Source organism: Heteronotia binoei, chromosome 6 (genome assembly GCF_032191835.1).
Source record: "Heteronotia binoei isolate CCM8104 ecotype False Entrance Well chromosome 6, APGP_CSIRO_Hbin_v1, whole genome shotgun sequence".
Classification (NCBI taxonomy): domain Eukaryota; kingdom Metazoa; phylum Chordata; class Lepidosauria; order Squamata; family Gekkonidae; genus Heteronotia; species Heteronotia binoei.
In genome coordinates this window covers 95,030,706-95,102,794 of record NC_083228.1, presented here as the reverse complement: position 1 = coordinate 95,102,794, position 72,089 = coordinate 95,030,706, and the positions used below count along the sequence as shown (strand labels likewise).

Genomic DNA, 72,089 nt, shown 5'->3' with positions numbered 1-72,089 from the left:
TTAAATTAGAATGGTGTCTCCCAGTATAGGACATTTCAATTACCGTATATACCAAAGGGTAGTGTTAGCAGAGACATGATCATGGAAGATTAATATTTTATAAACAGGACACACATCCGCCATAAGAAAAACGAACCATAATTAGATCTTATTTACAGCTTATTAAGGACTTGCATAACACAACTGCAGTAATTACCTCCCCATGCTCTACATGAGTTTCTGGTTTTCAGTTATCATAGTTATCTTTTTAAGAAATTGGAAAAGATCAACAGGTCACATGTGAGGCAAATGCTCTCAGCAGGGTTTCAAGGTGCCTTTTTCCTAAAGCACAAGTTCCTTAGTTAAGAACTTCACAAACTTTGAGAACATAATTGAGGGCTCTGATGGTGTTTGGAACAGAATTCCACCAGGCTGAGGCCAGGACTGAAAAAGTCCTGATCCTGGTCAAGGACAGCCAGATGTATTTGTGGCCAGGGATCACTAGTAGGTTGTTATCCTGGGAGCATAACACTTTCCTGAGAACATACCAGAGGAGATGGCCCTGCAGATACATTGGTCCCTGGCCACTCAGGCCTTGAAGGTTAACACTAGAACTTGAGTCAGTAGTCCACTGGAAGCCAGTGCAGCTGGCATGGCACAGGTTGTATATATGCTGTCCGTAAGTAACGTTCCCATCAGGACTCATGTCACTGCCTTCTGGACCAGTTGGAGCTTTGGGGTCAGCCTCAAGGGCAGGCCAGTGTAGAGAGAGTTACAGCAGTCTAGCCTGGAGGTGACTGTTACATGTATTACCGTGACTTGGTTGGGATGCAACAGGGTAAGGGCCAGTTGCTCAGTTTGGCGTAGATGGAAAAAACACCAGCATGGCAATATGTGTGACCTGGACCTCCATACTCAAGGAGGCATCCAAGATCATTGCCAAACTCATACATTTGCCTTTGAATCAGCTGAAGAAAACTCAACACTTTAGGACAAATCTCAAATAAGTCTGGAGCCTTCTTTTTAATTTTTAATAGCACAACTAATTTCCTGTATTGTTATTACTTGATTTAATATTTTTCTGGGTTCTGGTGTAAAATTTTTAAATGATGACTCTTGTAAATGTTTCCTTTTCATCCTCATTTGCGAGTTTTTTTTTATAGAAGGCTGTAAAAAGATTTTTATTTGATCCATCATTCCTTGTTCTGAATAAAGTACTTGACTTTATTTTCTGATTCCTGGTATCCTCCTCTTTTCCCTTTCTTTTTTTTAGATTATGAGCTAAGTATCTTCCTGGTTTGTTTGTAAATCCAAAGTACCTTTCTCTTAAATATTTTAACTTTTTCTGCATTTTTTCAACTTCTAGCACAGCCAGTTTTTTTTTAAAAAAAGTTTGATCTCTTTCAACTTGTTCTTAGTGACAGTCTTAATATTTAAATACATGCATTTTGTATAATTTATGTTACCGAAAAATATTAATAAAGAACAGGATTTGTTCTCAATTAATGGGACTAATTTTGCATCTCATCTGGATATAGTAAAACGTGCTAGTTTTGTCTCTTAACAATGCAGTCCTATGCAGAGTTATTGCAGTCTCAGCCCACTGAAATCACTGGGCTTCCAGTGGAATAACACTGCATGGCACTTTGTGCACACTAAAGAGAAAAATGCTAATGAATTATTACAGCATGTCTTAATAGCAAGCCCTGTAAAATAATAATATCTAAAAATATGACTATATTAAAAAGCTCTTGCTGTTCTCTATACATAAACTTGAGCAATTCCTCTGTTCACTTGCTTGTCTTCTTTTCGGTGGGGAGGGAGTTAATGGGTTGCCAATTTTACATTCACATATTTGGCATGTGAGTGAGAAAGATGGAGGAAAGGAGGAAATAAGAAATGAATGAAGAATTCAGAAGTTAAATGTCTGGTTAACTTCTGCCTAACTCCAGTTCCTCTTTGTGCCACTTCCTCCTCCAGCAGAATGCCACTGAAGTCAATGGAATAACACCAGCATAAAGAGGAATAACACCACCATGAAGAGGAATGACAAAACCATTAAGTGTATCTTGAAAGGCTTTTTTAAAAAAGTGGATTCCTCGGATCTCAAAAGGTTGATGGAATTTCACCAGCTGAGGAAGGCTGACAAAAACCAGTCCACATGTGTACCTGCAAACCACATGCCACACATGAACATAGATTGTTGAAGAAAAATTGCGGTGTTGCATAAAATTACAGGTAATGTGTATCTGACCTGCTCAGCATTCTGTTTTGAGGTGATCCAGATTGCAGCACAACAGCTTTTCAGGTTCATAGCCAGCTACTCCAGTAGCATGCCACTACTTCTATACCTGCAGTCATCTTCTCTGACAGATACACCCCAGCAAATGTGTGTCACAGACTAAAACAGAATGAGAAAGGTGTTTAACAGTGGCATGGTTACCAACAATAAAAACCAGTATGGCTCACCATAATGGCAGTCCTAATGGAGTATTCTCTGTCCTCCTACTGAACCAGCTGCAACAGCCCAGACCAATATGCTTGCCATCAACTTGCCTCAGTGGGATTTCATCTGACAATACAAGGGGCCCCCAACCTTTTTGATCTGCAGGCTCATTAGAATTCTGACCTGGCATGGTGGGCACAGTGACAAAATGGCTGCCTCAAAATGGACCCAGCCACAAAATGATTGTCAAAGTAATATATTGTAGATCCTTGTGCTGAGGTGGCAGCTGCCAAAACATTTTTAAAAATCTGCACAGCCAATCAAATTGCCAATACTCAATCTGCAAGTCTCCAGGTATAGGTGGGGGATCCCCCAGTTTTGCAGGCTCCTCCCCACTGTCAGCCTGCTGGCCAGTAGGGGAAGCCCTGCCACAGTAGCCACCATATGCCTTTAAATCTGCTTTTGTTTTTTGGAAGGTGTGTGTGTCTTTAAATCTCAGCAGAACAAAGCTGCATTGGGGGCAGGACAAGCAGGCAGAGCCATGTGGCTCTTCTCAGAGAGTGAGAGAGAGAGGAAGCCAGGAGAGTCCCTCTGTTTGTTTGGCATTTGTTTCAGAAGTCACTTGTATGGATAGTAAATGGTTAACCAGAACCTGATTATCCGATGGAGGAAAACTACACCCACTAGACTGTTCTGTTCAGTACTTTGGTTTTCCAGTGTTAGTCTGAAGAAGTTGGTTGAAATACAGCAGATTGCTGCATTCAGCAACTCCCATGAATAAATTGTCCCCTTGAGATCACAAAAGCGTGAGCTTGCAAAATTTTAGCTGCTTTGTGACTGTGTGTGTTCACTTTCATTTAGTGGAAGTGCAACTGCTGGGGAACCCTTTGAAGGCAGAAAAGAGGAGGAGGAAAGGACTGTATTCAAGGGAACTGCACTGCTGTATTTCTGTTTATTTTAGGGAATGGGAAAGTCCCCAAGCTCCACCCCCAGGGTCTCCTGGCTCTCCCTCCAAAGTTCCAAGGTATTTCCTGAGTTGGACATGGAAATCCTAAGTCAATCAGAAACCTTGCTGAGCAAAAACCTTACCTGGCCCCACCCACTTCCTGAAACACTTGGTAGGCACCAGAAAAGGTGTTACCGGGCATCAAGATGCCCATTGGCAGTATTTTGGAGACCTCTGGTACAGACTTTCCTCACTTAAGAAGAGCTGTCACAAGCAGGGTACCAAGGAGGACCTTCTACTGGCTGCCACCATTCTGGTACTGTTCAGTCTGGGAGGGCCCAGAGCACCCACCCACCTCCATCTTCCTTCTCAGCAAGTACCTCTATCCATGACTGAAGAGATGTGAGGACTCAGGCAGCATAACAACAATAATTTTATTGTAAGTGCTGAAGAATAAACAAGTGAGTTTTAATTATTAGTGCAATAGTGAAAGGTAGAAACAGTAAAGTCAATGCAAAGAAAACAATAGCCCTGACTTGACTGACTAAACATTCCCTTCCTCAAATGCCAACAGACTCACCACTCCTTGGGTGAGAGAATCCTCCTTCAGCTTCTCCAGAGAGCCAGTTTGGTGTAAGTGGTTAAGTGTGTGGACTGTTATCTGGGAGAAACAGGTTTGATTCCCTACTCCTCCACTTGCAGCTGCTGGAATGGCCCTGGGTCAGCCATAGTTCTCCCATAGTTGTCCTTAAAAGGGCAGCTTCTCCCAGCCCCACCCACCATACAGGGTGTCTGTTGTGGGGGAAGAAGATAAATGAGATTGTAAACTGCTCTGAGACTCTGATTCAGAGAGAAGGGCGGGGTATAAATCTGCAGTCTTCTTCTTAGGGCTGCCAATCCCCTGTCCGGGCGGGGAATCTCCCGCCCAGGAGGTTCTCAACCTGTCAGCCCACATTTGGCCCGTGGGAGGAACCTCCCCCCACATCGTTGGCACGATGACGTCACCGGGAAGTGGCATCATCAAAATGACAGTGCCTGTGCAGGGCCACTCTAGATGTTTCCAGGAAAACTCTATGGTTTTCCTGGACGCTCTAGCCATTTGGGAGGTAAAACTCTATGATGCAATAGGTACCATAGAGTTTTAACATACTAAATGGCTAGAGCGTCCAGGAAAACCATAGAGTTTTCCCGGAAATGCCTAGAGCGACCCCACATGGGCGCCGACATTTTGATGATGTCATTTCCGGGTGACGTCATTTCATTGCATAGTGCACAGTGCACGCATGACTGTCCCCTGCTGAGGGATGAAGAGGACTTGGCAACCCTACTTCTTCTTCCTTCCAGGTCCTACCCCTCTGGGCTCCATTGAGCAGGTTTTCCCTTCAAAACTGGGCTCCATTGAGCAAGTTTTCCCAACAATCGGAGGGCCAGAAGAGACCCTGGGGGATGTAGGCCCTGTTACTACTCTAATACAGGCTTCCCTGGAGATTGTAGGCCTCATAAGCCCTAGGATCATGACAAGAGCCCTGCTTGATCAGACCAGTGGTCCATCTAGTCCAGCATCCTGTCTCACACAGTGGCCAATCAGCTCCTATGGAGAGCCAACAAAAGGGCATAGAGGCAGAGGCCTTCCCCTGATGTACCCTTCTGGCACTGGAATTCAGAGGTTGACTTTAGTCACTATGGTTAGTAGCCACTGATAGATTCATGTAGCAGAGGTCTATCTACTCCCCCTTTAAAATTGTCTATGCCTGTGGCCATCACAACATCTTCATTTGTAGCCCAATTTTCTTGCTGAGATAGGGTTGCCAAGTCCAATTCAAGAAATATCTGGGGACTTTGGGGGTGGAGCCAGGAGTCTTTGGGGGTGGAGCCAGGAGACATTGGGGTGGAGCCAGCAGCAAGGGTGTGATAAGCATATTTGAACTCCAAAGGAAGTTCGTGCCATCATATTTAAAGGAACTGCATACCTTTTAAATGCCTTCTCTCCTTTGGAAATAATGAAAGCTAGGGGCACCTTCTTTTGGGGTCGTAGAATTGGACCCCCTGGTCCAATCATTTTGAAACTTGGAGGGTATTTTGGGAAGAGGCACTGGATGCTATGATACAAATTTGGTTCCTCTATCTCAATAAACAGCCCCCCAGAGCCCTGATACCCACAACAACAACAACAACAACAACAACAACAACAAATTTTATTTGTATCCCGCCCTCCCCGCCGGAGCAGGCTCAGGGCGGCTAACAACATAGTTCAGGGTTAAATTATACAAATGAATAAAATTACATTAAACATTATAAGCATTTAATTAAAATCTGGTTAAGTTTTAAAATTAAATTGATTAATTTTTAAAAGTGCTAATGCTATGTTTACTTTTTCTGATGGCGGTTTCCTTCGCAATTTCCATTTTCATCAGCGAAAGCCAGTCTGAAGCCAGTCTTGCAGGCCCTGCGGAACTGTTCTAGGTCCCGCAGGGCCCGCATTTCCTCTGGAAGTTGGTTCCATAGGCTCGGGGCTATAGAGGAGAAGGCCCGGTTACGGGTGCTTTGCAACTTCACCTCTCTCGGTCCGGGGATAGTCAGCAAGTTTTTCCCGGCTGACCTCAGTGCTCTCTGGGGTTCATATGGGGAGAGACGGTCCCTAAGGTAGACAGGTCCTCGACCATATAGGGCTTTAAAGGTAATGACCAGCACTTTGTAATGAACCCGGTATGTAACTGGCAGCCAGTGCAGTTCGCGCAGCCCAGGCTGTATGTGCTCCCGTTTAGGGAGTCCCAGCAACAGTCTAGCCGCTGCGTTCTGCACCAGCTGCAGCTTCCGGGTTCGGTACAGAGGCAGCCCCATGTAGAGGGCATTACAGTAATCCAGTCTCGAGGTGACCGTTGCATGAAGCACCATTGCCAGATCTTGGCGCTCTAGGAAGGGAGCCAACTGCTTTGCCCGCCTTAGATGGAAAAAGGCTGACTTGGCAGTGGCTGCAATCTGGGCCTCCATTGATAATGCAGGCTCCAGTAAAACTCCCAGGCTCTTAACCCGGTGCGCCGCTTTCAACGGCGCCCCGTCGAAGACCGGGAGAGGTATTTTCCCTCCCTGAGCGCCCCGACCCAGACAAAGGACTTCTGTCTTCGCTGGATTCAGTTTCAGCCCGCTCTTCCTCAACCAGGTTGCCAAATCCTGCAGGGCCCGGTCTAAATTCTCTGGGACACAGTCAGGCCAGCCATCCATTAGCAGATAGAGTTGGGTGTCATCCGCATATTGATGGCACCCAAGTCCATGTCTCCTGGCAATCTGGGCAAGGGGGCGCATATAGATATTAAATAGCATTGGTGAGAGAACTGACCCCTGAGGCACTCCACAGTCCAGTGTGCGCCTCTGGGACAGCTCGCCCCCAATTGCCACCCTTTGTCCCCGATCCTCGAGGAAGGAGGCAAGCCATTGTAAGGCAGACCCCCTCACCCCTACATCGGCGAGGCGGCGGGTCAGTAGCCGATGGTCAACCATGTCGAACGCAGCCGACAGGTCCAACAACATCAGCACCGCCACACCGCCCCGATCCAGATGCCGTTGGAGATCATCTACCAGGGCGACCAGTACTGTCTCCGTCCCGTAACCCGGGCGAAAGCCGGACTGGCAAGGGTCTAGGATGGAAGCGTCATCCAGAAAGCTCTGCAACTGTGACGCCACTGCCCTCTCTATAATTTTACCTAAAAACGGTAAATTAGAGACCAGTCGATAGTTTGCCAATTCGGCCGGATCCGCTGTACTTTTTTTCAAGAGGGGACGGACCAAAGCCTCTTTTAGAGATGATGGAAAGCGCCCCTCCAAGAGGGATCTATTTATGATGTCCCGTAAAGGACATTCAAGCTCCCTCAGGCAGGATTTAATTAGCCAGGAGGGGCATGGGTCCAAATCACAAGTTGTAGGGCGTGCAGAGGAGAGAATTCCGTCAACTTCCTCCAGGCTGAGCGGGTTGAAGTGATCCAGGATTAAATCAGAAGACAGGCACGGGGCCTCGGGCTCGCATACTGTATCCAAAGTGATGGGCAGGTCCTGGCGGAGCGACGTGATTTTGTCTGCAAAAAATTTCGCAAAAGCCTCACAGCCTATTTCCAATTCTCTAACGTTTGGTCTGCCTTGGGGCAGTGTGGTTAGCTGTCCAATTATTTTAAACAATTGTGCTGGACGCGAATTTGCAGACGCAATCTTGGCCGCAAAGTACTTCTTCTTCGCGGCCTTGACTGCCACCTCATAAGACCTCATAAACGTTCTGTAGGATGTTCTCGCCGCTTCGTCACGAGTGCGCCGCCACTGCCTCTCTAGTCGTCGGAGTCCCTGTTTCAACCGGCGTAGCTCCAAGGTATACCAAGGAGCCAGCCTTGAACAAGGGCGCAGAGGACGTCGAGGTGCGATCTCGTTGATTGCCCCGGATAGCCGATCTTGCCAGGCATCAACCAGGGCATCAAGGGAATCGCCAGGGGGCCAAGGATCCCGAAGAGCCATTTGGAACCGTTCCGGGTCCATCAGGCTCCACGGGCGAGCCAAAATAGGCTCTCCGCCCTTACAGGGTTGTGGTAGGGTCTCCATACGAGCCTTGAGGGCTAAGTGATCCGACCATGGTATCGTCTCTGTTGCGATTTCGTTCACTTGAATCCCGGCCGCAAAGATCAGATCTAATGTGTGCCCAGCCTGGTGCGTGGGAGTCGTAACAAATTGGGAGAGTCCCAGTGTCGCCATGGAAGACACTAGGTCCATCAATTATCCATTATTCTATGGGAATCCATCTTCATAGGGAATAATGGAGTGGCCAGCAGACATTTCCACCCCACCTTCTGATGATCCTGAAGTGGGGGAAGGGCCTCCAAATCAGGGGATCCCCTGTCTTTACCTGGGGATTGGCAACCCTAAGCTCAGAAGGCAAGTTCACCCAGTAACACTGCTTACAACAGCAGCCTTAATTCAGCATGCGTACTTCAAAGAGCACTCCCAAATCAGCGTGCACAAGGTTGGGGCAGCTCTCTTCAGCAGGAAACAGAGGCACTGCGATCTTTCTTGCGCCTAGTAGGGAGTAAGCTCAGCTGAAACACTGGGATTTGCTTCCAAGTAAATGTGCAAAAAGAAGAAGATTATGAAGAAGTGGGATGACAGAAGCCTGTGGAATGCAAAGCAGCTGCAAATTGATCCCAGCAGGTTCTCTTTGTAAACGCCGGGATTGGGAAGTGAAAGAGGAGCCAGAAAGCCGGGGAGGGGCAGCAATCCTACAAGGGCTAGGAAGTATGCAGTTAGCTTACCACTCCCCCCCTGCCCCGCTCCAGGAGGCCCTTTTACCTTTGTGTGCGTGACTGCAACCAAAGTTCCCTTCAGAAGATCAGACGAAGGGGGCTTTGAATCTTGAAAGCTGTTTATAACCCTAAAAATCTTGGTGGTCTCTTAAGGTGTTCCTGGACTCGGCTTGGCTCTTCTCGTGCAGAGGAACTGAGCTCTCCACCTTAAGGAACTGCTCACAACAAAATCGCTCCCAGACGCCATACCCCCCACCCTGCTTCAGATTTTTGGAAAGCGGGAGAGAAGGGGTCTAAACCTGGGGTCCCCCACCAGGGCGGGAGGTTTGGGAAGCCTATGCTGAGATTCAAGATGGATAACAAAATATTAAAAATTATTCAGTCTGACATCATAAAACATCCAATAAACAATGCATTAGAAGCAGCATTACAGAATTGGGGGAGGGGAACCTGTCTAAGGTATGACATGATAATGCAGATAATAGGTTGCGAATGTGGAAGACAATGCAGTAAAACAGTGCTATGTACAATAAATATTGAAATAGATTACAATGCTAATCCTTTATAAATGCATCCAGCTATGGAGCCACATATAGGATTTTTTTCCTGTCACCATCCTGGTATTTAAATTAATTTTATCTGATTTAACTTGTAATTGATTGTTTTTCTTGAAAATAAGTTGTATATGTTGTTACCTGCCCTGAGCCCATTTTTGGGGAGGGTGGGTTATAAATAAAATAAAATAATAAATTAATAAAATTATACTACAGGTCTAATCCCTTTAAAAATGCCTTCCTCAATATTTCTGCTTCACACATTCTTTGAAATAAATGTAGAGAGCCTTCCTGAGTTTCTTCCAGAGGCTGTTCCAGGAGGTGAAATTGCGTCAACCTACTCTGATAGTCATAGATGTGCCTAGGGTTGCCAAGTCCAATTAAAGAAAAATCTGGGGACTTTGGGGGCGGAGCCAGGAGACTTTGGGGGTGGAGCCAGGAACAAGGATGTGACAAGCATAATTGAACTCCAAGGGAGTTCTGGCCATCACATTTAAAGGGACAGCATGCCTTTTTAAATGCCTTTCTTCCATAGGAAATAATTAAGGATAGGGGCACCATCTTTTGGGGCTCATAGAATTGGACCTTCTGGTCCAATAATTTTGAAACTTGGGGGGTATTTTGGGGAGAGGCACTAGATGCTATACCAGAAATCTGGTGCCTCTACCTCAAAAAATAGCCCCCCCCCAGAGCCCCCAATACCCACGGATCAATTCCCTATTATTCCCTATGGGAATCGTTCTCCATAGGGAATAATAGAGTGCCTAGTAGACATTTCCCTCCCCCCCATGCTTTCTAAAGGGGGGGCCTCCATACCAGGGAATCCCCCCTCCCTCTGTCACACACACAAATACTTACTTGGTTTTCTTCCAGCAGAACTTTGCTCGCTGTGAAAACGAAAGCAAGGCTGCACAGGAAAAGAAAGGGAGGGGCCATTCTCCATGGAAACTGTTACTGGCCCTTTCCCATGAAGCCCTTCCTGTTTCCTGTGCAGCCTTAAAGGGGCACACATTTTAAAAACGGATCAGAAGCTCTACAACAACATGATGGCGACAGGTATGTTGTCCCTCCCCCCCCCCCGCTTCCAGATTTTTTGAGAGCGGGGGAAGAGGCTGCAAATTCGAGGATCCCCCACCAGGGCGGGGGGGGGGGTGTTGGGAAGCCTAGATGTGCCTTATGATCATCTCCAGGCTTACGCTGATCAACCTGCCAAGAGGACCCAGTTGTCTCCCAGAGAGGTTAAATTGAGAGGCTAAGCCACACAGTGTCTGTCTACATCATGAAGGGGGGGGGGGGGGAAACTTATTTAGAAAGTTTGGTGCATAAGTTAGAAAGCTTTGTAGTTAGTTATGTCAATGCGCAGTTGAGGTATCTCACGTCTGTGCCAATGAACTGGCTACCCAGATTTCCATGTTGATAATGAACAGTTTCAGAACATCTTAACTCAGAACTCTAGTTCCACCTGCAAATATGATGTTTTGTTAAAAGAAATCACCCCAAATGTTTTGCTTATCATGTAATGACAAACTTCAAGAAAGAATTCCTGGAATATGCAGGACATTCAGTCAACTTTTATGCCAGGCAAGTTTGGCTTTTTGAAAATGGGTCAACATAATTTCTGCCACTCATGCTTTGCAAACTTGTAATTACTTGAATTCTCACCAAACATATATATAGGACTGTATTGACTGTTCATAAAACATAATGTGATAAATGAACAAACCCTTTTGTGAAATATGATCATACACTTCACAAACCTGAGAAATCATGGGCAATTTATATGTGACCCTGGCAGGCAATATGAATGCATTTGTTCGATGTGGCATGCATTCAGCATGTAAACTGGGCCACTACATATATAATGTTAGGACACTAACACAATACCCATACACGCCATTGGACCTCATAACACAAGTATCTAACTTGATATGAGTGAGTTCATTTAATAGTGAAGGTATACTAAACTGAGTTGATTTATAGAACTTAGATTATCCAAATGTGAAACAAATTAATACAAATGTGAGCGTTATAAACTACAGGTGAAACCCTCTGGCAAGCCCTATTCTATTAATGAATATTCAATCTTCATTCATGTTTACCTGTTTAAATTGATATCTGAATATTAGTTGAAAACTAGCCTAAAACATAACAGAGTTCTTCCTCTAATTTAGTGAAAATATAGTTCATTTGAAACAAAAAATGAGCATCACATGCACTTGTACTATTTTCCACAGTGCATTGCTTTGTTCAGCACCAGCCGCATTTGAGACACTGGAAACCAATTCAGAGATATTGGAAGCACATGAAACTTATACAAGTAGCCTTTTTAAATGATCCCATAATTGGATGTTGCTTCCACTTGCATGAGGAAATAGAATTAATATCCAAATATGCCTAGATAATTTGTTTAGGGAGAGAAAACTAAATGCTACATGCAGACCATAAAACAAAATGGCTCCACTTCTTTGTGAAAAGTAGTCTTTGGAGGAAACAATGTTGATCAGCAGAATAGCGGGGGGTGGGGGGGGGGGTGGTACTTCAATATGTCCTACCCAACCATTTTAAACAGTGTCCTGCCCTCAGAAATCTGAAACTAGCCAATGGATTTCTATTGGAAGGCATATCACACAACATACCTAATTACTAATTTACTTTTAAATGAAAAGATTATTCTGTTTTCCCTTTCTGCATTTTCACTGTGCCTACAAAGATAGGAGATCCAGGTTCCTCATGAGGCCATGGCATTGCCCACTCTTGCAACAGGAAAGTTGTGACAGCTTATTATTGTTGCTGAAAGGGAGAAGAAATCTAATGGGTCAAAGTGACCTAGGACGGGGTATCTGCCTATTCCCATACTAAGCTGATCGTCCACTGAGAGTTATCAGAGAAGTCCTTATCTGCACCTAACTATACAATATCAGTTTTAATAGAAGCTGCAGTGAAAGGTTTTTAAATGTCTGTGGTGGCCCAGTTTATATTCTCTCAGGGCTTTTTTTGAGCAGGAAAGCACAGGAATTCAGTTCCAGCTGCCTTCATGTCAGGGTGTGTAGCCTAATATGCAGATGAGCTGCCAATACCAGGTTGGGGAATTCATGGCGATTTGGGGGTTGGATCTTGGGGAGGAACCTCAGTTTAGTATAATACCATAGAGTCCAACCACCAAAGCAGCTATTTCCTCTAAGAGAAATGATCTCTGTAGTCTGGAGGTCAGCTGTAATTCTGGGAGTGCTCTTGGCCATACCTGGAGGTTGGCAACCCTGCCTTTAGTTCAGATAGGGAGTAATCCTAAACAGGCCTACTCTAAACCAACATATTTTATTTAATAAGGCTTGATTCCAATGAAATATTCTTAGTTAGGGCTGCCAGTCTTCAAGTGGCAACTAGAGATCTCCCACTATTACAACCCATCCCCAGGAGACAAAGATCATTTCACCTGGAGAACATGGCCATTTTGGAAGGTGGACTTAATGGCATTATAACCCATTAAAGTCCTAAAAATTCCAGTTTTTTCCCCAACCTGGAACTGACCACTTTGTTAGGATTACAGGTATTGTCTTGCAAATACTGGAACTGGCTGACCCAAATAATGAATTGGGGTTGATCAAAGGACACTTGAAGCCTCAGTGGACTGTGGTACTTTTCTTTTTAAAAAAAAAAAAAAAAATCTGCATCAGTCTTTGTGGCATGACCTTGACAACAATTGGTTCAACACTCCCTGCTGCTGGAGCATCATTGGCACTTTCACAGGAAGGTGGTGTTTCAGGTGCACAATGCTCCATGTCATCTACATGTTGATATAGCACAAAGCTGACCAATGTCTCAATCCAGTAGGATAGTGGCCCTATAATCGGAGTCACAGAAGCTGTGATCCATGCTGAGTCAGATCCCTAGTTTCTAATCACATCTGGGGGAAACATACACAGGAACATTTGGACTCTGCTTATAGCAAAACTATTTCACTACTTTTATTCACCACAAAACAGCTTTATGTTTTCCATCTTGGTTTAATTTGGTGGTATACCAAAGTATTCTAAAGTTAAATTCACTGGGACTTACTGTTGAATAAATATTCTTATAATTGTGCTCCTATATCCAATTTTTTGGGGAGTAAGCCATTTATTTTAACAGTATTACATACAAGCAAATATGCTTCAAACTGTAGCCTGACAACCCCACAGAAAAGCAGATACAGATAAAAATGAAAACCAGTTCTAATTTAATGGACTCTAAAAAGCTCATCTACTTTAGTACCATCATTTCAGCATCACTGCACACTTATATTAAGAATTGCTGCATCCATTTCCCATATGTCTGATGAAGTCTGCTTAAGAGCATAAGAAAGCTTACATTCTGAATAAAACTTAGTTGGTATTAAAGGTGCACTTGTCGACTGCTTTGTTCTATTGCTTCAAACCAACACAGCTGCCTACCGGGATCTATCATTTCGGCAAGACACTGCATTGTATTAACTGAAAATAAAAACTCTACAACATCCAATCATTTCAGATTTAATTAAAAATTGCAGTCTTGCAAGTAGTTCAATTTAAATCACATTGATTTCAATGAGATTTAGAATGCTGCACTATGTATGCTTACTCAGAAGTAAGCTGTATTTGATTCAATGGGGCTTATCTCCAGGTATGCATTTTAGGATTGCCATTTTAATCATTTAACTATTTTCAGAATTCTGTTTAAACATTATAATCGTAAATTTTACAGAGAACTCTGTTTAAATGTGGATTTCCACCTCTGTTTGCAAATTCTTAACTGAAGCTCACAATACTACTTAATGGCTTTAAAAAAACATACAGTAGTATTAATTATATACGTGTTCACTTGGTGCACATGCCCAGGAGTATTAACTTACATTGAACAAACCTAATAAAAGGCAATTTAGTTTACAAGGGTTGGCCAGTTCTTCTAGAATTTGGGGTTGAGGAGCATATGGATCACAAGTATCACATGAATCCAGGAAAGAATGAAAAGAACATTGATTCATTAAATTTTGGAACATAAAATTGTCATAAGACTTTCTGTTCTTTAAGAAGCATGTAATAAATTTATAGCATACTTTTTCCACTAATCTTTCAGCTGTTGTATTTTCTTTGAACAAAACTTTTAACTATCTTATCCTTTTTGATTAGGTATTTCTACCAATTTCAACATTACCTTCTTTTCTTATTTATTCTTGCCAGTTATACTCATTTAAAAATTTGAAAATAACATGGAATCATAGTCACCTTGTGTTTATAGTACAAAGCATATTGTGGTATCAGTTCAACAGGATATAGGGTTTGAGGTGAAGATGTGGTGTGGGGGTGGGAATATGGTAGGGTCAGCATTGTGAGCATGATAACATCACTGCCAGGGAAAATATGGCAGTGACAGTGGTAGTTCTAGGAATCGCCAGAAAGCCATAGAGCTACCACTGTTGTGTTTAGTTTGCCCCAAAGTAACATCATCATGTAGAATGTAGATTCAGATCTGCACCAGAACATGCACAGTGTGCCAGACAGATTTGCACTAATTCTAGTCATGGAACTCATGGAATTAGTCACTAACTCTAGTCATGGAATTAGCATCTATGGGCCACATGTCCGTGGTTTTAGAATTAAGCCTTTGAGAACAAAGAAAGATAATTTCTTACTAAGCATATCACAAAGCCCTTTTCTCTAGCAAAAAAGGGTTATCAACATGCAGGACTTTTGGGGTAGAAAAAGCCCGGAAGGAACTCATTTGCATATTAGGCCACACCCCCTGACATCTCCATTGTTACACATAGGGCTTTTGCAGAAAAAGCCCAGCAGGGACTTATTTGCATATAAGGCCACACCCCCTGACACCAAGCCAGCCGGAACTGCGTTCCTGTGCGTTCCTGCTCAAAAAAAGCCCTACCAACATGTTCTGTAGACATCTTCTAAGAGAAAGTAAACATTCTCCCTATATCACAAAGGCAGAAGTTTTGCCTCTTACACATTTTCTGGAATTAGGCCAAGTGCCCACGCAAAGAAGACAAAGGACCTGACCAAACACCTTGGCCATCTGCACATTCCCAGAAAACCACAAAACCTGATTAAAAGACCCCTTGAGGTATCACTTCATATTTCGTTTCTAAAATGGGAGATGGGGTTCATTTGACCAATGAGATACCACAAAGGACCAGAAGCAAGAACTTTATGACCAATCAGCTAGACCTGCTTTATTATCAGAAATGTATAAATGTTATGGCTTTGTGAAAATGGCTTTAAGAAAAAACGCAGGAAGGATGTTGGTACAGAGAGAGAGAGAGAGAAAGCTGCTTTTCCTCCTGTTACCGGTGGCAATAAAAGAATCTCTGGATCAACTCACTTGGACCTCTGGCTGTTGAGTCTCTTAAATTGGGCTGGGGACTCAACTCTTGGCACTGATGGTGTGTGCAACAATCATGACTACAATGCAGGTGAGTTTTTAAAATTTTTCACCTGCTGTCACTTGGAACAGTGGCAGGCAATGGGAACTTGGCAGCTCTGACAGTACTTTATACTTAGGGCTGCCAATCTCCAGGTGTGGTCTGGAGATCTCATGGGATTACAACTGATTTCCAGGTGACAGAGATCAGTTCACTTGGAGAAAATGGCCACTTTGGAAGGTGGGCTCTGGGCATTATACACTATTGAAGCCCCACCCTCCTTGGGCTCCACCCCCAAAATCTCCAAGTATTTCCCAACCCAAAGCTGGCAACCCTACTTCATATTATCCTTATGTAGGTACTATAAGAAGCACCAAAAAGAACCAAGTCTAATTTATAGATGTCTCAAATGTCCAAAATGCAACACAGATAGGGTTGCCAATCCCCAGGTGGGGGCAGGGCATCCCCCGGTTTGGAGGCCCTCCCCCCGCTTAAGGGTCGTCAGAAAGCGGGGGGAGGGGAGGGAAATGTCTGCTGGGAACTCTGTTATTCCCTATAGAGATTTATTCCCATAGAAAATCATGGAGAATTGATCCACAGGTATCTGGGGCTCTGGGAGGGCTGTTTTTCAGGGTAGAGGGACTAAATTTTCAGTATAGCATCTAGTGCCTCTCCCCAAGATACCCCCCAAGTTTCAAAAAGATTGGACTAGGGGGTCCAATTCTATGAGCCCCAAAAGAAGGTGCCCCTATCCTTCATGATTTCCTATGGAAGGAAATTAAAAGGTGTGCCGTCCCTTTAAATGTGATGGCCAGAACTCCCTTTGGAGTTCAATTATGCTTGTCACAGCCTTTATCTTGGCTCCACTCCTAATGTCTCCTGGCTCTACCCCCAAAGTCCCCAGATATTTCTTGAATTGGACTTGGCAACCCTAAACACAGAAGATCAAGAATCTTCTTCATTTGATTGAATTTCCTATCTGGGTATATTTTCCAGCTAGAAAATTCATAGTAATGAGTGGAATTTACATACATTTTCAGTTATGTGCCACAACTGCTACTCCAATATGGACACCTGACCACTGTAGCATTATTGGTGCAGAAAGTGAAAAGTAGAAATGCAGCCCTTCTTCCCATGATTTTTTGGTGCAGTTTTTGGACTTTAGAAAATAAAAAAGGTAAAGGTAGTCCCCTGTGTAAGCACCAGTCCTTTCCATCTCTGAGCTGACGTTGCATCACAACATTTTCACAGCAGACTTTTTATGGGGTAGTTTGCCATTGCCTTCCCCAGTCACCTACATTCTCCCCCCCCCCCCAGCAAGCTGGGTACTCATTTTACTGACCTCGGAAGGATGGAAGACTGAATCAACCTTGAGCCAGCTACTTGAACCCAGCTTCCGCTGGGATCGACCTCAGATTGTGAGCAGAGGGTTCGGACTGCAGTACTGCAGCTTTACCACTCTGTGCCATGGGGCTGCTTCAGAAAATATATACATCTTTATTTTTGTAACTTCTATTTTTATAATTTTGTAACTTCTATTTAATTCAAAGAGCAATATCAAATGATTACATATTTTTAATTAAATAACTGAGAGTTTCCATCTTCCATCTTCGACTGTGTGATCTGACTTTGTGACACTTTTATGAAAATAACAATAAACAAAATTTCAATTTTTTTCTTTCTTTTTTCTAAAAGGCATAGTATCTGGACCAATAATTATGTACAACAATAATCAACATGCAACAGTTCAGGCCTATTGTATATGTGTGGTTCCAGATTGCTTGGAGTGGGGCTTCCTGTGTTAATGAACTGCCACACATCCACACACAGTTTAGAGGAAACAGACTAGAAGGTGGCCATTCACCTAGAAACCACCCTTCTCAGCTGCTCTACAGGTTGTCTTCTCCCCAGAAAAATACCATAGCTTCTTTCCTTGTGCTCTCCCTCTCCCCCTGGGGTTGATAGCTGGAGATTTCCCACTATGACAATTGATGTCCAAGCAACAAAGATCAGTTTGCCTGGAGAAAACGTCTACTTTGGATAGTGAACTCTATGGCATTATACTCTCCTGAAGTACTTCCCCTCTCCAAACAACACCCTCTTCAGGCCCAACCCTCCCAATCTCCAGGTATTTCCAAACCTGGAGCTGTCAATCCTAGTGAACCAGCCCTTTGTTACCTCCACCAGCCTCAGAAATCACCTCTCACAATCCAAAACCCTCTACACCAGAAAAAAAAAGATTTCAAGAATTTTTACAACATTAAATAAGGTTGCCAGCCTCTAGGTGAGGCCTGGAGATCTCCCGCTTTTACAACTGATCTCCAGATGGCAGAGATCACTCCCCTGGAGAAAAAGGCTGATTTGAAGGGTGGACTCTATGGCATTGTACCATGCTGAGGTCCCTCCCCACCCCCACCCTCTCCTGGATCCACCCCCAGAGTCTCTAGGTATTTTCCAACAGACCTGGCAACCCTAGTGACAAAGATCAGTTCAGCTGGAGAAAATGGCCATTTTAGAAGTCGGACTCTATGGCATCATGCTGCAAACCCCACCCTCCTCAGGCTCCACTCCCAAAATATCCAGGTATTTCCCACCCAGAACTGGCAACCCTATAAAATGAAATATTTTCGAGTTGATTACCATTGGGATAGGTACTTCCATAATCTACAAGAAAAGTCTCCTAGTCTAAGCTTTTGTGAATCAGACCTCTTCATCCGGCAGCTAGAGCAAATGGACTATTCCGGTTGTGTTTTGCCTTGTGTCATAATCCACGTATACAACTTTACAGCGGAGATAAATCCGCATATAATATTTTATGCCAGTGTCGTAAATATAGGATTGAGAGCGAGGTTTCTTCACCAAAGCTTTATGAACTCAGCGTCACAGATTTTTGTTCTTCCTTTGAAAAATATTACATAAAACACAGAGGAATGAGGCCGAGTACTGACTAGCATACTTCAACAGCCGTACCCTGAAATAAATAACATGCAGCCTCCCGGAGCTGCGATTTGCTCTATGCCCGATAGGTGGCGGTCATAGAGCCTAGTCAAGCGTTGCTGCGCCATTAAACAACTGCAGAAGGAAGTGCTCAACACCATCTTCTTTCCCCTCCCTTTCTCTCCCCCGTCGGCTGAGGACAAGAATGAGAGAGAATGAGCCAGAGAGACACCCTGGTGCACTTGTTTGCTGGAGGGTAGGTTCAAATGACAGTTAAATTCGACTTCTGGGTGGTGCAGGAGAAGCCTGCGAACGTGTTCAACTGTTCGTGAGCTTCCCTCGCCTGTAGGGAGGGTGGCAGCCAGATTTTCATGGGGCCGGTCAGGGTGGGTGGGGATGCGTGACTCCCGGAAGAGGGAGACGATGCCTTGGCTTTACTTGCGGCGAGAGTGGGGTTTTTAATAAGAGCAAAAGCGCTGCTCTTCGGGGGGGGGGGGGGGCGCTACGAGCCACTAGTGACTGTAGTCTTGAGCATGATGCTGCATGCTTATTTGGGAATAACACCCCTCCTCCGCGCTTGAATCCAGTAGAACCAACTCCTGACTAAAATGAGCACAGGAGTAGACTATAGCAGCATAAACGGGTGGGAATAAAAGGAATTGGCTAACTGATTTTATTAGGGCTTTACCATTATTAGACCCTTATTCCAAAGATCTCCTCCCAACAATCCTCTGACGTAGGTTTGGCTGGCCCAAGGGAAGAGTGCAACCCAAAGGAAAAGTATCTGGCCCAGGGTCACCCAGTGTTCTTCATGGTGGTAAATTTGAGGCCCGGCCAGGTTCCCCCTGTTGTTGCAACTGCTAGATCAGTCTTCCATACTCCAGTATCTTTCCCAAGAGGACTGCATTTTCTATTTATGGTTCACACCTGATTGTGATGGAATGATTGAACGAAGTTGTCAAATCTGTAAGAAAATTTAGATTGTTTCCTACTGGCCAAAATATCCTCCTGCAATACAGCCTTTCTGCTGTATTGGTATGAAGCACAACACTGCCTTGTCCTTTGACTTTGCTTAAGCTTGATACTTTAATGCACCTCTACGTCAGATGTGTTTGTAACATTTCTCAATGCAGAGAAAAGGCAAAATTACCTGACTCTCGAGAGCAGTGAGTCATTCAGAAATATGTGGTAGTCTGTGCACTCTGACGGTATGTTTTTGTGACAGTAAAGTGTACCTACAATTCTGTTTAAAAACCAATTAATAGCTCCAGTCACAAAGTTGGCACCATTTGGTTTAAATGGACAAGGATTTGGAGTCTGAATGAAAAGAAACAAAACATGAAGTCCATGAGTTTGTGCTTTAGCCTGCAGATAACGCTGCCAGGGAGCCCATTTTACGCTAATACATGTGGCTTAGCACTCTCTCTATTTTATGCCAACTCCATACATGTTGTGTCATGAGTCTGCTTGTGGTTCTTTTATCTAGTAACAGCTGTTAGCCCTGATAATTAAATAGAACTTCTATGTTCAGTAACACTTTACCTTTGAATACAGTTTCTAAAGAGATAGGGAAAAGGAAGCTGATGTCTTTATCCCCTGTAGGCTTGCTGGAAGCATTTTAGGTAGTCATTTTTGGAAACAGGCTGGTGTTTCCATAACAAAGGGGCCTATGTTTCCATTCTTGTGCAGCCATATTTCATACAATGCTAATTTATCCCTGTTGACATCTGTACTGGATGGGAAGGGAACTCCTCTTTGCAGACCCCAGGTTTTTATCAGTGTTTGGAGAAAACCAGTTCCCAGCAGCTAAAATGCACATTTATAGAAGAGTGGCTAGATCCCAGAACTATTTCTTGGAACAAAAATCCAGTTTAAAAAACTAACCCATTGATAAAAATTGTTGGGAGAAGAAGCATGATTGTTTTTGGAACTTGAACACCATGGAACCAGAAAGTAGCAATCTGAGTACCCTTAAATTTTAAGTTGTGTTTTTAGGTTTTGTTGCTGTTTTTGTTTATTCTTTTTGTTATTGGAAATGTGTATTTGAAGAATTTCCATTTGATGTCTGGGAAATCCATTTTTAAAAATCAATGTACTCAGGAGTTGTACACTGCAGTGTGTTGGTTAAATTAGACACACAAGAGGCAGGGTACATGATTCCCCTACCACTCTCCATTTATCAGGGATTATCCCTACTGAAAGGTTTTTGATTTTGTTTAGTTGTGCTTCCATGCCATAATTGCTGTAGCAATGTGCAGAGTATTTTCTTTTTATTAGGTAGTGGATTATACATTTTTGGTCTGGTTCAACAGTGATTACTTTGTCTTCAGCCACCTGAAATTACTTTGGGTGGAGTTTTTAGATGAAGGTACATTATCCCTTTTGCGAGGCTCGGGAATTCTTGAAATTACCGTACCTCCATCCGATCTCCATTCCGATTTGCGTATCTCCCCCCCCCCCCCGTTTCTGTGAACTAACTTGGATAGAATTGGCCTGGAGATGTGGGATGCGGAAGAGGCGGCGGCGGCTGCCTCCGCGTAGCGCGGGAGTATGTTGTTTGTCTACAAGGCCACTTTCTTTCCTATTGGTGAACAGGAATGACCTGTGAAACCAGGTCATTCCTTCCCCCGGCAGAGCTAAAGGTGAAAATATAACTTTCCTTAATCCGGTAGATAACGCTGTTCTCCAGGGAGTCCACTTCATACTAATGCAAGTGGCCCAACGCGCTCCTCCTTCACTTTTCTTTGGAAGTAAGCCCCAGGCAAGCAGATTTAAGCAGAAGCTTCAACTATTGTCTTCCTGCTTTTGTTTGCGTTTCCTCTCCCAGAGCGGTGGAGAGGCGTATTACTCTAAAGCCCCGTTGTAATCCTATATTTCTTTTCCTTCCCGGCTGCGTCCGCCCCCATTGATGAGTCTAGTGTTCTGATCACGTGCACAAGGCATGATACGCCTTGAATGGTGACGTTCACGTTCCCTCCAGCACCAATGACAGCGTCTGTTTATATTGGGTCTTCTTTCATATGTAGAAGCGAGAAGGCCGGCCATTCGGGGGCTTTCGTGGTTGTCGGAAGGCCGGGTTTTTTGCGTTGCAGGAGTAGTTGCTGGGCCTGCGTTTTCCGGTAGCTCTGAGTATAGCACGAGTAGTACTATCAAGCCCTTCTGGTTTGCATTCTCTGAACCGAATGGCAGCCTTGCCGCTTTATCTCTGCTCGAAATAACAGAGTGGGGGGAAGAGCCTTGCTCGATACCTTCTCCCTACTCTCCTTTTGTGTTCGCTGGGGACAAGAATGAGAGACGATGAACCAAAAAGATACTTGTGTGCATCTGTTTGCAGGAGGGTAGGTGAAAAATCAGTGTACTTTGTGTTTGGCTTTGTAAATATTGTTTCCCTTTATGCATTCATGTACAAAATACCTGCCTTTGCATGTGGGAAGCAGAGACTTGCAGGACCCGTTGGGTGGTAAATGTGTAGATCATGGATATGAAAGTGCAGAGCGAGAGGCACGGGATTAGCGCTAAAAACAAATGACAAGTGTTGCTTGTTTCTGAACTCAATTTTAGATCACTGTTCATATGCTTTACTTGTGAGTTCTGTCAATAGGTAGTAGGTTTTAGAAGGTAGGAGTGTAAGTTTACTTGATGAAAAATAAACAGGGACTTGTGGTACCTTAATGTTTCACTCTTATGCATGTTTGCATGGAAGTATGCCCTGTTCAGCATAATGTGACTTGTTGCTTCTCAGTCCTCTTAGATTGTTGTACAAACCTACAGGGATTGGCACCTTTCTCTCTTAAAGCCAAAAATAAGTCTTGGGGTACCTTAAAAACTAACAAGTTTTTATTCTAACATGAGGTTTTGTAGGCTAAAATCCACCTAATCAGCTCTTTCAGTTTTCAAGGTGCTGCACAATTTCTCTTTAAGGCAAAGATCTCTAATGAACTGTTAAGATTGTCAGTGCTGTAAGACTCAAAAGAATTGCATACTGTCCTGACATGCATATGTATGCACACAAATTCACAAACAACAACATTGTCCCATGCAGACACTGAGTGACTTGTGGTATATCTGAAGCAACTTGTTACAAGTGCTGTGAAGCATTATGGAAATTGTGCAAGTCTTGTGCTAGAGAGATTGAGGCAATAATGTTACATGTTTGGGAATAAACCATTTTAGGCTCAGTGAGATTTTCTTCAGAGAAACTATGAACGATTCAATTCAGGCAGTATGTATCTCATTCAGCATTACTGGAAATAAGAGTTCTTAACACTTGTGGTAGAAGAAAGGTCTTGGGGAAGAATGTTTATTCTGTGCCCAAATGGGATTGAAGTGCTTTACATGGTTGGATTTTCTTTTCTTTTTTCCTTTTTTGGTGTAGCATGAGTAGTCCTTAAGTACTTGCTTCTATTTGTTTTTTAAGATGCACTAGAACCATTTTCATATCTTCCATCTGTATAGATTGAACATGCTTTGTGGGTGGAAGTGTGGGAGTAGGCCTCACCTCTGACCCACATGCATTCATGTAAAGGTTCTGTGCTTATAAAAGTGTATGTGAGTGTTGTTGTTTCCATATGATTGGGAATTCTGCCAGCTACAAGGACAGAACACTTCTTCGCATAGATCCTATATGCATGTTTCCCAAGGATACACATAGTCAAGGTGGGGTTGACTCACTGTCCATTGTGCATACTCAGTTCATGTAATTTATGATATGAAGACGGTTATATGATTGCTGATCCTGGGAGTATCTGTGTAGAAATATGACAATCTCATCTAACTTCTTTTTTAGCTGACTTTTTTGCACAGAGAATGTTATTTAAGTGCAGCGTGTTAAAATATAAATCTTTTGAAATAAGTTTTCTAGTAGATACCATTAAAAAAATATGTTAAAAAGGATGCTGAATGTTCCATGGACAGTGTCAAAATGTTATTTTGTACAGGAATTAAATCAAAAACCTATATTAGGCATGTATTACAAATTTCATAACTAGATCACATAATATCAAGAAATGAAATTATCCAAAGTTATTGATGGTCAGTTCCCAGATACCTAGCTACTCGATTAGTGATATAAGAGTTCTGTCAGATAGAAGACTGACTACTTAGGGTGGTTTTTAAACTTGCATAAAAGTGGCAAGTCCAAGTTTCTTTTAGCCTGCTCCTAATTCAGGAATGCAGTCTTCACTCCACAGTGATCTCTTTGCAAACACAAGCTCATAATGTATTCAGCTTCCCTTGTATCTTGTATGGTTACTACATTTCCCATTCAAAACTCTGTAATGTGTTAGAAGACTATGCAACAGCTGCCTTTCTTCTGTCTGCTTCTACCACCTCTTGTCATAGAAGAGCATTTTACTTGGAGATAGCAGGGCTCATTTATCTAGAGCTGATTGGGGCAGAAGAATGTGACATGACTCTGAAGCTAGGAATTTTCCTTTTTGTCTCTTTGAGATAATGATTTAGGCTAGAATTTCTGTTGTCTGTTTCAGGGTCCCTTGAAATTGGTCAAAGTTAATCTTGCACAGAAGGTGTTTTAGAGAGCTTTTTTTTTTGCGGAATAGTGGTTATAGGCTTGCTCACCTTAATTCTGGGTCAGCGTAGCTGGAAAAATGCATGCAGTCACATGGAGGTCATAGTGAAAGTAACTGCTATCCCAACTATTTTAGTAACATGACTGGAAAGGAATGTGTTCTGCTCCTTTCATCTAGTTGCAAATTTCTCTTAGGTCATGTATTTATCTCTGAGTATTAAAAAGTATTTAATTTTTTTATTGGCCAGTACCTTATGTGTAATATGAGTACAAGCCAAATGCATTTTTTAAAAGCTAATAGGGAATTAAGAAATCAAATGTTAACACCAAAGGGAAGTATACTGCAATTCCAGCATTTCTCAGTTCTTTCACGTGAAGAAGTTTGGTTTTGCGATTAGTTAATATTTTTAAGTGGTGTATTATTTGGCTATTTAACCTTATGAGCAAGGTGATTATCATTTTATCTGTGAACCTAAGTCTCTTTACTTTGAAATAATTTCACTTAAATCAGTTCAAATTCAGTAAGTTGAAAACTTATGGGTTTTTTTAAGTATATGGTGAAAGTAATCTTAAATTTTGTGCCATAATGTGGCACATACAGTATGTGGAATATACAAGCCTACCTTGATATGAGGATTTATTGATATTAGTTTCTCGGTAAAATAAGAGTTTTTTCAAAAGGTGTTCTAAAATACTTCTTCTGTATCATTAAAAATGTCATAACAACTGCATTTATAATTTCTAAAGTAAGAAGATGGAATGTGAGAAAAGCATCTGAAACATGGGGAAGTTTTTTGGGGGGAGGAGTATTGCTTTTAATAAAACAAGCATGTCCATAGTCTTTGCCTGCTTATCTTCTAGGTTGTTTATTTTTGACCACCCTTCCTGCACAACCCATCTTGGAACCATTAGTTGATTATACTCTAATGCAGGTTAAATATTTAAAATGAAAGACTGCTTTTAAGTTTCTTGTTTTATTTAGACAATTTATGCGCAGCTTTTTGCTGAATAAATATACTCAAGGCTCACAACAAATAAAAGCAAGACATTCTGCTTTAAGAAACCTACTAGTACATAAAATAAACAATAACATCAAATTCTACTCAAAGCTTTTATGAATAAGTATTTTTAGGTGATGTTGGAAGACCTGCAATGAGAGAGGTTAATGAAGCTCCTGGGCAAGACATTTCCACGTTTTAGGAGCAGCTGCCAGGAAGGCCATAATTGGCCAGCAGCACTGTGTTTTGTGGATTTGTATTTGCTGCCTTTTGTGTAGAGATTTCAAGAAGCAAAGCAATTTGTCCTGAAGTAATTTTTATAGACTTTGGACCTTTCCACTTTTAATCCTCCCTGCATGGTTACTGCTTGACTTTTGACATTCTGAGAGTGTGGTATAGTGACCAGAACATAAGAATGGGGTCTAAGAGACATAAGTTCAAGACCCCACACTGCCATGAAGTTCACTGGATGAGTTTGGACTAGTGCTCTCAGACCTTCCTACTTCACAGGGGTTGTTTTGATAATAAAAAAGGGAGAGCCATGTACACTGCCTTTTAGAAGAGGTGAGGGGCATCAGCATACTAGATAGCATACAGGATGTGCAACAAAAGAGTTGGTGTGGAAAACAGGTTTGCCTCATGATTGTAAAATTGCAGTATAGATTGATATGTAAATGTTGCTGTGTACCCTGTGCATGTCTTTCTTGCTCTCATCTGTTCTGTAAGTGTTTCTGTGCATTCATGTGAACTCATTTATTACTCTAGGTATATTAAGTTATTCCTCTATGCTACTCTAGGTGTATTAAAATTATTCTTCTGTGCACGACTTCCAGGAAGGGATTAAATCAGTGGAGGACCAAACAGAGTAGAGTAATTTTTTTGGAAATGGCGACATAGTTTATGCATAACACACAGACTTCTAAAGACTTCTGAAGTTTGACTGGCACATGACTGAATCAGATTTTTCCTATGGTCCAGTTACTATGGGTCATATACCCTAGGCTAAAAATAGATCAAAGTATTTTTATGAGTTGCAGTGGTTATACTTGTTCAGCATAGTATCCAGCATGTTTAAAATTGTAGTAACATGGGAGAAGTGTTTAGCCATCTTGGGAGTCATGTGATTAAGGGAGTTGGTGAGGGGAGTAAATAAATTGCTGCTCTAATGTGATTTGGATGGGAGCAGGGAAAAAAACCCCTGGAGGATACAGAATTTGAAAGTCAGTGATTAAGTGTGGTCCTCTCATTGCCAGCTGCATTAAATAATATGGATGTACGCCACTTTAACTAAGGATTCCCCAGCCCTTTGGGCCTGCAGCTGCCTTGGTGGTGGGTGCAACTACAGAATGGTAGCTGCAGGAGGCCAGCTGAAAAATGTCAGTGAGAGGTCATACATAACTAGTAATTTTTCAGCATTTCAAGTAACAGTAATTCTTCACTATTTCAAGCAGATGTTCTGTTTAATGGGATGCCTTTAAAAAATGCATTGATTAAAAATATTTACTTGCATACATACAGCTTACCTTCAGTCAAATGGTGAAGATCCTTGGGTTGTAGAGGCAGTTGCTGCCAAAGCAACTTTAAAAAAAACCTGCACACCCAATCAGAAGCCATGCAGGGCAAAAGCCTCATTTTCTTTTTAAAAAAATGCCAGGGGAGGTTGTTGGCTGGTAACATGTTGAGTGTCCAGAAGTCAAATGGAAATGTCCTGTTTGTTATTGTGACTATAATGAAACTGAACTAACAAGTATTTGTTAATATTAGTTCACTTATTTAGGGATTTCAAGCAGTACTTAGACTTGGAGGATGAGGTGGTCAAGAGGAAAAGAACTGACATCTTGCAACAGCCCCCCTCCCTTTCAGTCTGTCTACTACTTTTTCATTGGCCCAGTTTCATTTGCTTTCTGAAAATGAATTAGAGATGAGGAATGATGGCTAAAAATGAGATGTGGGTTGGGGATGACCCACTTTGTCTATGGAAGATATAGGAGATTGAGAGGCAGTCATACTGTTTGCCTGCCTGCCTTGGGTCTCTGAATGCAAACTCCTGCCTGTTCTACCCTAATGGCGGCTTTCTTTCCTGGGAACTGTGAAATGCTCTGGATTTGTTTTGCACCTTGTACTTTTGTTAGGGTCCTCTCTTGGTGCTCCACTCTGAGGCAGCCAGATGTTTTGACTTGAAGATGATAGCTATTCACAGAAGCAACACCTGGCCTTCAGGACCTAGAGCTGTCAAAATGCAGTGCTCTGTGTACTCTATCATTCTAGCTGCATGTCTTCCTCTGCCTGCTGTGTAAATCTGCCTGCATCTTTGCTATACTAAACATCTTTCTGCATTGTCAAATTATTGCTTCTGTCTGTCAAGACAAGCCCTTTTTTTGGTGTCGATGTCTTAGGTAAGATCTTTCCATAAGTGTAATAGAGCAAGTTTAGTATATTTTTCTTATCTGGTCACATCTGTTGTGATACTAATATTTAAAGTACTGTAGTAAGAAGTCTTTAAATTTATCCCAGGTTACTAAAGATTGAAACAACACAAATGATCTTCAACTTCAAGAGAGCCAGTTTGGTGTAGTGGTTAAGTGCACGGAGAACTGGGTTTGATTCCCCACTCCTCCACTTGTAGCTGCTGGAATGGCCTTGGGTCAGCTGTAGCTCTCGTAGGAGTAGTCCTTGAAAGGGCAGCTGCTGTAAGAGCTTTCTCAGCCCCACCCACCTCACAGGGTGTCTGTTGTGTTGGGGGAGGTAAAGGAGATTGTGACTACTCTGAGATTCAGAGTATAGGGCAGGATATAAGTCCAATATCATCTTCTTTTTTCCTCTTCAACTTGAGTTACTTGTGATATTGAGAGCATCTTACTGATCTGTCCAAGCTCAGTTATTAAGGATGAACATTAAAATAATCCAAGCTTATAAGAGATTTCAACAGAGTTCTTAATATTGCCATGGAGCTGCAGTTTCTAGCAATTAAAGTACAGCATCATCATCATAATTTAAATTTGTGAATTGCCTCATCCCAGCCAATGCCAAGCTCTAGGCGATGTACGACAAGAAATACACATCAAATCAATAAAACCAGTAATTTAGAACAGTTGCAACCCAATTAACATATTTTATAATGTGTTGTAATTCTGCTTTCTAGGCATTGGGAACAGTCCCCCCCCTTAAGGGGAGGGGGGTGCCAGCCCAGCAACCATCGCTATCCTCAAGCAAAAGTCTGGTGGAACATTTCTGCTTTACTGGTCCTGTGGATTTATAAAAGATCCCACAGGGCCCTGGTGTCTTCTGGCAGAGAGTTCCACCAGGTCGGGGCCAGGACTGAGAAAATTCTGGCCCTCGTTGAGGACAGCTGGACCTCTTTAGGGCCAGGGATCACCAGTAGATTTCGACCATTAGAGCCTAGTGCTTTTCCAGGGACATAGTGGAGGAGGTGGTCCCATAGATAAGTCAGTCCCAGACCGCTCAAGGCCTTAAAGGTCGTAACCAAAACCTTGAATCTAACTTGGTACTCAACTGGAAGCCAGTGTAATTGATGCAGCACAGGTAGAATGTGTGCTGTCCGTGGCATTCCTGTCAGGACTCGCACTGCTGCATTCTGGACCCGTTGGAGTTTCCAGGTTAAAGTCAAGGGTAGGCCAGCATAGTCTAACCTGGAGGTGACCGTCGCATGGATTACCATGGCTAGATCAAAATGAGGCAGTTAGAGTAGCTAGTTGCCTGGCTTGGCGTAGATGGAAAAATTCTTTCCTCTAGTTGTCAGGGATGTTAATGACCAAATTATTTTGAACAATTGAGTTTGGTGTGAGCCCGCGGATGCAATGGAGGCTGAGTAGAACTTCCTCTTCACAGTCTTCACCGCCACCTCATAGGACCACCAACATCCTATGAGATGTTCGAACCGCCTCATCACAGGTACGTTGCAAACCTCGCTCTAGTTGTTGGAGCTCCTGTTTCATCCCCCAGAGTTCTTCTGTGTACCATAACATAGCTGGGTGATTTTCATTTGCTTATTTTGCAGAGATTCTAGACAAAGATGATAAAATTAATATCTTAACATCACATTATATATGACTAGCTGAATGCAGACTTGCCATTTTAGAACTATTTACAAAACTTGTTTTTCTTCTTTGCAGATGTGGGGGCACCGTGGGTGCTATTCTGACATGTCCCCTAGAAGTTGTGAAAACACGATTGCAGTCTTCCTCTGTCACCTTGTATATCTCTGAAGTTCATCTGAATACCTTGAATGGTGCCACTGTTAATCGTGTAACTAGAGTTTCTCCGGGGCCTCTCCACTGTTTAAAGTGAGTAGCATGCATACAGTTTTCATCTTAAGATATCTGATGCTTAAGGCAAAGGTCTTTGAAAATGAAATGCAGGTCATAATCCATGCAGAACTTCCTTCCTCTAAGGTGAGCCATATTAGCTGCAGACCAGTGTGCTTCAAATTATTCATCTTAATCTGTCATAGTGGATGTCGAAATCAAGACTGGCTATTTACTGTGAAATAACACATATGGATGCCTTGCCTTCTGTCCATCAATTTATATTCCTATATGATGTAAGTACTAGGCTACTTAGCCTCCTTGGTGTCATTTGCTGTTGTGGTTTTTCTTAGATCAATGATAGTGATTCCGTGGGCCACATAGAGCCACATTCACTATCAACTAATAGAGCCACATCACTACAGAATATCCTATGTGGTATCCTGCTGAAAACACTATACACACTATATCATTATTAATATTAAATTCCCAATGTAATCTTTTTAATTATCACATTACCTCTGTAATGGTAGGGTTGTCCTTTCCCATCCTCGTTGAGCCTTAGCCAGCTTTGTGAAGTGAGAGGAAGGAGTTCCTTGTCTCCCTTCTCACTCTCTTCCACATGAGGCACAGTAGTTCAGGAAAGAAAGTGAGCTTACCAAGGCAACCAGAGAAGAGCAAGTGGGTGGAGAAGGGGAGTAAAATGGCCCCCAACCCACTATGGCCAGCTTGTTTTTTTCCTGGGTGGCTGCTGTAATGATGGTTTTGGTCACTCTTCTCTATGCCCTGCTTACTTCCCTCCCAATAGCTGCTTGGGTGCTGGCATGAGAGCCTGGAGGTTGTGGAGAAGGATGAGGGTGGTGTTTGATGGGCCCTTTACATCCATTCCTGCCCTACAGTTCAGGGAGGTTGTTGCTTACCCCATATTTTAGTCTTGCAGTGTTTCATAGGGGCAACTGTTAGCCCTACCAGGCAGTGGTTATGCCCATTTTCCTGGAACATAGGGCAGGTACCACATTGGATAATGATACTAAAAAAAGCCATGGGTGGAATGTCAAAGAGTTGCATGTGGCTCCCAAGCCACAGAGTATCACTATCTTAGAGTAAACTTTTTCTATTTTTCCAAAAGTTGCTGTCATTCTTTATTACTAAGGCTAAATATTTGTCCAATGTTCCAGACCAGGGTGGTTGTTTTATAGTTGAAGTTAATAATCTGTGCCCGTTTGAAAATAACTGGGTCTCTAGCATCCCCTTCAGATGAAAACAAATAAAATACATAGTTAACTCCACATTCCTTCCTGTCTTGTTTGTGAAGTATTTGAGATTGGAGAGGCAAAAAAGGCCTTTCCAGTAGTGTATTTAAATTCTATAAAGAATAAACCATAGCTATGGAGTGCAAGAGAGACTTTTTAGTTGAATTGATAGTAATTGATATTTTTAGGCATATGCTCCCCCCCCCCACCACCCTTGAGGTGTTGGTCCAGTTCTTGCAGATTTATTTAGGATAATACAGATGGCAGTGGGTAGTCAGAATTTATTTAAGACATTTGTTTCCTGCTCCTCTAAAGAAAACATGAATTAAATAACAATAAATATACTTAGATACATAAATAAAAAATAAGATATATTCATATGAAACAAATTAAAATTTCTCTCAACACAAACCTCAGCCGTTTATAGATTTTTCCACTCTGAAGGACAGTGGGGGTTGGGATCCATCTGATATGTTACTTAGGAGGCTTTTGGCTTTTTGCTGCTAATTCAGATAGGATTAATTACAACTTTAGATGTGGAATCTAGTGTTTCCAATACAAAACCAAACCAATACACAAACCAAACAAAATTTAGAAAACAACAAAGAAATATATACTTTATTTGCTTAATCATAAACATTTTATTGAAGATTCTTGGAATTGATCTGTAGCTACATTAGGAGCAGCAGTTTCAGCAGTAAAAGTAATAGAGTCACTTTAACGGACTAATTTTATGCACAAGCTACCAGTTCATATAGCCATGTTATAGTTTACTTGTAGCACTTGTTAGTCATAATTCCAGCTGAAGGCCTTCAAAGTTATGTACTCAAGCATAATGGCTACATGATGTGAGGTGGGAGGATTTTGGCAAAGTAAAAACTCTAGGTAGCTTTAGACAAGTTGTTCATTATATCTGAATAGTGTCTTTATCCATGGGATTCAGAAGAGGTAGGCAACAAGTGCCTTGTAGTTCCGCTGCGTAGAAGACTTTCTGGTTGTAGAATCCACTGGATGTCTATGATGCGTCCTGTATTTGCAGTTTGTAAGCTAAATGAAGGAGTCTTTCTTGCACGATTGTAATTTTGAACCAGCAAATGAAATTAACTGAAAACTAACTTTTTCCGTCTGTTGTGCAACACCATATTTCAGAACTAAGACTGAAATTATACCACACTCCTTAGAAAACTAGCTTGAGATTCATTGTAATTCAGGAATGCCACTCTACAACATACTTTAAGAGTATAGTTATATATGGTTAGAATCTTGTGGAACAATTTGTTTACAAGCAAACCTTTTTTATTAAGGCATGTTTCACACCTGAATTTTGTCTTTGTACTGTGGTAAAAGAATGTCACAGAACACGTCTTTTATTCCTATGTTGCTAGCAAGAAAAAACATTTTTAAGCCATACACTAAACTGAATGTGCTTAGAATGACCAGTTTAAACTTTTCCAAGTTGGGAGTCTTTTATACAGTTGGTGTTTGCTGATTGCTCAATCCTTGTGTCATTAACCTGTGTTTCTATTTGAACAAGAAATACTCCTTTTAAAACATTCCATTTATTGGGCTCTTTATCTGAATTGATAAGCATAGTGGTGTGCACTGCACCATATTGATTAACTTGTAAGTTTGTCTTGCAATCTAAAGGCATTTAAACTGGCTCTGAAGATGCCCCTGATGAGGATTGTGTATTTTAAAATTTATGACTGAACCAGCCCTCTTGCAACCCTCTTGCATTACTCACCACTTTCTGGATGATTACTATCAGTACTACCTTCCTCTCCTAATCTTGCACTAATTCTCTGCTGACTTTCTTCTGCATAATATGGTCTACCATTAACAGCACTTTCTAATGTGGCCATTTTTAAACATCTGGTATTTTATCTTGTATTCCATGAATTTACATTCTGCAATTCTTGTAAAATAGTTTAAGACAGGATGATCTCATTCTCTTAAAAAAAAAAGATAATGCTCAGCTAACACATTGTAGCAATATCTCATTAATATTCTGTGTGGAGGTAAGCAAAACTACAAATTAGGGGAATGTCAGGGGAATCTTTTATTAGAGGAAAGGGAGGTTATTGTTGCACCTGCCCTTAATCATACTATTCTGCATTATTCCAGTTCAGAACTAATTTTTCTTGGAATTCTGTGATAAAAACATTGCCAGCACAAAAACACAGTAAAAGCCAAAGAATGCAGCTTAACTTGATAACTGAGAGCACGAAGTAATACAATTTCTTTTGAGATTTTGAAAGGCAGTCTCTGCTTTCGTTGACCATGGTATTACAATGATTCATTCTTTATTCCCTCAGCCTTACCATAACAGTCAATCTCCATTTGGCTGTTCCTGAGGCACATTTCTCACTAGACTGCCACCTTTGTTGAGGCACTTTCAAAGAAGCAAGCCACTTTCCAAAGAAATATTCAAAAATTCTAAATATTTTCATGTGAATTGTACAAGAAACATTACCATCACTAGAACCATTGTCATTGTTCTGTAAAAACACTAGACCATCTCTACCGGTTCCAGCATACATATATAATTGTGTATGCATTTGTTTTGCAGGATGATCTTACAGAAGGAGGGTCCTCGCTCACTATTTCGAGGACTAGGCCCTAACTTGGTAGGCGTGGCTCCATCCAGGTAAACAACAGAAATTCTTCAGAAATTCTGGAATCTTTCAAAGGCATTGTTTTGTTTAATAGGCAGAAACTGTTAGTTTTTCTTATGAAATTTTTTCTCCCTTGGAGTAACCTGGTGGAACATGCTCCCACCTTGCAGAAGTTACTGCAGTTTCACAGGGCCTGTGAAATGGAGCTGTTCCACCAGGCTTTTGGTTGAGGTGGTGGGCACCCAGTTACCTGCACAGGAGTTGCCTTGACCATCTGCCCCATGTGGAGTTTTGATATGAGTGGTGTAATCCTGCTACCACATGTCCAGTTTATGGAAGAACTTTGTTTTATCCATTCTGATTTCCTTCTCATTTGTTGCCATCTTTTAAATGTTTGTTTAACTGTTTTATGTTTTTAATGCTTATATATTAACTGTTTTTTGATGTTAGTAATTAAGATGTTATCCACCCATTTTGGGAAGGGTGGGATATTAATTTAATAAGGAAAAATAATACCTCCTTCTGCCTCCAAACACCTCAGCAGGATGGCATATCAAAGGCTGCATATAAATCCAGTAGGAACAACAAAGAAGCGTTACCTTTGTCTACACTGAGATGGAGGTCAGCAACTAAAACCACTAGAGCTGTCACTTTCCAATAGCCTGGCACATGAATTATCCAGGAGGACCTGGTCTGTTATTGCTCTCTCAGTTGCTTTGCCTAGATAGTGTGGCAGCTATCTTGTTGGGTTCCGCAGGGCACAGTTTTATCCTCCGTGATTCTCAACATCTACGTAAAAGCCTTTAGGAAACATCATATGTAGTTTTAATGGAGTGCAATCAATACACAGATGAAACAGAGCTTTATCTTTGTTTACCCAAATTCCCTGGAGATGTGGTAGAGGTCTTGAGCTGCTGCATTGAAATGACTGAAAGTGGATAAACTGAAACTGAACCCAGGCAAGAAGTGATGTTGGTTGCAAAAGGAGGGATCTTGAACAGCATTGTTTCCCACTAATCAGAGGCTGAGTGGTGATTAGCCACATAATGTTTCTGTAGGGATTTTTTTTTAAAGCAGTTGACCTGTTTTAGTTGTTCCTGCTGGATTTACATGCAGCCTTTGATGTGCCATCCTGTTGAGTTGTTTGGGGGCAGAAGCAGGTATTAAATTGTTCCTTGTGTACTGGATTCATACAGTTGCCATTGGAGACCAGCTATCTTCAGTGGGTTATACTGGATTCAGCATTGCTGCTGAAGAATAAGGCAAATGTAGCTACAACACCCCCCCCCCTCCGCGTTCTTTTCCAACTCAGTCTAGCTCACACATTTGCATTGAGACACAGCAAAAAAGGGGGCCCAGGTAAATGGTCGGCCCAAAAGACTCACGAATCCTTCTGCACTCCTTCTGCACTCCAAAATGCTCTGGGGAATTTGAGCCACAAACTCAGGACACCTTCCCTTGGCCTTTGTCTACTCTTAGATGAAGGTCATATTCACCCTTGCCTTCAGTAGATAATAGTCAGACAGTGGTTCAGGCCAAATCTCCAGTCCTGAAACAAGACCTTCCTTCAAAGGCTTAATGCAAAAGACTATGTCCAAGGTGTTGCCTTTTTTCATGTGTTGTGATTTGAGAGAGGTCCAGTGCAGCCAAAGAGACTATAGAATTCAGGACTAGCCTTTGCAAGGAACATTCAGTATGAATGTTGAAATCACTTAAAATGGTCACTCTAGATGCTTCCAGCACCAGTCTGAGAGCACCTCTGCCAACTCAGAGGGTGCCAGTGGTCTGTCTCTGAATCAGAGACTCAGAGCGGCTTACAATGTCCTATATCTTCTCCCCTCACAACAGAAACCCTGTGAGGTGGGTGGGGCTGAGAGGGCTCTCATAGCAGCTGCACTTTCAAGGATAACTCCTGCGATAGCGATGGCTAACCCAAGGCCATTTCAGCAGCTGTAAGTGGAGGCATGGGGAATCAAACCCAGTTCTCCCAGATAAGAAACCACACACTTAACCACTACACCAAACCAGCTCTCTAGACAGTCAGTAAACAAACAGAATGTGTTCTGTGTTCTGCTGGCTTTAGTGCAAGAGAGCTAAATGTTATTAAGTTTATTGTTGATGTTTTATATTGTTAAACTTAAAGGTTTTATTATTATTATTGTATGTTTTTATAAAATGTTGTTAGCCGCCCTGAGCCTGCTGAGGTGGGGAGGGCGGGATAGAAATAAAATTTATTATTATATTATTATTATTATTACTAAGTATATGCTTAATTAGAGAGATGAAGGCCTGGGAGAGAGAAAGGTGAGCCTCCCCTCCCCACGGAGTCCCCCAACCATTTTTTTTTTTTTAGGAAAAGTGGAAATTTTGGGGGGAATTAGGATATCATTCCTAGAATGAGTAAAATATTTCTTAGGATAAGGTTTTTATTTTAAAAACGTACAATTTGTCGACGCCGTCATTGTTTCTAGTTCAGCAGCCTGCCTTTCCTGTAGAAGTTACTCCTGAGGATTTGGGGACCCCATGGATGACCACGCAGCTCAGCATTGAGAAGGCAAAACTGAAGAATGAAATGGCCCTTCCTTCCTCTTCCCTCAGTTGAGCTGCAGTGCTTAAAGAGGGAGAAGAGGGCATTTCTTCTTCCTCAGTGCAGCACCTGATGCTGTATGGCAATTATTCCACACAGGTCCCACAACTCCAGAGCCAGAAAGGACAGCTTAGGCTGAGGAGAATGTGGGAAAGATCATCAGTCTTCCCCTCCATGTTCAACCCTAGGTTTCTAATTTTTTTTAATTAGTTACCTAGGTTTCTAGATTGCAAAATAAAATATGGCATTGTAGCTTAGATAATAAATGACAAGTGCTTGAGGGCTAAGAATACTTCTTCAACATTAAATATTTCCAATTAGTCTTTAAAATCTTTCTTCTGTTGCACGTACTATAGTTAAAAGTGAGGCATAGGACAGTAAAAACTTTTAAAAGGACAGTAAAAAAACCTTAAAAGCAAGGCATAGGTAATAAAAACCTTAAAATGGGATAGTATTGGAAGAAATAAGTTTAAGGGGAGAAACTGGATGGTTAAACAAGCATGTTATGTCATTATACAGAGAAAGATAAAAATTGTTCATAGCATCTTGTAAAATCACACTCATGTGTCAGCCTGAAATAAATGTCTTATTTCTACCTTTTCCATCCTGTCCATAAAGTGTGACTGTGGTATATCTTTCTCCAATCTTCATGCAAGACTTGTCCATTTGGTAATGTTTTTTGTCATGTGAATGAGCATTACGTCCTTTCCAGTCATCAGCCCTAAACAAATATGGTGGTGTTTCATTTGAACACTTGCTAAATAGCTTTAACAGCATCTCTCTGTTTGAATAAGCTTGAGGGAAGATAGTTTCAGAACATGCATCATATACATTACTGGGTTTAGATCCCATTTTGCTAATTATACCATGTGAAACAACCACTTTATCACTTCCTTGTGAAAGGCCACATGTTTGCAGAGCTAATGCTATTAACAGGGTTTTATGAAGGCTGCTTAAACCAGAGCCTCTGCTGGTCATTTGTTTTAGTTAAACTTTAAAAAGGTGATAGTTTTTAATATAGCTGATGTAATCTTGCAGCGTTACAAAATATTTTTTGCTTTGTATTTAATACCTATGTTTTAGCACTATTTTAAAGGATAGTGTAAGTTAAATAGAATAGCATAGAGTTGCTAATAATCCTTATATGTACTTGATAAATCAAAACAGTAGCAAACAGTCCCTCCTGCCCCCTTGTGGAAAGCTTATGAGTTCTATGGTTATTTTACTAGTTACATAATACCATTGCCACTAATTTGTGGTAATGCCGCTTGTTGTCTGCTATAATGACTTAATATTTTGGTGCATTTAACAGACATAATAATAGCTGAGAACAGAAGTGAAATAGAACCAGTAGTATGTTGCGTTAGGATCTGGAGCTCTAATTTAGGTGTGCCTGAAGGGGTGAGGCCAATGGCAATTTTGACTGTTTTCTTCTAATAGTTGACCTTCCATGTCAAATCGCAATCTGCTTTTGAAAATCTTCCATTCCAGAGCGTTTTTCACTTGCAGCGCTGGAGGCTCTTGTTTGAGAAACATGCCAGATTCTCTTGGGCCTGTGGAATGCTAAATCCTGGATAGCCCATGCTTCCTTGCATGACTTACCCAAGCCTGATTGCTTGATACTGCTCAACAGCAGCTACCCTACAAAAGTCAGTCTGGTATAGTGATTGGCGTTTCAGGCTATTATCTTGGAGACACGGGTTCAAATTCCTCTATTCTAGAGATCACTGGGAGACCTTGGGCTAGCCACACAATCTCAGGCTAACCTATCCTTGGAGGTTTTTAAACAGAGGCTAGATGGCCATCTGACAGCAATGAAGATCCTGTGAATTTGGGGGGAAGTGTTTGTGAGTTTCCTGCAGTGTGCAGGGGGTTGGACTAGATGACCCTGGAGGTCCCTTCCAACTCTATGATCCTATGATTCTATCTCACAGGGGTATTAAGACAATAAAATAGGGAGAGAATGATGTAAGCTGCTTTGGGTCCCCATTGTGGAGAAACTTAGGGTATAAATGAAGTAAAGAAACAATACTTCTGAAAATTGGGGGGGGGCAGATAAAAAGTTGCCTGCTTGGTGGGTGGGGAAGAGAAAATACACTGAGGATTTGTGGGCTGCCAGGAAGGGGAAGAGGAAATATTGTGGGGAAAAGGATACAGAGGAAAGTGAAGGCCTCTCACAAGTTCTTGGGGTTCTCTGTTATGCAGTCAAAGTCAGACCAGAACCAGTGGGTTGAAATTAAATCAAAAGAGTTTTCAACTAAACATTAGGAAGAACTTCCTGACAGTTAGAGTTGTTCCTCAGTGGAATAGGCTTCCTTGGGAGGTGGTGGGCTCTCCTTTGGAGGTTTTTAAGCAGGGGCTTCATGCTGATTCTGTGAACAGGCAGATCATGAGAAGGAGGGCAGGAAGAGTTGCATCAGTGCCTTTTCTTACATGCCCAAGGAATTGCTGCTTACCACTTTGGGGTCAGTAATTTTTCTTCAGGCTAGTTTTGCTAGGGATCCTGGAGAAGTTCTCCCCTCCATCTTCTGGGCTTGGAACAGGGGTCAGTAGGTGTTTGTGGGGGAGAGGTACTTGTGAATTTTCTGCATTGTGAAGCAGGTTGGACTAGATGACCCTAGAGGTCCCTTCCAACTCTTATGATTCTATTATTCTAACCTAACTGCCTGCTGGCATTGCACAGCTGAGCCATGGTTTTCTCAGAAAGAGGCAATCACTAGAAGGGAAAGCTGAAGGCAGACGGTTGACAGGTGGGAAAGAAGGAGGGAAACAGAAAAAGAGGAGAGGCTGTGGAGACTTTCAGGGAAGGAGGAAGTAGTTGGGGAGAAAAACAAAATGCTCCTGCAAGGTCCCTATTCCTCTGAACTGTAGGAAGGGGTTGTAGATTGTACTGTATCAGCTAAGATAGAGTGTTAAGTCAGCCTTCGGACTCATGGCTTATATCCAGCTTTATCTTCTTCATACTGATGAAAAGAGCAGGGCTTCTGCTCTCAGCAATCCAGAAAGGAGCAAGCATTATATATATTTTCTTATCCCATACCATGCCACAGTAGATAGAATACTATCCACTAAACATTGTTCTGTCTTGGAGCTCTTAAAGGGTTCAGAAACTGGATGAAATCTGGCAGTTTTTCAGATCTGCAGGCACTTCCATCAAAGTTAAAGCCCAACTGTTTTGTAGGTCAGAAAGAAAGAAACATTTATCTATGAAGTATGAGACAGCTTAACTGTGTCTTTTCAACAAAAAGCATTAAAGTTCTCACCACAATCCTTTGGCAGCAGATTATGATGAAAGTCATCTGTAATGGTAGGTTTGGTTGAGATTAGGGATGGACACAAACTGGCTGACAAGTTAAAGCTTGTGACACATTTAGCCTTTGGGTTTGCAAAGCAATATTAATGGGCCGAAGAACTGCCATGAACTTCCATGAATTTTGGTGCAGTTTGTGGTAGTTTGTGAATTGCTCTTCATGAAAAACAGCTGGAAAACTCCGCTTTCTGCTCTCCATGAAAAGCAGGAGTTTAAACGGCTCACAAACCAATATGAACTAAGTCAGTTTGCAAACTAATCTCCTGGTTCATATGGGTTTGTGGTTTGGTTCATGGTTCCACCACAAACCAGACTCTAAAATGCAGTTTGTGCCCATCCTTAGTTGAAATGTGGAGGCAGAAGTTCACAGCATGATGAGGGAAGGGAAAGGGCATTGTCTGAGTTTCCAAGCAGAATTGTCTGAATGGTTATAGGGAATTTATTCTTTTACTGGGAACAATATGTTTGTCAGTTCAGTTTCATTGCATAGGGCCAATGGCCATTACAAAAGGTTAACACTAAACATTGTATACAGTAGAATACAGTAATGTGAGATTGAGTTAAAACACTGTAAAATTACATTTTAAAACATGTTTCATAAGAGGAAGGAACAACTTCATAAGAGGAAGGAACAACTAGTTTGGCCAAATTTTCTCTGCTGCTAAGGCAAAAAGGGCAACCTTATTTGAGACCTCTGGTTTCACGTCTACAAGAAAGAATGTGACTTGTTCCATCATAGCGCTAAAGCCAAAATTGGCCAAAATTGTACCTAAAAATTTCTTCCTTGGCGCTGAATAAAGTGGACAGGCCAGCAGATTATGACACAGGTCTTCTTCAGGATCAGGACCTCTGCATTTATAGAAGTGCTGGGCAACTGGTGTTTGAGTATAGCAGCCTTCAAGCATGGCTGTTTGCATTGTTTGGAAATGGATAGAAGTGAAAGCTGAGCATAATTTAAAAAGGAGGCCTTGGACAGATATTGTGCCCTAAAATGATCTAGTTTAGTAAGTTTATACTAAGGTGAAAATTTGGTTCCCAGTAGAACTTGCTTGTCTAAAGCAGCATTGCGTAACTATATTTGAATTCAAAATCAGCCTGTTTGTCTTCTGCTTTGAGGTTTTCATATCTGAGACCTCAGCTTTGTACAGGTCAGCTGATTTTATTTCCTCCTTTAAGCAGTCTGTTTAATATTGATGTTGCTGTTGGTTTAACTGTTCGGCTATAGTGTGGTGGTGTTAAACATTATAACAAAAATTCAACTTGGATCCCATTTTGATTTTTAGAGCAATATATTTTGCTGCCTACTCCAACTGCAAAGAAACATTGAATAATATTTTTGAGCCAGACTCTACTAAAGTACACATGACCTCAGCTGGAGTGGCAGGTAAGGATCTGTAGCTTTCTGCTCTTATCTGAAAAGCCTTTTAATGAGTGAGTGGGGATGGCAAGTGGAAGACTCCAGAAATCAGGAGAATGATTGCTTTAGGGTAGTAAGACAAGAAGGCTGTACAGGTGACTCTCTGGCCTGAAGCACTGTGTATGAAAGTTTGTTTGAGAATGAATGCATAGAGCTGGTTTTATGTGTTTATGGAGGTCCGTGTGAGAGCAAAGTGTACTGGCCTTTCTGCTTTCTCTGTTTTCCTCATAAGTCTTAGATGAGCAGTTAGGGTTTACTATGCAGTAAACAAAATAATTAAATAAAGAAGCTCTGAAAATTTTCTGCCCATTTACTTATAAGAACTTTAACTGTTTTGTGCCTTTTGTTCTGGATTTTCTGAAATGTGCCATCAAATTTAGTAATGTTTCTTGTCCATACATCCTTTGCTGTGATTTTTAGAGGTGGCTGTAGAGTTAGGTAATTTAGACTAGTTTGGTTATGATAAGGAATAAAAAAGCAAGCACATTCATCTTTCTAAATAGCAAGTTTGTTGAAGAAAGGATTAGATAAAATTGTGATAATGAATAAGAGCACTATAGCATGATTCTGTGACATTTACTCAAAAGAAATTCCAATAACTTCGGTGGGGTTTACTCCTGGAGAATGGTTTAATTCTACAGAGGATTGCGGTCTTAAATATCTACTAAGTAAATAATTCATTTGGTAGTTTAAAGCTGTAATCCAAATAAGACATTCCTAGGAGGAAACCCCATGAAACAAAGTGGAACTTACTTCTGAGTAACCTGTTAAGGATTGCTCCCAAAATGTAGCTTTTTGTATTATTCCACTTGACATACTTTTGAAAGTGTTTTGGTCTCTGATCATAAAAAAAGAAAGGTCTAAGCAGGGACAGAGGACCTTGATACTCTGAGGTTCCCAACTGATTTTGTCTATACAGCATATAGAATAATCCAGTCAAAACAGTTTGGCAAAAGCATGCTAAAATGACCAAGTAATTTGCTAGCTTTTCCTGGAAGGCAGTGTAATCAAGATGTTCTGTCACTGCTTCTTATTGAAAATATTAGATCGACTGAATAAGAATAGAGGAAACTGTGTCCTGAAGCGATAATTGACTGTTGTGGTTACAGCTGTTCATTTTGTGTGGGAGAATGATGTGGAAGAATTAGTGTTAAAAGCTGCCTTGTGCTTGATTGGAGAAATTCATTGTAAATGATTGGAGGAATTCATTGTGGAGGGAGGGAGCCATATTGGGTGGGAAATCATTTAATATTGTATCTCAGTCAATTAATTGCTTCAGAGACTTTGTTGAATATAAACGGCTATTCTATTACCTGTGTTTTTTTTTCCTCAGAGAATTTTAAAGAAATGTTATTTCTCTTGACAAAGAGCTGAAGACATGGAAATGGATTAGTAATCTTTTTTTTAAAAAAACCCCTGAAGATCTGTTTCTATGCGTTCCATTCACATTTCACAAAAATAGTTGTTTAAAATTAGTGCAAAAGTCTGTTGCTATCTATCAGACTGTCTGTGGATGTGCATCTTTGCCAAGCTCATGAAGATGTGAATTTACTGGCTTGTTGGCAGACTTCATATCTACATGAAGAGTCAGTTGCTGGTTCAGCCATAATGCCTATAATGGTGATATTTTGTTATCACTTTTACAACTTAGCCCTAGAAATGCAAAAAAAAGGTTATCTCTTTGATATATATATATATATATTTATATTTGAAACTTTTTTGATATTGGATGTGGGCTCCTTTTACAGTTCTGTGACTTCACTCTTACTACTTAAAATTATCCTGCTCAGGGGCTTATGCTGTGCTGATGAGCATTAATATTCAGCTTTGCAGTTATGCACCTAAACCAAATGGTTGGTGAAAATGCGTGCCCCATGCAGATTGGCTTTGAAGGTAGCTATTTTTTTCTCTAACTAGCATAGCTTTGCTGCACTCTAGAATTTCCGTAGGCATCGTTTTAGAAATTTGACTAAATATGCATAAAATACTGATTCGTAGTGCTGGCTGCATAGCCGTGCATCTAATGTAGAGGGATATTAACATAGCTTGTGGGGAAAAATGCTAACCTTGTCATTTTTATAATTGCTTCTAAAGACTCTTATTGAATGCACTAAAATAAACTATTAATATTTCTACATGCAATGTCTGTATTGGCTTATAATTCAATTATTTGAAAAATCAAGAACACAGTGACATGTTATGAATTAAAGTATTGAGTTCTTAGAATAAGCTTTCTCAAATCATTTTATTTCATGAAACCTTTTAATATGGGTTATGATTTCTTTATTAATGTCAGTTTCAGCCAGATATTTGAATTATTCCAGGGATAACTGCTGTTATTGTACTCATATTCTGCTATGAAGGTACTTTTCAAAGTACTTTTAAAATTTCAAATAACAAACTATGCAGGTACTAATCTTTTTTAAAAAAAAACAAAAAACAAAATTGTGTAAGCCTGAAAATTTAAATATACATGCTATTTTGTGTTTTTTTCTTTTTGTTATCTTTTAGTATCCAAAGTGAGTTAAGTATTTTGTCAGCCATTCTATGAATTATATAATAATAAATCATTATAATTAGCCAGACTTCCTAAAATAGTATCCATAATACAGTTTTTAATGTTAACTCATTTTCCCAGCAGCTGCATTTTTAAAGTCTGCAGATGTTTGGGTGGGGGGGTCTGCCTCGTCCCAGTGCCATTATGACAAGTTGAAGTGGCCCCCAGAGGAGTTACCCTGTTTTGGAGCTGTATGGGATACTGGGAACATGGACACAACTTGTTAAAAATTGCACTTTGTGGTCTGGCCCTTAGAATACTGGGTGCAGAGCAACCCTTCTCTTGCCACCCTATACCACAGTGGTTTCAGACATACCCTATGGGGGGGGGGGGATGACTGAGTCTTCCTGCTATCTGGAAGCATATTGGATAGATCAGTGCACAGTGATCATCAAGATCCAGCAAGAAGGGCACTGTTGCAGAGCCCATCTCATACACAGCCACTTACTCATTTCATCATCTTATTTCCCAAGATGTGACTTGGCACCTGGTAAGAACAGCAGTACATCCTTAATATGTAATAGTAAAACTTGGTTTTAGCCAGTTCCTCTAAGTGATGTTATCTGAGTTTAGCAAAGTGAAGTCCGCTTGCAAGGAGGGTGGACTATAAGACTAAATAAAGTTGTGATGCATCAGGTAGGGGGATCCCAAAAATTCTTCCTTTAGGAGTTTAATGCATGTGCCGGCCAGAACTGCACATGCAGTTCTCAAAAGTACTTTTTATGAGCATTGAACTCCTTCCTGTCCTCTTGTCTTTTTTTCTCATAGGCCTCAGTTGCAAGAGCTCTCCATCTACTGTGTACACAGAGAAGCCCAGTTCAGGTCAATGGGATCTGTAGTCTGGGTGCATAAAGGACAGGACACTTCAGTCTCCTTTTTTTCTTTTCTTTTTTGTATTAGAGGGATTCTTTGTGATGTCTTCACATGATGAACTTCACATCAGCAAAAAAAAAAAATTAACTGCTTTAGAATGAATACCAGTGACCCTTTCATGTGTGCTCATGGTGACGGATATTAGATATAGTAGAAAGGTGATCTTAGGAAACACTTTTTTTTCCGTCTCCTATAACAAATGTAAACAGTAAACATTCTGTGATCTACAGCAGCACTGCAAACTTTTCATCTTGTAAATGATTTGATATGTTTTGGATAGCACCAAAGTATTGCTTGCCAGGTTTTAAGCATTGATTTGTAAAAGATGTTCCATCAAGCTATATTTTTTCTGCTTTCCATTATGTATCTTCTTGGCCCACTTTGAACTAAGGAAGGAAAACACTAGTATAGTCCAATATTGTGATTTAGTCTGTCTTCTTGTATAAAAGTGTCAAAATTGTGATGGCGTGTGCAGAATGCCGAATATTAAAGCATTTTTTTCTGCTTAATTGTGACAAGGTTAGCATTTTTAAAAAAAAGTATTTTAGGCCTCTTCAAAAGAATACACAGGTAAGTATCTTACAAGATGTAAACTGAATGGTTAAACTGCTGCAAATGGCAGAAATTTCAGTACTCAGTGCATTTTACAAAACTTTTAAAAATACCTGTGGCCTGTATTATTTTTTTCCTTTATTTTTGTTCTAAACTTTTAAAAGTTAGATCTCACAGTTACTGATTCACAAATCCTTCCATTGGGATTCAGTTTTATCACATGTGTCTGATGAGGTCACTGCTTGTTGTTATGATACAGAAAAGCCTGTGTCTATTTTAGGCATTTACTGTACATTTCTCCTGTGAAAAGAGTGAGATCGTGTCATCTCATGCTCCCCATCCGCAGGTCACTTCCTGCAGAAATATGGACTAACTTAAACCTCGTGAGTACTGAACTGAGCGTCTCTTGCAGCCTCTAGCATAAGAACCACACTGTGGGTTTGTAATTGCTATTAAACAACCACGTAAGGGGAATCTTTACATCTGAATTCCAATTGTTCACATTGTTCTGAAACATCACCAAATTATTTCTCAGTGCAGTTGGGGGAAAGGTCAAAAATGCCTTTCACAGATCACTGCAGTGTTGGTGAATTAGATTGCTTGTTGATAAATTAGATCACTTGTTGACAGTTTGCAGGATTTTATTTTGACAAAGTATTTCAAAACTGCACTTAATATGCAGTTAACTATATTTGTTGCCATAGTCTTTTTCTTTTTTACAATATTATTTGACATGACATATTCATATGCATTTATTCATCACATTTTCTCTTGCAAAACACAGTTGTTATGATCTTTGTCAACACAGATACATACCTGGGATCTTAGCTGTTTTATTTATTTGTTTTGCTGCAGAATATATTAAGGCCTGAAATACTTTCAAATTAATATAAATATTCAGAGATCAATCCTAATATAAACACTGTAGGTATGCTCTAGTGTATGATCCAGTTACAAATGTGCTCATTGCTCATATATACACCATTATAGGAGACTCCTGTGAGTGGCATTCCAAATGAATCTCCAAACTGCCATTAAAACGGTTGAGTTGAGTTTAAAAGCATTTTGCCGGATTGGTATAGCAGTTGCATAAAGATAATTTGATTTGGTGTAGAGTATGCTATCTGTTTAGTGTATGTTTCTTTTATAATTCTTGTTCCAGACCTCCAAACTGCTTTTAAACTTGTAAGAGGGATTACAATACTAAAAAACTTTTAATGTTGGTTATATCTTGATGGTAAAAATAAGTTTAAACTGAACTATATGCGCCATGATGCAGCATAGATAAACATTTCTAAGATGTATTGATTTCAGTGTTTCTTCCTACACTGGAATAAGTGTTACATATCTACATTGTCAGAAGTATATAATAACTGGATCCACTTCAGTTTTAATTTCATTTAGACTGAAAATGAGAAATGCGTTTAAGTGTCTTGATGTTCTCTGCTCAAGCAAAAGGGCCGTTAATTAGAAATCAGTTGAGTTTTGATGACAAGTGCAAAAGGTTTTGATTCTTTACGGATGTTAAGCATGGACCCCATGTAAAATCTTCAGAAAACAACATCATAGTGCTCAGGCCTTAGCTATATTAGTATTCTGCATTCTGTTGAGTTGCATTGGCTGCTGCTGAAATACCTAGAGAAAAATTACTGCTTCTAATATTTCTAAGCAGATCCCCCCTCCCCTTTTTATCATTTCTTGGGTATGAGCAAAAGGGGATGACTAAGGACTTTAAAAGATTGTTTAATTATGACCATAAGGTGGAAAAAATCCTTAATATACAAGCAAGCAGTTAAATATGATAAAAGAAGATAAATATTAGTGGAAAGTCATATTATTTTGACCTTTTCTCTGTCTCAGAGTTTTTCCTTCCATAGTCCACTGATCATTGTCCAGGCTTGGAAGGAAGGCCCCACTGAATCTAGTGAAACCAGCCTGATAAAATGCAGTTGTAGTTTTTGTTGTTGTTGATTGATCAGAGAATTGTGCAGGATGTGAGTAGTTCGAAAGTTTATATAGTCCTGCTTATTTTAACCTCTTTAAAACATTTTAAATTGAAAAAAATGTATTAAGAATAATGATAAATAAGACATACTGTTCCTTTTGGAACAAGAGAAAACATTACCTTTTTATCCTATTAAAACTTGAGTTCTCTTTTATATATCACACTTCCATGCGTAGAATAGGTAGTCTGCATGAAGGCAATAATACCCTTAAAGAAAGAAGTAATTGGGCATTTGAGAGTGAAATTCATATTACTAATTAACTTGAAGTGCTTCGTAGTAGCTTAAATACTGCAAATACTGCAGGTAGCTTAATTACTGCAGGTAAGTGCTCCTTTTTTAGAACATGAGACAAGAACCTTTGTATTTTCCAGCTTTTATTTTAACCAAAGTTTAAAACAGTTAAGATCCTTTGGCCTTTCTGTTTTTGAGCCTTTCGGCCATTCATCTGCAAATGCTTCTTCCCTGTGTGAATGCCAATGGAGACTGACCAGAAAAAACTGGTATGCAAATAATACTTCATTGTTTATGTTGTTTACTGCTCTTTTGGCTACATCACACATAAGTGGCCTTATGCCCCATTGTGATGTAGCCAAAAGAGCAGTAAACACTTACCCCAACTCCCTGTTTCCACTACCTCTACGAAGGGAGCATGATTTGTACAGTCTTACAAATGACAGTAGTAGTTTGGGTACTTTAAGCCATGTAAATCTCATAGGTCCAGTCTGTAGACATCCTGACACATACAGTGTTTATATATAATTTTGCAGCTACCTAAACCTGCATTCCCACATTGCTGTTCTATTTTCTGTGATTGTGCAGTGGGGAATCTAATCTACTTTTAAAAGTGCTAGAGCAATCATACTGTTGCTATTAATCTTACCAAGACATTGAATAATTGTTGTCTGGATGCTAACTAGTCCATAGTAAATATGCTGCAGTACTGTTACTCTAACATCTTACTGTTGTATACCTGTACATGTACATATTCCTGGCCAATCAACAATCCTTGCTTTTGAATGCTAAGTAGAACTCACTGGAAAAATTAATCTAACAGCCTACTTAATTATACCATGCAATTCAATATTAGAGTGTTTATGTATAGTAAAGTATCTCTCTTAAGTGTGCCATGTTAAGTAGATATTAAGTTAATATTTCTTTATGCTCCAGTTGTATTCCTGATTAATACATATAATTTACAGAGAATGTTCTGCAGTATTCCAACAGGCTTTAGTTTCATTTGCAAAACACTTTTATTTGAAGTGCTTTTAAATTCAATTGGCCTAGTTTCTGTCTTGCTGTCTGAAATGCGTCATAAGATTTGTATGAATAAATTGGCAAAAAATGAGTTATGTGTACTTATTTCTAATAAAAATACTAATTTGAATAATACTAAAGTTTGTTGCCATTGTAAACTTGCAAAAGTATTTAAAATCAATAATAGTCCAAGTTCAATTCATATTATTGTATATGTTTTTGTTTTCAAACTATTTTTATGTTAGCAAGGCTAACTTTTCTTTTAAATATTTGTTTAGGTTTTACGGCAATCACAGCAACCAATCCAATTTGGCTAGTAAAGACACGATTACAACTTGATGCACGGTAAGGAACCCCTTTTCTTATTTATTTAAGATTTATATCCCGCCCTTTTCACAAGTGGAAGTGGAAGCGGTAGTGTAAATGAATTGGTTCAAGCAAAACAGTAAATTATAGTTTGATGCTACGTGAACAAACCTTGAGGCAGCTAAAGACTTACGTGTGCATTCTCTCATGCATGGAGATTAAACTGGTTACTTCTGCTTTTGTGGTAGCTAATCCAGCAAGCTATGGTTTTCACTTGCCATAGAAACCATGATTGCAAATTGGGAACAAACTGTTTGTAATACTCTTACATTATCAGTGCAATCCAGAAAGCAGAGATGGCTGGGTGCCTGCAGAAAAGCAGGACTGTGCTGGTCCATTCCCTATGGACATTCCACAGGAGAAAATACATGTGTTATTCTGCCAGGGACAGATGGCATAACAGCTACACTGGAGTCCGTAGCAACTCTCCCAATCAGACAACAGCAGCCAATAACTCCCCTGTGAGTGGCACATACAGGTGCGGCTAATCATTACATGCCAAGCCAGCCACTGCTGTATGATGCCACACTCTCCTCACCCCCATGGAGAGCTGGTGCACAAGGAGGAAATACACATCAGCAATGCAGCCCCAACAGAAGCAGGTAGCTTGACTACCTACACCCAGCTCATAGGGGGAGGGCAGCCACCCATTTCCTGACAAGGTCCTGACTACATGCAGCTATACCTGCCCTGAGCTACACACACACTTCCATGAAAAAGCAGTTTTAAAAAGACAAGAGGCCAAACACCTGGAGCTCCCACACTCAAGACTGGCATCCTAACCACTGGGCCATGAGGGTAGACTTGAAGGAGGCATGCCATCCAGCATTAGGCACTGCACTGTGGTCCTGGCGTTGCTACCAGTCACATGGGGCCAGGAAGAGACCAATGCACGGATAGGCACAGTTCAAGTGGAAAGGCACTGGGACACCAAGGCCAGGGCTCGTTTTCTCCTTTTGTGTTTTGTGGAGGCAAAAACTCAATTTGCCTCCACAAACCACAAAAGAAGACCAGGATGGCAACTGATGGGCTGACCTGGAGAGCCACCATTCAGGCAGGGGTGCCACTGCACATCACTTTGTGGCACTCATGGTAGCAGCTCACTTGTGTCCACCCTGGGTCACTTGCACCTCCACTGCCAAGCAGTAGTACCACCCATCAGCCCATTCCCATGCAAGCTGCTTGCAGCAGTCAGCAGTGTGTGTGTCTGTGTATACATGAAGGGTCAAACTTCAGTGTGCCACATAGTTTCTGCTGTGTTTTGCAGATGACTAAAGCAGAAGTCCAGTGGAACCAGAAATACCAACAACAGTGATCCCAGGATGAGCATCCCTGAGTCAGAGCCCACTCTCTCCTACATGTGAAGGGGCAGCCCTAAGGAGCCTACATTTGATGGGGAGGGCGGGATATAAATTAAATTAATAAAATAAATAAATTAAATAAAGGAGAATTTGCAACTGGAAGGGGAGGAGGTGGGGCAGGGAGCTAGTATTATCTGTTCACAAACAGACAATGTTATAGAACACTATAGACCTTATGGAACAGTAAATCATGAGGTCTGATGAATAAAATTGCCAGCCCCCTCATTCCAGTATGGCGCCTGTGTGAGCTATTCCCAGGGCCCGTGGGAAGACAGACTGAGCTGCCCCCTAGCATAGCATGCATGGGAGAAGGGTGAATTTGCTGAATGGCAGATTGCCTGAGGCAGGATGCTCCGGGAGCTAGAAGGAAAAGAAAAGATGGATTTATACTCTGCCTTTCACTACCCAAAGGGTCTCAGCAGCTTACAGTCTCCTTTCCTTCCCCTCCCCACAACAGAAACCCTGTGAGGTAGGTGGAGTTGAAAGAGCTCTATAGCAAAAATGGGCTCCTGCATTAAAGCAACAGTATACAGCTACACAGAACACAGGACAATATACTCCTCAATCAAGTAAATATCTTATATCACTAGTAAGATTTATAAATTATATGCAGTAATTAATACAAAACTACTTGAAATGCTCTATTCATATATTTCCAGTTTCCAACAGTAACAAAGTACTGAATGTCTCCAAAAGTACCAAAGCACTGGTAAGTTTCTCAATGCACATCTCTTTAGACAAATCCACTCTATAACAATAGTCCTTCAAGCTCAAGAAATTGTTTAACAAGACAAAAAACTCTGGAAGACAACGAAGCTCTTAGAAAAACGCTGAGGTCCCTTGCCCAATGATTGTTTCCTCCGGAAGCAAGGTCTTTTTCGAGGATTAGGATTTCTTCCTCACCAATAATTTTACACGGAACGGTAACCTACAGTTTGAGAATCTGGCAAGCCTGTTGTCTAATGAGATGTGGACTGAGAAATTTACCAGTACTTTGGAGACATATGATTTGAGTACTTTGTTACTGTTGGAGATTTACTAATAGAGCATTTCAAGTAGCTTTGTATTAACTATTGCATATAATATATAAATCTTACTAGTGATAGAAGACATTTACTTGATTGAGAAGTATATTTTCCTGTGTTCTGTATAGCTGTGTATTGCTGAGAGAGCTCTGACAGAAACTGCTCTTGAGAGGAACAGCTCTGTGAGAACTTGTGACTGACTCAAGGTCACATCAGCAGGTACATGTGGAAGACTGGGGAATCAAATCTGGTTTTCCCATATAAGAGTCAGCACACTTAAACCACTGCACCAAACTGACTCTCTAGGCTTGAACTGGCAACTGAGCGGCGTGTGCTTTACATGTGCATGGCAGAGACTCTTAAGAAGAAGACAGCAGATTTATACGCCGCCCTTCTCTCTAAATCAGAGATTCAGAGCAGCTTACTATCTCCTATATCTTCGAACTTCCGGGGTTGGAAAATGCCGAGCTGAATTGCTTCTCAGAAGGGGAGCAGGCCGGGGCTTCTGTTCAGGGTAGTGGAGGGCAATTTAATGCCTACTGCCTACTTTTCTCAGTCAGAGATCAGTCCAAGATATGCACAGGAAACTCTGAGGAGATTTACCTTGGCTAAAAGGGAGTCCTGGGGGGGGGGCGCTCCTTTGAGGGGTCTCTGGAGATGAGTTGCATATTCATCATCTGCAGAAGTTTCCAGAGTCATTTATTTGACATAAGCTCGACAGGATCCTAACCTTCTTTGAGACTGCTAAACATTTAAAGCTATACAAGACCGGTGTTGGATCTGGATAATTGCAGAAAAAGGTACTGATGACTGTCTTCATTCCGGGACTATTTAAAGTTAAACAAAATAAAATCAAAAGGTGGGAAATAGAGATTCAGAAAACTTGGAAGAAGGGGAAAAGGGGCAAAATTGAACTTTGTAAATTTAAAGGACAGTGCTAAAAAGTGGAAAGGAATTTATTGTTTTGTCTACTTGTGGTTTTGGTGAAAAAGCCCCATCACAGATTTGCAGCTCTCACAGTCATCACAGGAAATACGTCAAACATCGCAAGATCTTTTTACCAGTGAAAACGGGATTTGGTGGCAAGAAAAGCAGGAAGTGTCAGATGGAAAAGGGAAATCATTGAAGCAGCTAGCCTACTCTAGGACTATAATATCATAGAAAAACATCAGCGGCCATTGCTAGGAGGTCAAAATTTAAACAGTTTTTAAAGTGTTCGGGACATTAAAAATTTGGTGAAGCTGACAGAGGTGACAATTATAAGGTAAATACTATTGGACATTATCGCTGATAATTATTTTAGAAGCCTTTTGAAGGAAAAACATTTTTAAAGGGAAGTAGAAAGTTGCGACCACCATTTTGGAAGAAATAAAAGCTTTTTTAATATCTGAGCCCAGGAGGCTCTGGGGATGGCGAAATTAGGTTTATTGAAAAGGGCAAGCCTTACTCTCAAACCTGATAATTTAAATTTAACTTGGAGAGGTTAAAATTTTTAATGTTTTTTTAAATGTCAGAGCATAAGTTAACCCATGCAAGGACTGCCTGAATGGAGAAAATGCAAAAGCAATTAGAAGCAGTGGGAGCCAGGATGATGAAAGGGGTGAGAGACATGATAACTGCTTCTAAAAAAGAAATTAGAAAAGACATTGAAGAGCTAAGGAAAGATATAGAAGATCTCAGAAATGAGACTGTGGTAACATCAAAGAAAGTGCAAGAGGTGGAAGAGAGAGTGAAAGCACATGATTCCACCTTGCTAAAAATGCAAGAAAAGGTGGCAATTCATGACTACAAATTGATGGAAACCCAGATACGTCTGAGAGGAGTACATGAGGATGAAGAGACTGATTTGAAAGGATATATAATAAGAATAATTGCAGAATTTTTGGAGAAAGATCCTGAAGGAACTAGAAGCATGTGTGACTATATGTATAGAGTGAACTCACTATATGCCAAGAAAAATAATCTACCAAGATATACGACAAAAGAAATGGTGGGAAAAATCTTGAATAAAAATTTTGAAAAGACATTGATAGTGGGAGGCAGCAGAGTAAGAATCATGAAAGAATTGCCAAGACAAGTGATAAATGACAGAAAAGCATACCAAAAATTGACAAAAAATTACGTGACAATGAAATGAGTTATAGATGGATAATACCTGAAGGTCTGAGCTTTGAGCTGCAAGGAAAAAGGATTACAATTACAAGCAGACAGGAACTGCTTAGGTTTTATGAAGAACAAAAAGAATTTGCACCATGATGGATTACAAATTATTATCTTGAAATGTAAATTCACCACAAAAAAGAAAGGCAACGTTTCATTGAATCAAAAAGCAAAATTGTAATATATTTTGTTTACAAGAAGTGCATATCAAATAAAAGGATTACAAATTTTTATGGAATAAACAATTGGGACTAAAATTTTATTCATTGGCTGAACAGAAGAAAAGGGGAGTGATTTTCTATATTAAACAAGAATTGGAGCTGAAATTAGTGTTTAAAGATAAAGATGAAAGATTTGTAGTGGTAGAAATAATATTAAATGCAAAAAAACTCCGTTGTTATTTGGACTGTATGTACCAAATGGTGCAAAGGATGCTTTTAAAAAAGACATTATACAACAATTTGATGAACTGACTTATGACCAAGTTTTGATAATGGGGGACTTTAATGGAACAATTAAGAACACACTGAATAGGTCTGGGGGTAAAAAAAATAATGAAGGAAAATTGCCAAAGTCTTTCTTTGAATTGATCAAACAAGAAAATTTGGAGAATATATGGAGGAAATTTAATCCTGAAGTGCGGGACTATAAAAATAGCACCATTAGCAGAAAATATGCGAAAAGTTTTGAACGATCCAATTGAAAAAATAGAAATTGAAGTAGCAATTAATGCAATGAAAAATGGAAAAACACCTGGGCCAGATGGATATACAGCTAAATTTTTTAAAACCCTCAAAGAGGAGTTAATTCTTTTGAAAAATTTTGAAAAATTTCCAAAAGAAGATAGAACTATAATTTGGTACTTACTTTCAGCTGCTAGGGCATTATATGTGCAGTTGTGGAAGCAAGAAAAAATACCAGAGAAATGGGATTGGATTATAAAAGTTATGACATGGAGTGAAATGGACAAATTAACAAGATTTTTAAGAGACTATGATTTAGAAGTTTTTAAGATGGAGTGGAAAAAGTTCAGAAGATATGTAAAAAAAGAGTGGAAAATAAAAAGACATTGGACAATTTTTGGTAATGATTAAGTCTTAGAAAAAAGAATATTAATTTTTGTTTTTATTAGTTAAGGGTATCTTTAAACATTAGTACTTTAAATAACACCGGTGGGGGTCAAGTAACGGGGGGATGGGTGGGTAGAAAGTAATATATAGGATAGATAAAAGAAGTTATTAATGATGCAAGAAATATAATTTGTTACCATATGTTACCAAATAAAATTGTTTTAACCGCACTATCTCCTATATCTTCTCCCCCCAAAGCGGACACCCTGTGAGGTGGGTGGGACTGAGAGGGCTCTCACAGCAGCTGCCCTTTCAAGGATAACTATGGCTAACCCAAGGCCATTCCAGAAGGTGCAAGTGGAGGAGTGGGGAATCAAACCCGGTTTTCCCAGATAAGAGTCTGCACACTTAACCACTAAACCAAACTGGCTCTCATGTCTCATGTCTTTCCTGCTGGACTATAATGTGTCCTGGCTGTGGTCAGCATCCTATGTTCTCTGAGGGTTTGGGGTTGAACTTTGCTGATGGGGGTAGGGTGCTTGGTCTTTTATGTTGTATGGGTTTCTATGGGCTATAATGTGGTTTTTGATGGCATAACTTTCTGCTGTGTTGGGACACATCCCACATTGTGGGAACTTAGGGAGCCAGCTAACTCTTGCCATATTCCTGGGTCTGCCCCTTTCCCCACCAGTGTAGCAACTTGCATCAGCATTGCTTTGCAGCATTGCTGCACCCACACCTGACTAGAGTGCAGTGTCAACAGATGCTCCACCAGCACATTTTAGAGAGATGCCACTGCAGCACCTGATCAGCTCCCTGTGCCATTTTGGGCCTTCCGTCCCCACAACAGGATTGTGCTATATGTGTAGTTTGGCCCTTGGATGGGATAACTGTTTCCAGTGGATTATTTAGCTTTCTGCAGTGTGGGACCAGATCTTGAGGGTAACTAAATGGAATTAAAACTAATACAGTTTTGGCATTACTGAGAACTTATTGGTTTAGTTAGTGATTTCAGTGCAGTTTGAATTTCATTCTTTTTGTTTCATAATACTACTTTGCTCATCTGTAGGACTGTAAATACATTCCTGAAGTGCTAGATTTGAGTCCAGTAGCACCTTAGAGACCAACAATATTTATTAGGTATAAACTTTTGAGAGTCAGAGCTCTCTTTGTGAGAGATTCAAAAGTTTATACCCCAAATTCTTGTTCGTCTCTATGGTGCTACTGGACTCACATCTAGCTGTTTTATTCCAGATGAACACGGGTACTCTCTGAAACTTTAGATTCCTGAAATATATTTCTAGATGCTAGCATTTGAAAGCTTTGATTTAACCAGCCATTTTAGGACTTTGTGGCAGCCCTATGGCACATGGTGATGGAACCTGTAAAAAACATGAATAGTTTTATTCATTGAACTTTCTTCTTTATTTCAGGAATCGTGGGGAAAAGAGGATGAGTGCTTTCGAATGTGTGCGCAAAGTCTATCGGTCAGATGGATTTAAAGGTTTTTATAGAGGTATGTCTGCATCCTATGCAGGCATATCAGAGACTGTTATTCACTTTGTTATATATGAGAGTATTAAACGAAGGCTGTTGGAATACAAGTCTGCTTCTGCTATGGATGAGGAGGATGAATCAGTGAAAGAAGCATCGGACTTCGTTGGCATGATGATGGCTGCAGCAACTTCCAAAACCTGTGCCACTTCTATAGCTTATCCACATGGTAAGGAAGGTTTGTTGATGAACCAAAACTTTAAAATATTGGTATTTTCATCAGTTGCAAACAAAGCATACTACAATCATATGTTGGCATTTGGAAAATTGATGCAAGTCACTTACACAAGGGTTGTTTGCCCAACTTGATTGTTGGTATGTGGGTTTCATCTAGCTACCCCACAGCATTGTGATGTCCTCCTCCTGTGTTTTCCCCTTTAGGGATGGGCATAAACTGGCTCATGGACTAAAGTTCATTATGAATTTTAGCCGGTTCATGCTTCATGAGTCAAGTTCATAGCAGGTCATCCAGCATGAACTTTCAAGCTGTTCATGGAGGTTCATGCTGGTTTGTGAGCGGAGACAATTCCAGACAGTCTCCGCTCAATGAATATGTTTACATAACTTCAGAGCAACTACTTGGAGGGCATGTGGAGGAGCTTTCAGGTAAGGTCCCCTGCAACTCTTATGTCTAGCTTGCACAGGATCCTTTCTATACACTCCTGAACCTGTGCTGGTCAAAATGACCACTTATCAAAAGTGTATAGACTGGGTCCTGTGCAAGCTAGAGACACCAAACTCACAGGGCATCTCCATCTGACTTTCTTCTATATGACCTTCAATTTTGGTGAGGACTGAGTTTATGGGGTCCAAGTTATGACACCCCAAAGAAGGTGCCTCCAGGAAAATGCTTTCAGGGGAAATGGCATTTCCATTCTCATTCCTGTTCCCCATTTCTTCTTTCTATCTTTACCAACCTGCTTTGTTGCAATTATTTTGGAAAGATTATACCAAAGTCACAGTAGCACCCATGTGAATAGGGCTGGAAAGATGCAGGCATTCCCTTAAGTGCCATTTTCCTTGTCCAGTTCACTCCCATCATCATGGGTCTTTTTAAAATCAGCAGTTGTGTCATATCATTACAGTGTTATAGCAACCTGGCTCTCTGAATTCCCAGCTTTTAAAAAAAGAAATCTCTAATACTTCTCATTGTGGAGATAAGCCTTTCACATTATGTCCTTACACATTGCATAGAAAAATATCAGAACTAATGATGTGATCCTGTATCACAAAATTTAGAAAAGTCCCGTCCTTGTAAAAGAGGGGAGATAATTTCTGAGGAAGATCAGCCACAAAATGAGCTTACATCTAAATGCTCATCAGCTTACTGCAACTCATTACAAAAGCTATTCTACAGTATCACAAGGATGGGACTCTTCTAAATTTTGCGATATAGGTTCACATTATTAGTTGTGATATTTGTCTATGTAATATGTAAGGACCATTTGTATTTTTATTAGTTTTAAAATACAGTAGCCATAAATCACAGCTGTTGCTGGTTATTAGGCTTTTTATACTGTGATCCAGGTTTGTAGAGACTTAAGGTAAAAACAATGAAAGTGATAGACCAGAGGTTCTCAATCTTACTGAGCTTGTGGACGTTCTTGGTTTTTGAAAGCAATCTGGCAACCATGCTGCAATTTGCAGATGTTGAGAGGTTTTAAGGTGAGTGTCCTCTCTTATAATAAAGTAGCTATTTCCAAATAGGTCTTCTCTGCCAGACATAAAACTGAGTTTTCCTTGGGTCTTCTGAAGTATCTTCTGTTCCGGTGAGATGGAGGAAAGCCAGAATTGGCTCTCTGATTAGGTAAACAGTTGATTTGCTAAAGAAGGAAGTAGGCACCAGTCAGTATAATGGTGGCCACCATGTTGGACGTTACTGAGCTAGATTTTTTTTTTTAAGTTTTGGGAGAAATTTAGAAAAATTAATAGTTTGTTATATGTCAGTTGTCAATTTTAAAAAGCCTCTTGGCGGTGTGGGGGGAGGGAGAATGGCTATTGAGGGGACTGGGTATAGGAATGTGGGCGAGGAACTGCCACCTCAGTGCTGCTATCTGCAGCAGTAATGGAGAAAGCACACACAAGCTCATGTGAATAACCATAGTTTGTCTTCTGAGCTGTCAAGAATGTGCAGGATTCAAAGGCAAGAGAAGGAGGATGGATTTTTATACCACACTTTTTTCTACCTTAAGGAGTCTCAAAGTAGCTTATAATTGCCTTTCCCTTCCTTTCCCCACAGCAGGCACCTTGTGAGGTAGATAGCTGAACCAAGTTCTCAGACAACTGTGTGTGGCCCAAGGTCACCCAGCAGGCTACGTGTGGAGGGACGGAGTGGGGAATCAAACCTGGTTCTCCAGATTAGAGTCTACTGCTCTTAACCACTGCACCATAACCATATATTCAGCAATCTGTGCAGTACACTCTGGTTGAAGAATACTGTAGCAATATGTGTAGCCCTGCTTCCCTTAGCTATGTCAAGTAATTAACAACTTTAACTTTCTTTGCATTGTATTGCTAGGCTTATTAATTTTATGCTGAGTTGTCATATACATTTTTGTGCTGTACTGCTTTGCTCTCCCCACGCACCCCCACCCCAAAAAAGCAATTATTTTAAATTTATAGGCTATGCGTAGTATCATTGATTTCTTGTGGGCACTGGGAACTTAAAACTGAGATCACTATAATGATGTTATAACCTCTTGAGTAACTATGCCCTCTACTTAAACCCAAAACTAACAAAGCCAGAATGTTACCCAGATTTATGGCACTTCACACCTGACCTACGACATCAGTCTGCTTTTTATAACCCTCCAATGTTTTTTCAACAATATTAACTAAGTAACACAGACCCCAACTTGTGATTCTTTTAATCTGCTAAAAACATTCCCATGGTTTCACATACCAGTCACTGCCCACTTATATTAAGAACTGCTGCTTGCCATTCCAGTTTTGTCTGATGAAGTCTGCTAGAGCATACAAAAGCCTACATTCTGAATAAATCTTAGTTGGTCTTAAAGATGCAACTTGTCTACTGCTTTGTTCTTCTGCGGTTAAACATTTTGCTAGGCTGTGGGTTATCAGTGACTCTTCTATTTATTTTTGAAGCTTGTTCTGTAAACTTTTGAACATATAATAGAATATATCTACATATAATATTATATTATATAATATTATAGAATTATATTATATGTGGAAGGAAAAACATTCATCATAAATAATATGATGAATGCCTTAATGCACTTGCCTGAAATAATTTTTTTCTATTTTTTGTGATACCTGTTAGGAGTAATTGCAAATGGATGGCAAAAACCCCCCAGCATCTGAAATAATGAAATAACCATAGTCAAATCAGTTGATCAGAAAATGATCTAGATATTTGGGGTATCTCTTTTTTAAAATATTTTTTCTGCTAAACATCTAGCAAATTACCCTCATTATGCTTTAAATTTCTTCTTAGACCTGCGAAGGCCAGTATCTATAGATGCCATCTATAGACTGTACAGAAAAGCAACTTCTGCCTTTGACCTTCTTGTGCAGTGCTTTTAGAGTAGAACTTACGTGAGAAATGCTTGTGCAAGTAGGTTGCTCTAGTTTAGTCTATTTAGGAATAGATTATTTAAAAAGGACCTACAGCACGGATGCCTGTATATGTAAATGCCAGTTCCTATTGAAGTGGAGCAGGACTCCATACTCAAGACTTACTCCCATACCCAGTATGTGTATAGCTTACAAGATGGGGAAGCATGAGAATCAGTCATAAGATGAGCTGTTGCTCCCAGATACCATTCACCACAGGATGGAACCAGCTGTCTCTTTGGTTTGAGGATGAATTCTACATTATGTAGTTTCAGATACACATAGGACCTAAACATGGTGATGGTAAGAAAGAAGAAATTCTTCACAGTCACAACTGCATCTGCATAGTATTAAATTTTAGAGCTGTTTTGAATAGCAGAGGAGCTGTTCTAACCTTGACCCCTCCTCCCAAGAAGAACAATAATATTCCATTGTGAAAAAATATGAGGCAAAAATCACTTGTATGTGCTCCAACTTGGACATTGGTTTCTATAGTTCAAGTGAAGGATGTCCAAAGCATTGGCTTACCAAGTTTTGATTATTTTTGATCCTTGTCTACCTTCATAGATAACAAGATCACTTGAGGCCAGCATTTTGCTTCCTTGGTCCTTCCCCTCATATTGAACATACGAAGCTACCTTATACTAAATCAGACCCTTGGTCCATCAAAGTCAGTATTGTCTACTCAGACTGGCAGCAGCTCTCCAGGGTCTCAAACTGAGGTTTTTCTCACCTTTTTGCCTGGACCCTTTTTTGGAGATGCCGGGGATTGAACCTGGGACCTTCTGCTTACTAAGCAGATGCTCTGCCACTGAGCCACCGTCCCGCCCTATTGATTGTAAATGCTCTCAGTTCCAATTGGGAATTAATCTAATTCTACCAAGAACATGTGAATATCATTTTAAAATATACTGTGGTAGCTGAATATTGCTCCCTTTTTGTTTATTCATGTTACACATTTGGAAAGGTGTTATCAAAATAAACTTATTTCTTTCTTTTTTTTATGCAGAGGTTGTACGAACAAGGCTACGAGAAGAAGGAACAAAATACAGGTCTTTCTTCCAGACTCTATCTTTGCTTGTGCGAGAAGAAGGCTATGGCTCTTTGTATCGTGGTCTAACAACACATTTGATTAGACAGATTCCAAACACAGCTATAATGATGGCTACCTATGAAGTGGTAGTCTACTTGCTAAATGGATAGCAGTGCTACCAGCTAGCTCTAGGATGGAGGAAGACCAAAAGTTTGCAGTGGACCATGTACTCTTAGAATGGGAGATAGGTGGTTCTCCTATTGAGAAAAAGCAGCTGTGGACAACATGGGAAGCTGGTGGTAGGCAATCATGCTCAGTCATGCTGCCTTATCATATGGTATCTTTAACAATGTGATAATCAGAAGCTACTCCCAAGGGAATGCCTTCAAACGCCTCATATTTCAACGTTTTCTTCAACAGTGTCAACTTTCTTAATGCAGTGCAGTGGGCATCAGGACTTTGTGAGTACAGAGGGTTGTAATGTGTGTTCCGTTGGCAAGGCTACACTTTTGGGTGAGCTTGTGTCAGTTTTGAAGCCGGTTCATAGATCACTTGTATGTGAAACTCAGTTTTGCAGTTAAAAATAAAATGAAAGATTCACATTAAGATGCCCATTTTACTATCTCAGGGGGTCTGACAGAGAGACCTAGGTTTTGCAGGGGGAGGGGCAGTTGGAAAAAGATGGGGGTTTTTTCCTTTTGTTTTTATTGAATTTCCAGTTTCAGTAATAATTGACTCTGGGATTCCTAGTGCTGGAGGGGCACATTGTTTTAACAGCCTTGAGCATTTACTCCCTGTGGGAACACAGCCTTAAGAAGATCCACCTAAAATGGAAACTGATCACATCTCTTCCTCTCTTGGGCACATGAATCCCAATGTTCATAAATCCCCATTGATTTCAATGGAACTTAAACACTTCTGTGTTGTGGATTATAGCCTTGTTGAGTAAGGCAACTGTATCTGCTAGCAAGCTGAATGCTAGGTTTTTGGAGTGTTGAAAGGTTTGGAGTGCCTCTTTAAATCCCTGAGAACCAGTGAAACAGTATGTACTTAAAGGGCAGGCCATCAAGTGTTCAGCCACTCAGCATTACACTAGCTCTGAACAAGCTTTATTGATGGCTTGTTGCTGCACTATTTAATGTAAAACTACGGTAACTAGAGTACCAAAACGCTACTGGGTTTAGGGAATGCATAGAGTTCATTTTTCACCCATGTCAAAATCAAGTGTGACTATTGAGGCGGTGGTATAAATGAGAGAAGAGAAATGGTAGCTGAATACCATAGGTTTTAAGCATCCCCCTGTACTTTGTTTCTTGCTTCATTGTGAAGCACTTTCCAAAAGACTGTAAAAGGGGAATCTTCTGACTTTTTGGAATGTTTGACTGTTGGGAGTAGGTTTTAACTCTTATATAATGTGCTCTGCTACACTGAAAGACAGGTTTTGCTTACTCATACTAGCTATTATTTGTGTGTCTTCCCCCCCCCCAGAAAATTAGTCAAAATAACCTCTTTTTTTCTATCTAGAAGACATCAGTTACACTTTTTGACATCTGTTCTCCAACTACAGCTGTTTTAAACAATGAGGCTGTAACTTTCTAACTAAGTATTACTTAACTAAGTAATGTCTTCAAGAAAGAGGGTTAGTGAATTTATAAGTCTACATTTGTACAATGACTTCATCCTTGCAAATGTACACCTCTGGACTTTGTGACTTAACATTGTCCTTTTTGTTTTACATTTCAGTTAAGTCTTGCCTTGGTAAAACCTTTTAAGCCCATTGACTTTATTGTGTTACTTAGGAATATGCTGAATTTCCACATACTGAACTTAATTTTGGCAGTTTTTCACCCTCTGTCTTCAGTTGGAAACCTTGTTCAAAGGCCACAAAGCTCCTGAGCCTTAAGAATTGTTTCTGTGGGTTGCACAGATGCAGGTATATTGTGAGCTAGAAATGCAGATTATTTTCCAATATTGCTGGAGGCATCCAATTCACAAAGTTTGAAGAATTATTGGGTAGCTTTTCTGTTTGCACTTAGTGCATCCTTCATCCTCTGGCAGGAATATTTATAATGCTTGAAAAATTTAGTACGAAGGGTAATGTTCAGTACTAAAGACTATTCCTTGTTAGGGCCACCTGAGGTTGAGTGAATGCTATCAGATCTTTTCAGGCAGGCAAGGAAACAGTCAAAACTGCTTTTCTCTAATGCTGTGATTACCTGTTATACAAACCTTATTGCAGACTTTCATGTTCATTCAAATATGAATATGAAAACCTACTTTGTGCAGTTACTTACAAAGCAATATGTGGCTGGATTCTTGTGAAAATAAAGCATTGGAAGAGAATGTATAGTACACACTTCTACTAATTTCAGAATCTGGTATACCAAAAAGTAATGGCTTCCATGACCATCACAAGTTAGGGCAGGATTCAAAGCACTACCAAAGGAGTAAAGCTTGACAGAGCAGAACTTATCCACTCCTTCTTTCTTGCTGCAACTCAGTAACCCTCCCACCCCAACTGGATGCATTGTGATAAATGTAATGTTATGTTCTGCAATTTAGAATGGTGTTGCATGTACAAGATGAGAGTTGTTTTTGTTAATTTCCCCCATGTCAATGTCAAGCTACTCTGCAGAGTTCTCTGACCCTCCACCCTGTGAATGGCATTAATGGAACACAGTGTGGGAAGCTGGAAAGACTGATTCAGTGACTGGAGTTATTTTCCTGATCATTTGGCTGCAACCCACTATTGATCAGGTTTCAGTGAAGGGAGAGGTATGCATGGTGAGCAGTTTCTCTGTTGTCCCTACTTGATTTATCTTGGACTGTAATTTTAAAAGTATCTAAAATAGAATTGTTGAAAAACATACTTTTAACTAGAATTTTTGGAAAACATATAAAACAAAATTCAGGGGCGTTGCCACCGGATTTTAGTAGCTTGGGGATTTTGGTTTAGCTGTTTTTGAATCCTAAAACCAGATTATAGGTAACCTCATATTTTTTCCATTTCCATCAGTTGCTTGGAGATAGAAGATTGTTCTCTCCCTCCTCATTACTGTAACTTTTCAGTCTTCATATCTGGCTCGTATTTTTCATGGGATTACTGTTTTTATGTAATAGTTATTTAACCAATTATATGTTTTGAAAACCTCTGAAATGTTTCCCAAAGAAACTGTGTGTAGCTTTCCTCGTATACTAAACAAGGAACAGTTGAAATGTTTCTAATGATAAAATGGGGAGGATCTTCAGTGAACATCATTATAATAAAATAATTTGTTTTTTCTTTCAACTGCAATTTACTTACATTCCAAAGTAAAATATGCTTATAATACAGTAGATAATACAGTAGATATTGAATCACAGCTCCTTGAAAAATCAGCATTTGAGAACTGTTTTGCACACCCTACTTATGCACTGTAATCAGAACTTTGCTGTTGTGTACTTGAAATAGTATATGAACAGTGAATTTAACCAGAAGGTGGCAGCATAACATGCCACAGTAGGAAACATATGTCTTTATAATATTGGCTGTGTTAAACTTTTCCTTTTAACATGTTAGAAACCTGAGAATACTAGTTTAGTGCCATATACATCATGGGAACAAGCCATAGTAGGTTCTCCGTAATGAGCAGATTTTTATCTTTCTACATTTTGTTCCAGTACATAACCAAGGAATAAACTTACTGCACAACTGAGACTGAAAGTTCTGCATCAGAGTTAACTGTGAATGTATCAGCAAGCTTTGCTCTTGGGTATACACTCGTGATCTATGAAGGGTTTTCATTTTTAAACAGTGGCAAACATACATCGCTGCATTTGATTAGGGCACGATTCTTGAATGCCCTGTTTGGAACAGGTGTTTTTATAAGAGTTTTTCTTATCTAGAGTTACGATCGAAGACTGGGATCCAAAAAACTACTTGAGGTTTGCCCAATTGATTTTTTTTCTTTGTAAAAAGCAGACTCTCTAATCATAACACAAGCTGTTTTTGAAACTCTCTATTGTGTGAAAATTGGTTTACCATGTGGGGTGAGTAAGACTTCTGCTTTACAAGGCAATCCAGTAGATACTTGGGCATACAGAACTAGTACGGCTTTTTGAATCCCAGTCTTAGTATTGTTGATACTCCAATACACTCCATGAATTTTCTTGAATCTATGATGTTGACTGACATTTGTTTCTATTATTTCTGTTGGTTTTTATGCTTCCTATTGATAGTTTCATTCCTTTTGATAGTAGCATTTTTTTAAAAAAAATAATTATTTCTACAAATTGGAAACTTCTTCCGTTGTCAAGTTTTTTTTCTTAATTTAACTCTGGAAACAAGCAGCACATTGGCATGTGCCTGTGAAAAATTAAAAACAAATACTTATCTGTCACTCCAAAGACCTGACATTCTGCACTATTTTAGTTTAATTTAAAGCGTCTACATATCCTGCATATGTGAACATAGCTTGATGCCCTAAGGAGTCATAGTTATTTGCCAGGTCCAGTGTTCTACTGCTATTGTGAGGTTTGCTGCTGTTCTTGCATACCATGTAGTTGGCTGTAAAAACAATGTAAACTTTTGTATTTATATTCTGTTGGAAACTTTCGTTTGGACTGCTGAGAGTTAATAAAATGTGCTTATCCAAATCCAGTAGAAATATTTCGAAGGCTATCTTTCATTAAAAGTACTATGTTGTATAATCTTGGAAGTAAGTATACACAACATTGGAGAGATAATTTAACAAATCCAAAATATCCTCATAACTATTTTGCCATATATGTCTTTTTGTCCCCCAGTGGGAACTCAGAGCATTTTACATCATCCTTTCTTCCTCAGATTTATCTTTGTAATAACCCTGGAGGTAGGTTGGACTGACTAGCCCAAGGTCACACCATGACACAGCAAGGATTTAAACCTGGTTCTCTCAGGTTCTAGTTCAGCACTCTAGTTACTACACTGAAGCCATCAGAGCTAACACGGTGCAGTCGTTAGAGTTTTTAAATAGGATCTGGGAGACCTGGATTCAAATCCCCACACTGCCATGGAAGCTTGCTTGGGTGACATACTCTTACCCTAACCTATCTAACGGTTTTTGTGAGAAACAAATGGAGGAGAGGACAACTATGTAAGCTACTTTGGGTTCCCACTGGGGAGAGAGGCTGGATATAAATGAAGTAACTAAATAATAATGCACTCAGGGCAAAACCCTAGGCTGCCCATTATTCATTATAGTACTCCTCCTGGGGACTGATGGGTTATTATGTGTTGGATCAGTCCCCTGAATGTTACTCCTTTTCCATATGCCCTATTGACAAATGGAGTTCCTAACAAAATGTCTTTGACATAGTGAGAATACAAAAATGAAAAAGTAATGCTGTACAGTTGTAATCCATATAATTTAGATTATTCCCCTCCCCTTTTGAAACATTAACTTCCATTAAGAGTACAAAATGCAATGAGCAGAAAGGTCAGATAACTTCACAGATAACTTGCTTGAAGAAGAAGAAGATATTGGATTTATATCCCGCCCTCCACTCCGAAGAGTCTCAGAGCGGCTCACAATCTCCTTTACCTTCCTCCCCCACAACAGACACCCTGTGAGGTGGGCGGGGCTGGAGAGGGCTCTCACAGCAGCTGCCCTTTCAAGGACAACCTCTGCCAGAGCTATGGCTGACCCAAGGCCATGCTAGCAGGTGCAAGTGGAGGAGTGGGGAATCAAACCCGGTTCTCCCAGATAAGAGTCCGCACACTTAACCACTACACCAAACTGGCTTGATTCTCTTAGTGCTCACTTTCCTTTAAACAATTTCTCATCTAGTCTTTTGTACGCTGTTTCCAAAATGTAATTCGTGTGACTCAGGGAATCATTCACATTTTAACACATTTGTAATCAAAGGAAGGACTGGGATGGAGTGGAGGGAATCAAGCCAGTAGTCCCTTCTCATTTGCAATACAAATACAATCTAATCCCTTTGTGAAGTTGCTCAAGGCCCATAAGTTTTTGCTTGTTTTTGAGGACAGAAGTTGACCAAAATAGCTAAAATTTCTGTATCTGAATTTTCCAAATGATAGAATGCCATATTAAAATAGGAATAGAATGCAGTTTGTCTTGGACAAAGGTCTGCCATATACCAAAGGTCTATGGTATATGTATATGCAAAGTCTTCCTGAAAAAACAGTGGTTATACGCCTTGCCAATTTCCCTTTTAAAATTGTGTGCCTGGATTTATACACAAGTCTTACGGAGGTTTTGATAGTGAGGTATATAGTGACTTCGCTTGTTCTGCAGGCAAATCAAATTAACCTTTGGTGTAATCTAACGTTGACTGGAGAAGTTGAAGTTTGTCAATATACACAGAGATGCTGCTAATCTGCTCTTGGAGAATATAATTTATATTGACTTCTGGCAATTTATCTATTTTAGAAAGAAAAATCATACTGTATTTCAGTTGTGCATTCCAAACTAATCAGCCCTAATGATCCTCTTACAAAATCAGTCTTAATTCTTAAGTCTTATATGCTTGCATCTAAAGCACAAATACTCTGTAATACTCTCCTCCTAGTCTTAAATTATAAATGTGCAGGCTAATATATATTAATCCTCTTTTGGGGTATCTCTGGATGTATTATGAGAAACTTATGGTTTACTTAACTTGGGATACTAAGAGTGCTTCTGCTTTATGATATCATCCCAGCTCTGTTCTTAAGAACACACTCAGCTTTGCTGGATCAGATCAGTGGTTCATCTAATCCAGAGGCCAACCAGTTTCCCTAGAGGACCAGATAACAGAACATAGAAGCCAAGACCTTCCCTTAATGCTGCTTCCTGGCACTGAGTTTCAGAGGTTTACTGCCTCTGAATATGGAAGTTCCTTTTATTCATCATGGCTAGTAGCAACCGATAGACCTCCATGAATGGTTCTAATCCCCTTTTTAAACTGCCTGTGTTCATGGCCATCACTGTATCCGCCGGAAATTAATTCCTCGTTTTTAAATTACCCAGTTCCCTTTGCCTGTCTTGAACCTGTTGTCAATGATCTTCTAGGTGCCCTTAAGAGGGCAGAGCAAAGACAAATATCTATCCACTTTCTTACCATGTGCGTAATTTTATAAACTTAATTTTAATCCCCCATAGTTATACTGAAAAAGGAAAGTTGCTCCAACCACATAGCTTGGTTGCCCTTTCCTGTATTTTTACCAGTTCTGCAATGTCTCTCTTGAGCAACCAAAATTGTATGCAGTATTCCAAATGAGACCACCAATGGAGTTTGTCTTTCTCATTGCAATTACACACTGAGTTGACATTTTTATGTTATTTATTGCTATGGTTCCATGATCTCTTTCAAACTTGATCTCAGCCAATTCCAACCCCATCAGTGTATTTTTAAAGTCCCAGGCGGTGGGGTGGGGGGGGGGGGGAGGTTCCAGTGTGACTGCCTAATACTTACCAGCACTGAACTTTTGCCACATTGTTGCCCACCCAGCCATTTCAAAGAGATCCTTCTTTGTTTTCACAATCTTGAATAATTTAGCATTCCCCTCAAACTCTGCCTTTGCTAAAAAGCAAAGGTAGTCTATGCAAGCACAGTGTCATTAGCAACCCATGGGGTGACTCACATCACGTTTTTTTCTTGGCAGACTTTTTATGGGGTGGTTTGCCATTGCCTTTCCCAGTCATCTACACTTTATGCTTTACGCTGCTCACTCCCAATTCCAAATAATTTATGAACAAATTAAATAGCACTGGTCCCAATACCAGTCCTTGTGGAATCCTGCTGCTAACTCCTCTCTGTTGTAAGGTTTGTTTGCTTATATGGTCAAACCTTCCTAGAAACTGCATTGTTGATATCAAATTATATCCTGTATAGCCAGCAAAGATTGTATTAGAATCACCATAATTGCTAGTGGATTATATTGGCAAAGTACATCTTTGAGAAGCCCTTACCCAGCCTTAGCAGTTGCAGTACTAGATCAGATGGATTAAATCCAAACTAAATTGGCAGTTTCCTCTGGTTCCACCTGCCTGCTGTAGACCACAGTCATCCACATGGTGCTCTATCCCTAAGTGTAGCATTTCATAGAGATCAGTGGGCTGTGGTAGAAGAAAGGGAGAAAACATGCATTCTACCATTGGAAGACTTAGTCTAGGTCCAGTCATGGCTTCTCAGGCCTTCATTTAAAGACCTTCCATCTTCAGTGTAATCACAGCTCAAAAGTCAAATGTAGACTGACCAGGGGATCTCTACTGTGAAGCCAGGTAGTCCTTGGATTATTGAAAACCCTATATTGCCCATTTGTTTAGTTTAAACTGTGCACAGTGTATATTGAAACTCGATATCCATTTCTGATTTCTCCCACATCCACATCCATGCTGCCTAGCAACCAGTACAGCCATCTCATATCCCAGTTCCTGGGCAAGAAACCTGATGAAGCCAAGGTTCTTAATAGTCCCATTCTTACCACACATCCTGATTTTATTGTGTAATTCTTTTGGTTGACCTCTTAAGACAGGAGGGTTTTTTGACAGCTAGAACATGATAGAAAAGAGGGAACTGGAGCAAGAAAAAAGAAAGCAGGGATGCCCATTTACCCCTCTGATCACACTGCAATTTTTTTCACAAGTTGTTAGCAAGAAAAATTGCATAACAACTTGGTTCTGCTGTATTCATTTTGCCTCCCTGTCCAGCTTCCAAAGCACAGTATATTTTTGTTTTTACATGCTCTCACTCTGACTCCAGGGAACACTAGCTCAATCCGATCAGTCTTGAGCAGGGAGGGGGGGGCAGGATAAATGCAATGAATGGATTAATGCTGTCAACTAGACAGGCACAAAAGCCAAACAAACACTCTAATGTTGCTCTTAAATGGTGTGTCAGCCCATGATGACTCTTCAGGGCACATAACAAAAGCAAACCAGCAGCGGGACACCTAGCCTGCTGCCATGCAGAATACCTGCCACCGCACGAATAGGAAACTAGCTGAAGTTCTGTGTTTTGCATTATGCTCATATCAGTTTTTTTTATCCACATGAATCCAGCAGTATGAACAAGATGCCCTTCAAAGAGCCACTTAATTTGGAGGAAAAATTTGCTGAGTTAGGGTAGTAGAACCCAAGAAAATAAGCACACACAAAAATGCAGTTGATGTTTTGAAAAGTTCACAGCATCTCTATGAAAGCAGCAGCAGAGGCCCATTCTTTTAAGTTCACCCAGAATCTGTTGGTTATATTTTCTTCTGAAATGGCTAGAATAGCATACATAATCTCCCATTGCTTGTCTTAGCCTCCCAACAATGTTGTCATGTAGACTGTTACAAAGTGACCCAGTGAATTTCATGGCAGAGTGAAGCAATGTTTCCACAGTCTGTGCCCAACCTTCCAATCACTGCAACACATTGGCTCACAAAGACTGTTTGCCTTTATGTTTTCATGGGCAAGCATTTGCTACATCCCTGGGAATCTTAATAGTGCTGGTTGCCATGCTTTCTTCTCCAAGCTGTCCTCTGGAAATCTCTTGCTTATGATTATAGAAGAAACGTTCTATATCCACAGGAATCATTTTCATTTGAAACTTTGGTTGGTTTCATATCATTCACAAACAGCATGATTGTTAACACAACTTCATAAAGTCCCAAAAAGAGTTACTGTAATGAATATTTAAGAGAGAGAGAGTTGTGTAGGTTTTATTCTCATGGAAATAATTTTCGTGACAATTTTACTCAGCTATTTTTGCAGGTATTTGCTTAAACCATTACTCCCTGAAGTGTCTCTCTTCCAGGCCTCTTTAAAAACGTGTATTAATAAAAGGTTGTATGGAATTTATTTCCTACTAGAAATGCTTCCAAGCCTTTTCAGTGATTGAATGACTCACACATTGCTTAGGGGATTTCCAGTCAGATAGATACTGGATATGCTTGAAGGCTTGAGAATGTGGTTTAAATTACTCACAACAAAAATGATCTGTTATGATTACCAAGGCGGTTAGGTAGAGAAAAGTCTGAAAGATGACAGCCGTGTAGTTACACCGTAAGGGTGGTCTAAAATTCTCAAATTCTTCTAATAGATTAAAACTTTAAATGTCTTTTTTGGCAATGGCAAAATATTGGACATGTGTAAAAATATTGAACTTTTAACTTGAGAAAGGAAAATCATGATTCACTGGCCAAGCTCCTACATATTCTGTGCAAATATAATATCCCCTTTCCTTTTATTATGGCTTATTGGGTGGTATAGAGAAATAGTGATTCACTGGCCAAGATCCTACATATTCAATGCAAATTTATATTTGGAATTATCCAGTACCTAAACTGCTGATGAACAGTGTGCATAGTCTAAGGCAGGGGTGGCCAACAGTAGCTCTCCAGAGGTTTTTTGCCTACAACTCCCATCAGCCCCAGCCATTGGCCATGCTGGCTGGGGCTGATGGGAGTAGGCAAAAAACCTCTGGAGAGCTACCGTTGGCCACCCCTGGTCTAAGGTGTATATCAAGTGTGTGCTAGGCAATGTGAATGTCAATGCATGCCCTCTACTATATAAGGCCACTGTATGCAGTTGTTCATAACACATTGCATTATTTGTCGCACACCATTGTTGCCAGATTATGGCTTGTGTCTGCACAGGAGCAAATGTGTGGGTTAGTCTGAATACTCCTTGTGCAACAGACTGATAATCTGTGTAATTACTGTTACTTGTGCTTGAGGCCCATTGCAAACAAATTATTTGTGTTAAGTATCACTTCAGCAATACTTGTACTGGTCAAAAGAAGAGTTGGTATCATTGGATTATATGAATCATGGCTTTTCATTATTTTAAAATTTCTTAAACTGCTTGGCCTGCTTCCTGTTAAATTGGACTGGTAGCACCTCAGATGGCCAGTCCTTACTAAACACATTGTCTAGCACATTCCTGGTTGGCTTAACCTATACACTAAAAGGGTTTTATGTTAAGAGTGAACGTCTTCCTGTGAAAGGATCTTTTAAAACTGCCATGTATGTAAACATTAGAAGGACCATAGTGGCTCCTAAAAGATGGCTAGACTATGAGATTGCCCCTCAAATATTTTATACTCAATCTTTTCCCCTCCCCCCTCCAAGTAGTCCAGTTATAACGCTGGTAGAGAGATGATGTAGAGCTTCCTCCTCTGAGTTGTGGTGTTTTAGATACTAAAATGTATTCATTCTGTAGATTTGATTAAGGTTGGAGGATTACCCACATGGTCCACTCTTCTATGTGTTATCAATGCTTGTTTTCTTGTGTTTGGCATTGTCTTGCTTTTCACCAATATTAGCAACATAAATAACAAAAGTATATAAAATTCCATTTGGAAGAAATGGCTGCAAATATTGTAATACTTGGCTGATGTCAAACAATGTACTTTCTTGTACAAATATTTTTCCTCCAGTGTTAACTGTTCTTTGCCAAGACTGATATATAAAATGAATCCTGAAGTGTTTCACCGGAGTCTGATATATATTTGCAATGGCCCCTGACATAGGATGCAATTCTCTGACTGAACTCTGCCTTATCACATCAGGGACGCACTTGCAACATGTACAGAACATGCAATCATGTGTGTTCATTCTGACAAACCATGGTGTCATAAACCATTGTTTTGAACAGACTATAACAGAGGTGGCTAAACTTTCTTAACATAACACCCACATATAATAAACATCAGATGTTTGAGAGCCACAAGACATGAACAAATATTACACACACATTTTTATTAAAACTCTTAATACTTATATTGCACAGAACGATAAAATATATATTTATGCACTTTATAACATGACCATGCTAGAAGACGATTTTTTTTTTTTAAAAAGTTGGGAACCGAATAACAATCCCCATAAGACCAGCATAGGGAAAGGTTAGGGAATTATTTTTTGGCACCAGTGGAAGCAGGAAACACAAGTACCATAGAAATCACTGCTGTTTGCATCACTATGCATCTCTTTGTCTTGACATCAAGGTTAGTAAATACAGCTCCTATAAGAGTTCTGAAACTAAGACAGGAACCCTGCTCAGCTCTCTTTAATTCTGCCTCCCAATGGCTCCCTCAGCTTCCACTCTTTCCCCACTTTAGGACCAGTTCCTCACTGGCCTTGTCCTGGTCTCACACAGCATTTCTGTCACATTTCGCACAAGCTGCCTTGGGGCTGCCACTTGCCCTGCCTCTTTTCTGTGGCAATGAAAACCAAAAGGGGAGAATCATGGG

General features: G+C 40.4%; 1 protein-coding gene across 2 annotated transcripts; it reads left to right on the top strand.

The window, feature by feature from the left end:
* Positions 1-18,609: 18,609 nt before the first annotated feature.
* On the top strand, positions 18,610-60,491 carry SLC25A36 (solute carrier family 25 member 36). Of its 2 annotated transcripts, none has more exons than XM_060242178.1 (7): positions 18,610-18,782; positions 29,185-29,355; positions 33,139-33,216; positions 40,365-40,465; positions 48,019-48,085; positions 55,156-55,445; positions 59,862-60,491. In XM_060242178.1, the coding sequence occupies exons 1-7, from the start codon at positions 18,742-18,744 to the stop codon at positions 60,053-60,055; spliced, it is 942 nt and encodes a 313-aa protein (XP_060098161.1). In that variant the 5' UTR covers positions 18,610-18,741; the 3' UTR covers positions 60,056-60,491. The 2 variants fall into 2 exon arrangements, with proteins under 2 accessions (XP_060098161.1, XP_060098162.1); XM_060242179.1 differs by lacking the exon at positions 18,610-18,782 and adding an exon at positions 21,574-21,864.
* The last annotated feature ends 11,598 nt before the right edge of the window (positions 60,492-72,089 follow it).

Bases quoted from the DNA above. Each gene is read 5' to 3' on its own strand.
- SLC25A36 (XM_060242178.1), top strand. From the start codon at position 18,742: ATGAGCCAGAGAGACACCCTGGTGCACTTGTTTGCTGGAGG. The intron at 40,466-48,018 runs GTAAGGATCTGT...ATATTTGTTTAG, and splicing joins GACCTCAGCTGGAGTGGCAG to GTTTTACGGCAATCACAGCA. The intron at 48,086-55,155 runs GTAAGGAACCCC...TCTTTATTTCAG, and splicing joins CGATTACAACTTGATGCACG to GAATCGTGGGGAAAAGAGGA.